This window comes from Carica papaya, chromosome 2 (genome assembly GCF_054855325.1).
Source record: "Carica papaya isolate Zhongbai chromosome 2, ASM5485532v1, whole genome shotgun sequence".
NCBI lineage: Eukaryota > Viridiplantae > Streptophyta > Magnoliopsida > Brassicales > Caricaceae > Carica > Carica papaya.
The window spans coordinates 10,292,716-10,364,804 of NC_142310.1; the positions used below are offsets into that span (position 1 = coordinate 10,292,716).

At 35.0% G+C, this 72,089-nt stretch overlaps 5 protein-coding genes and 1 long non-coding RNA gene across 11 annotated transcripts in view; 3 read left to right on the forward strand and 3 right to left on the reverse strand.

The window, feature by feature from the left end:
• Positions 1-24,079: 24,079 nt before the first annotated feature.
• Positions 24,080-26,503, forward strand: LOC110824168 (uncharacterized). The gene is made up of 3 exons (XR_002541507.2): positions 24,080-24,471; positions 25,177-25,246; positions 25,970-26,503. It is a non-coding gene; the product is annotated as an uncharacterized LOC110824168 (long non-coding RNA).
• Positions 26,504-28,810: 2,307 nt separating this feature from the next.
• Positions 28,811-33,128, forward strand: ABCF1 (ABC transporter family protein). Of its 2 annotated transcripts, none has more exons than XM_022054587.2 (5): positions 28,811-28,969; positions 29,069-29,325; positions 30,534-30,818; positions 30,905-31,139; positions 31,849-33,128. In XM_022054587.2, exons 2-5 carry the CDS (start codon positions 29,101-29,103, stop codon positions 32,904-32,906), a joined length of 1,803 nt encoding a protein of 600 aa, XP_021910279.2. In that variant the 5' UTR covers positions 28,811-28,969; positions 29,069-29,100; the 3' UTR covers positions 32,907-33,128. The 2 variants fall into 2 exon arrangements, with proteins under 2 accessions (XP_021910279.2, XP_088069381.1); XM_088213255.1 differs by having other exon boundaries at positions 28,813-28,969; positions 29,074-29,325.
• A 2,330-nt stretch (positions 33,129-35,458) lies between these two features.
• Positions 35,459-46,566, reverse strand: LOC110823963 (phosphatidate cytidylyltransferase family protein). 2 transcript variants are annotated; one of them, XM_088213256.1, is made up of 14 exons: positions 46,099-46,564; positions 45,783-45,895; positions 43,813-44,019; positions 43,521-43,625; positions 42,828-42,898; positions 42,635-42,715; positions 41,226-41,440; positions 40,210-40,399; positions 40,047-40,112; positions 39,116-39,204; positions 38,823-38,937; positions 37,907-37,958; positions 37,710-37,810; positions 35,459-35,973 (listed from the first exon to the last, which is right to left on the reverse strand). In XM_088213256.1, the coding sequence occupies exons 1-14, from the start codon at positions 46,296-46,298 to the stop codon at positions 35,860-35,862; spliced, it is 1,719 nt and encodes a 572-aa protein (XP_088069382.1). In that variant the 5' UTR covers positions 46,299-46,564; the 3' UTR covers positions 35,459-35,859. The 2 variants fall into 2 exon arrangements, with proteins under 2 accessions (XP_088069382.1, XP_088069383.1); XM_088213257.1 differs by lacking the exon at positions 35,459-35,973 and adding an exon at positions 36,004-36,047 and having other exon boundaries at positions 46,099-46,566.
• Positions 46,567-48,403: 1,837 nt separating this feature from the next.
• Positions 48,404-50,699, reverse strand: LOC110823921 (UDP-glycosyltransferase 86A2-like). Its single transcript, XM_022054418.2, has 2 exons — positions 50,038-50,699; positions 48,404-49,836 (listed from the first exon to the last, which is right to left on the reverse strand). The coding sequence occupies exons 1-2, from the start codon at positions 50,555-50,557 to the stop codon at positions 48,920-48,922; spliced, it is 1,437 nt and encodes a 478-aa protein (XP_021910110.1). The 5' UTR covers positions 50,558-50,699; the 3' UTR covers positions 48,404-48,919.
• Positions 50,700-66,142: 15,443 nt separating this feature from the next.
• LOC110823962 (UDP-glycosyltransferase 86A2-like) lies at positions 66,143-68,011 on the forward strand. The gene is made up of 2 exons (XM_022054471.2): positions 66,143-66,890; positions 67,068-68,011. Exons 1-2 carry the CDS (start codon positions 66,368-66,370, stop codon positions 67,985-67,987), a joined length of 1,443 nt encoding a protein of 480 aa, XP_021910163.2. The 5' UTR covers positions 66,143-66,367; the 3' UTR covers positions 67,988-68,011.
• Positions 68,012-68,797: 786 nt separating this feature from the next.
• Positions 68,798-72,089, reverse strand: part of ABCG3 (ABC-2 type transporter family protein) — a 28,596-nt gene continuing 25,304 nt past the window's right edge. For 3 of the 4 annotated variants that reach the window (XM_088213260.1, XM_088213259.1, XM_088213261.1), the window contains 3 exons: positions 70,417-70,689; positions 69,941-70,048; positions 68,798-69,168 (listed from right to left, as the gene is read on the reverse strand). In XM_088213260.1, the coding sequence (XP_088069386.1) occupies positions 68,914-69,168; positions 69,941-70,048; positions 70,417-70,689 (636 nt within the window). In that variant the 3' untranslated portion in view covers positions 68,798-68,913. Of the gene's footprint in view, positions 69,169-69,940; positions 70,049-70,416; positions 70,690-72,089 lie in introns of those variants that run through there. The other variant, XM_088213262.1, reaches the window with a different exon arrangement.

The window sequence follows — 72,089 nt, forward strand, 5'->3', positions numbered from 1 at the left end:
CGCGTGAAGATTGAAGTAAAATATCAAAAGATGTATGTGACACGCAAATGAGAAAGAATATTTTGAAAGAGTGAAATAGTGTTGAGGACACAAAACCTTTCAAGAAGAGATAGTGGGTTGTGAGAGGGAAGGATATTCACCGCCACTTTTGCGATCTTTGCTATGTGTCCAAAAACCAAAAGCCATTGTGGAGATGATGATTTGGAGGATTTGGTATGCCTGTTTATAATATAATATGACGTATATAGATTTTTAGAGAAGATCTAATTGATAATCATCAAATTTAATTTTTTTAAAAATATATTTTTATAATATTGATTTAGACTCTTATCAATTATTTTCATGATCAATTATCTAGAGGAGAATAAATCCTTGATCACACACCTCTAGACAAGTTTAAGATTCCCATTTCACTTTGACTCTTAAATGCCTCTCTTTTTATATTCATGCTTTTATATATTTTCTTTATTTTGACATATTAAAACACAACTATTAAACATGTGTTTCAACTATCTAATTGTAGATAATGAAAAATTGATGTCACTTTTGGCCTTAACAATTTTATTCTTAAACCACCTTGTGATACAACTAGCATATGATTTAATGCCTTATAAATGATTCTGGTACCAATCATTATATTATAAGAAAAATAAAAAAATAGTGCAAATAGAAGCATTTTTATTATATAATTTATAATTCTATTCCAAACTCATCCTTCATTGTTTAGTTTCATAATTAAAGCATTAATGTTGTTACAACCAAATAAACAAAAAAAAATAAGTTAACTTGTTCCTTAATTACAAATCAACTACAAACATTTTCAACGTCATCTAAAACCATAGTGGAACTCTGTTCCTAATTGCAAAATCTTAGCTGCAAATAAGAGTAAAATCACTTAGTTACAAGTACACAAAATTGTGAAAAAAATAGTGATTATTCAAATGAAGAATGTCCAAGAAGAAACCTTATCTAAGCATTACTACATTTGAAATTGTGAAATTATCTTGTCACGTTGCTTGTATTGCATTAAAGTCATATAACCACTAAAACCTTCCAGTGCATAAATCTTTCTATCGCTTTATCAAAGCATATTTCTACTGTCGACGATATGTCCTGCATCATAAGTGGCATCTTTTGCACTGATGGAACTTTTGGAAAGTAAGCCAATAAGAGATCTCTTGTTGAGGATTTCTTAGCACATCACTGATTCAATGATATAACAAATGTAGAGATGTTTATGCTCTATCATCATTTTCATCCTCCTCTTTTTTTTTTTTTAATATTCTGCTAAAATGGACAATCATTTTTAAGTTGGGGTTGTAATTTTAAAAGTATTAATATAAAACTTAAGTTCATTGCCCTATGTGTAGAGTATAAGTATGAAATCTTCATTAATAAATTTGTCCTATGAGAGATATTAAGAAATATGAAATTTTAATGTTAATATATACAATATCCCAAAAAATTAGATAATCTATATTAGAAGATATACTTCCATATGATTATAGATAATTATGTGGAGAGATATAATATCTTATGTAACGACCCCGGAAATATTAAAATGAAATGAGTATTTAAATATATCAAATGCGGAAGCGAGATCAAAATTTCAGTTAACATCCCTTACACGAAAAACCAGAAACGTACTTAAAATATAAAAGATTAAACTAACTAAGAGAGAAACTCGAAAATAAAACTATGAGTGTGACTACAGAGTCTCTAGGTATCCCCTTCGTCGTCCTCCTGCGGAACGGGCTCGGGAACCATGTCTTCCTGATCTGAAATGGTTAAATAAGGAGTGAGCTACACTAGCCCAGTAAGAACATCACGATATCTCACCGTCACGGAGGTAAAGGTGGGTAGAAAAACACAAAAAGACCAATGGAGCATAATTTACAATAAACTCGTTTATTAACATGAAAACCTTTACCATCCACTTACCTCGGTAGAATTTATGAAAACAATATAAGAGAAATAATAACATTATCACAATCATGGAATAATATAAGCTGTACAACATAGCACTTATCACGCCTTTTGTAATTCAATCATTATACAACATATCCTTTTCTCATTTACCAGCCTACTAGTATCCATGAGGGTCCCTAGGGGTCCCGCTACCCGTTAACCTTTAACATTCATAATCAGTTTTCAGGGCCGTCCCCATACCCCGTCCGGCATGGGCGCCAAAACCATAAACCTCAATACCCCGTCCGGTATGAGGGTGAAACGGGTCGTCCCCATACCCCGTCCGGTATGATAATCTATATTAGAAGATATACTTCCATATGATTATAGATAATTATGTGGAGAGATATAATATCTTATGTAACGACCCCGGAAATATTAAAATGAAATGAGTATTTAAATATATCAAATGCGGAAGCGAGATCAAAATTTCAGTTAACATCCCTTACACGAAAAACCAGAAACGTACTTAAAATATAAAAGATTAAACTAACTAAGAGAGAAACTCGAAAATAAAACTATGAGTGTGACTACAGAGTCTCTAGGTATCCCCTTCGTCGTCCTCCTGCGGAACGGGCTCGGGAACCATGTCTTCCTGATCTGAAATGGTTAAATAAGGAGTGAGCTACACTAGCCCAGTAAGAACATCACGATATCTCACCGTCACGGAGGTAAAGGTGGGTAGAAAAACACAAAAAGACCAATGGAGCATAATTTACAATAAACTCGTTTATTAACATGAAAACCTTTACCATCCACTTACCTCGGTAGAATTTATGAAAACAATATAAGAGAAATAATAACATTATCACAATCATGGAATAATATAAGCTGTACAACATAGCACTTATCACGCCTTTTGTAATTCAATCATTATACAACATATCCTTTTCTCATTTACCAGCCTACTAGTATCCATGGGGGTCCCTAGGGGTCCCGCTACCCGTTAACCTTTAACATTCATAATCAGTTTTCAGGGCCGTCCCCATACCCCGTCCGGCATGGGCGCCAAAACCATAAACCTCAATACCCCGTCCGGTATGAGGGTGAAACGGGTCGTCCCCATACCCCGTCCGGTATGATAATCTATATTAGAAGATATACTTCCATATGATTATAGATAATTATGTGGAGAGATATAATATCTTATGTAACGACCCCGGAAATATTAAAATGAAATGAGTATTTAAATATATCAAATGCGAAAGCGAGATCAAAATTTCAGTTAACATCCCTTACACGAAAAACCAGAAACGTACTTAAAATATAAAAGATTAAACTAACTAAGAGAGAAACTCGAAAATAAAACTATGAGTATGACTACAGAGTCTCTAGGTATCCCCTTCGTCGTCCTCCTGCGGAACGGGCTCGGGAACCATGTCTTCCTGATCTGAAATGGTTAAATAAGGAGTGAGCTACACTAGCCCAGTAAGAACATCACGATATCTCACCGTCACGGAGGTAAAGGTGGGTAGAAAAACACAAAAAGACCAATGGAGCATAATTTACAATAAACTCGTTTATTAACATGAAAACCTTTACCATCCACTTACCTCGGTAGAATTTATGAAAACAATATAAGAGAAATAATAACATTATCACAATCATGGAATAATATAAGCTGTACAACATAGCACTTATCACGCCTTTTGTAATTCAATCATTATACAACATATCCTTTTCTCATTTACCAGCCTACTAGTATCCATGGGGGTCCCTAGGGGTCCCGCTACCCGTTAACCTTTAACATTCATAATCAGTTTTCAGGGCCGTCCCCATACCCCGTCCGGCATGGGCGCCAAAACCATAAACCTCAATACCCCGTCCGGTATGAGGGTGAAACGGGCCGTCCCCATACCCCGTCCGGTATGGGCACCAAAACCATAAGATCTCCATACCCCGTCCGGCATGTGAGACCACAATCCCGGTAGGGTTCCCTACGGACCCGGTCCGTCCACCATCTCCCAGGATATCTAGTCAGGCTGACCCCATCATACAATTATTAGTCTATACAATGTTTCATTTCCTTTTTTTCCTCAATAAGCATCATCAATTCACATTTGAACAAGCAAATCGTAATTCATGCCGAACAGACAACATACAGTATCAGTTCTTCAGTCATTCAACCCATAATTAATAAAACAGTAATATATGCATTCGAAACTATGAAATGAACACATCAAACCCCATAATGCATTTAAAGCTGTAAAACAGTGTAAAACAGGCCAAATAACAGTAAATCATCAATCACACTAGACTCGGGCTCCATTAGCAACCTTAAGCAATTTCACACATGCGTTAATTCAAGAAATACCGTTTTATCATTTTGAACTTTAATACCGTGATAGGAAATAGGGTGAGGGGTCCTTACTTGTTTTCGGGATCCGAATACGATTCACAGTGCGCCTGCAGGCCGTCCCTAATTTTCCCTGAATTTTTCCCGGGGAACTGAAACACACTAACAGTACCTGCACGTGTTCCAAAAAAAATCCAAATTAGGCCCAGGGCCCCTTTCGGACCAAATCGCAACTCCGGCACGGCGGCTCCGCCGTGCTCCGGCGACGGCGGCGAGTCACCTCGGGTTGGCTGTTTTCGGCCGTTTTCGGCCGAATTCGGCCACACTCGCATTGGTCCTTGTCAGAAAACAACCCTAGGGCCCCCGGGGGGGCCAAAAATCACGGAAAAGCGGAGCTTACCGGCGGCGGCGCTCTCGGGTAGGGCGGCTCTCCGGCGAGGTTCGTGTTTTGGTGATTCGGCTTCGGTCAACCTATAGAGAAAAGAATGGTGATCACGGTGATATAAAAATTGCATCGAACGGAGGCCGGGAAGGACCTCGTCGGAGGCAAAAACCGAGAGGGGCGCGGCGGCGCCGCTGGGTTTCGGCCGCGTATTCCGGCCGTTTGGCCGGGATTTCGGCCTCAATTTGGCCATAGGAGGAATCAGCGGAGAAAAATGAGTCGGGGGTATGAAATTTACCTCGATCGGCGGTCGGAAATTTCCCCGGTGCGGCGGCGGGTGGCGGCGGTCGGCCTCTGGTTCGTCTTCTCCGGCGAGCGGCGGGCGGCTAGGGTTTGTGGTCTGGTGTGGGGGTTCTATTTATAACCCCTTGCCTTTTGATCACAGCCGTTCATTTCGTTTTAATCTGGGCCGTTCGTTTTTGATTGAATCTGGGCCGTCCATGCGATTGAATCTGGGCCGTCCGATCGCGCGATTGATCTGGGCCGTCGGATCGCACCCACACGGATCGCCAACGTGGCTCCTTTCGGAGTGACGCGGTCTTGCCACGTGGCAGGCCCCGGTTGGCCGGGACTGCTGACCGGGCCTGCTGACGTGGCTGCTGACGTGGCCCCCTTTTTTTTTTTTTTTTCCTCCTTTCCGGGTGCTACATCTTATAAGCTTCATATAACTTTTATAGTTACGGTATATTCTTTTGTAAAACATAAATATTTAAATTATTTGAAAATTTAATGTTAGTATAAGCAATATCCCGGAAAATCTGAAAAATCCATATTAGAAGATATACTTACTTTTAATTATAGGTAACTATATTGGGAGATATAATACCTTATAAACTTCATATAATTTTTATGGTTACACGATTTTTTTTTTTGTAAAACATAAATATGTAAATTCTTCAAAATTTTAGTATTAGCATTAGCAATATCCCAGAAAATTAGGATAATCTATATTAGAAGAAATACTTTCTTTTAATTATGGGTAACTATATTGGGAGATATAATACCTTATAAACTTCATAGAACTTTTATGGTTACACAGTACTTATTTTTTGTGAAATATAAATATTTAAATTATTCAAAATTATTTTAGACTTATTATTAAATTTGTTATATATGAAATTTCATGTAAAATCGGAACAATAAATTTAAAATTATGTCAATTTTGATAGTACCTAAAATGTATTATTTTGATTATGTATAAGATTTTATATAAACTCGATTTAAAAAATCTTAGGTTTAACGAGTAGGTTTAACATTCTAAGCATTGAACCGAGTAGTTTTGAAGACCAAGCTATATGATTGTTACTATGGGAATAGATTTTATAGACTTGGTTTTGAGGTGTCGTTCTTATTATATGTTAATGCCACATATGTTATACATTTTTTTATGAGAGATTTTATAGACTTGGTTTAGAGGTATCTTCTTATTATATGTTAATGCCACATATGCTATACCTTTTTTTTTTTTTTTGAGATAACACATATGTTATGTAATACTCCAATCCTTTCTTTTTATTTTATTTTTTTATTTTGTAATTATTATATGAATATAATGATTAATTACGTAATAATATATTGAATTTAATTTAGTTTAATTTATTTTAATGGAAATAATAATAATAATAATAAAAATAGGTGAAAATTATTTAGGAATTTAATTGAAAATAATTTTGGAAAAAATTGGTGAAAATTTGGGTTCTGAGGGTATTTTTGAAAGAAAAATTGAAATCTGGGGGTTAAATCGTAATTAAAAAAATTGTGTCATGTCAGCTGCCCGGTCAGCAACCCCAGCCAACCAGGATGGGCCGCGTGGTAGAGACGCTGACGCGAGAGGCCATGCGAAAGGGAGCCACGTGGGCGATCTGCGTGCGCGCGATTGAACAGCTGAGATCCATTCTCGCGCACACGGACGACCCAGATTGAATCACGATGAACATCGCAGATTCATTTCCTATTTAATCGCGATCGGACGGTTTAGATTAAATGCAATGGACGACTCAGATCAAAAGCGGATGGTTATAAATAACCTCATCCGCACCCAAACCCAAACCCTAGCTGCCAGAGCCCCTCGTCGGAGAAGACAGCCCAGCCACCGAGGAGCTAACCGCCGCCGCACCAGAGTAAGTTTCGGCCGCCAAACGAGGTAAAAATTCTACCATTTGCTCAGAATTCGATTTTAAACTCGTCTATGGCCAAATCAGAGTGAAAGCAGTGGCTAATTGGCCGAAAAATGCCAATGAAGCCCAGCAGCACCGCCGCGGGGTGTCTCAGTTTTTGCCTCCGATGAGGCCCTTCCCGATTCCCATTCGACGTGATTTTTCCACCTTTGTGATCACTGTTCCCTCCTCTACAAGTTGACTGGAGCAAAACACCAAACCGCGACGTGAGCCGCAGGAGCCACTGCACCGAAGAGCCCCACCGCCGGTAAGTTTCAGTTTTTTGTGTTTTTTCGATCCACCGAAGGCCCTAAGGGTGTTTTCTCACAGGAACCGATGCAAGTTTGGCTGAATTCGGCCAAAAATGACCGAAAACAGCTAACCCGAGGCAGATCGCCGCCGCTCGGAGCACGGCGGAGCCACCGTGTCGGAATTCTGAAATTAGCCGAATAGGCCCTGGGTCTGATTTTTTAGGTTATTTGGGACATGTGTAGGTACTGTAAGTGCGTTTCAGTTCCCGAAAAAAAAAATTTAGGGAACCTTGGGACCGCCCGTAAGCGTAGTAAAAATGTAGGGTTCGGTGTCAAATCTGGTAAGGACCCCTCACCCTATCTCCTATCATAGAATTTAAGTCTGAATAAATGATAATACTGTATTTTGTACAAATTAAATAGATATGCATAATTAAGTACGGTTGCTAATGGAGCCCGAACCGGACATATTTCTCTGTCAATTCCTGTTTGATTTACTTTATAGTTTAAATGCATTATGGTATTTGGTTTATTTATTCTATGGTTTTGAATGCATGAATCACTACTTACTTCACTACTGTTTGATTTCGGAATCTAAGATATGCTTACTTTGTTGGATGCACGTTACTTATTTAAGTATTCATGTTTGAATTGGTAACGAGGACTAAGGAAAAATAGGAAAGGGGTGTGATTTGATAAATGGTTAAGATGATGGCCTCACTAGATATCTTGAGAGATGGTGGACGGACCGGGTTCATAGGGAACCCTACTGTGAACGTTGTCTCATACCGGACGGGGTATGAAGACTTTAATATTTTGACGCCCATACCGGACGGAGTATGGGGACGGCCCGCTTCATCCTCATACCGGTCATGGTAGTTTATTATTTTGGCGCTCATACCGGACGGGGTATGGGGACGGCCCTGGAATTAAGTTTGTTAGGGGGAATGGTTCACGTATAGCAGGGACTCCTATGGATCCCCATGGATACTAGTAGGCTAATAAAAATGGGCAATTATTGTTGATGATTTAAATATACAAGTATGATATGTGTTATGTTACAGATTATATATGAATTCATGATATTTATAATATTATTGTTTCCATAGGTTGTTTTCATAAATCTCACTGCGGTAAATGGACGGTAAATGATTTGATTATTGATAAATGAATTTGTTTAAATCTACTGCTCCATTGGTTGTTTTAATTTTCTACTAACATTTTCTTCTGTGACGGTGAATAGTGTGATGTCCTTATTGGGCTAGTATAACTTATTCTTTATTTAAACATTTCAGATCAGGAGGACCTGGTTCCCGAGCCCGATCCACAAGAAGACGGTGAGTACTTGATAATTTCAATTATTATGCAATTTATAGTACTTGATAATTTCAAGTACTATAAATTGCTTCAGTAAATCACTTAGCCTAGTTCATCTCTTATACTAGAGTGCTCGATTAGAGAGCTATTATACACTTTTTTAATGGTCGTTGTTTCTAGGAAACCGTTTGGTTGTTTTCACACCCCTACCTCATTTATCACTAAGTGGCCATTTAGGGGTCTTAATTGGCGATTTAGACTGTTTTCCTCTCAAGGATGAAGTTCACCTTAGATAGGACTTTCGTGTAAGAAAATGTGAAATAATGGTGAAGACACAAAACCTTTTGGGAAGAGAGCATGAGTTATGAGAGGGAAGGATTCTGGCCATGTGTCCCAAAACCAAAAACTAAGATGGAGATGAGGCCTCCACCTCTATAAACAAAAGACCCTTGATCGAGAGACAACAGAAGGATTCTGGTATGCCTTCTGCTGTAATTTCCTGCATGATGCAAGGAAAATCGTTTATAATATTATATGGCACATATAGATTTTTGGAGAAGGTCTAACTGACAATCACCAAATTTATTTTTTTTAGAAAATATATTTTTATAGAGTAATATAATATTGATTTAGACTCTTACCAATTATTTCCATATTATCTACAGGATAATAATAGATCCTTGATCACACACCTTTAAACAAGTTTAAGATTTCCATTTCACTTTTACTCTTAAATGCCTCTCTTTCTGTATCCCTGGTTTTATATTTTCTTTTTATTTTGATATTTTAAAATTCACTGCTATTAAATATGTGTTTCAACCATCTAATTTTAGATAATGAAAAACTGATCTCACTTTTGGCCTTAACAATTTAATTCTTAAACCACCTTGTGATACAACTAGCATATGATTTAATGCCTTATAGATGATTTCGGTACCAATCATTATGTTATAAGAAAAACAAAAAAATAATGCAAATAGAAGCATTTCTATTATATAATTTATAATTTTATTCCAAACTCATCCTTCGTTGATTAGTTTCATAATTAAAGCATTAATGTTGTTACAACCAAATAAATAAATAAATAACAAGTTAACTTGTTCCTCAATTATAAATCAGCTACAAACATTTTCAACTTCATCTAAGAACATAATGAAATTCTGGCTGTTTCCGGCCGAATTCGGCCACACTTGCATCGGTCCCTGCGATAAAACAACCCTAGGGCCCTCGAGGGGCCAAAAAAATTAGGAAAAATCGAAGATTACTGGCGGCGGTGCTCTCGGGTGCGGCGGCTCTCCGACGAGGTTCGTGTTTTGATGGTTTGGCTCCGATCGACCTGTAGAGAAAAGAATGGTAATCACGGTGATATAAAAATTGTATCAAACGGAGGCCGGGAAGGGCCTCATCAGAGGCAAAAATCGAGGAGGGGCGCGGCGGTGCCGCTGGGTTTTGGTCGTGTTTTCCAGCCGTTTGGCCGGGATTTTGGCTTCGATTTGACCACAGGGGAACTCAGCATTAAAAAACGAGCCGGAGGTATAAAATTTACCTCGATCGGCGATCGGAAAACTCCCCGGTGCGGCGGCGGGTGGCGGCGGCCGGCTCCTCCGGCGTTTGGTTCGTCTTCTCCGGCGAGGGCAGGCGGCTAGGGTTTTTGTGGTCAGGTGTGGGGGTTTTATTTATACCCTTTTGCCTTTTAATCACAGCTGTTCATCTTGATTAAATCTGGGCCGTTCGTACTTGATTGAATCTGGGCTGCCCGTGCGCGTGCATCTGGGCCGTCCGATCGCGCGCACGCGGATCGTCCACGTGGCCCGTTCCTGGGTCGACGTGGTCTTGCCACGCGGCAGGTCCTGGTTGGCCAGGACTGCTGACTGGGCCGCTGACGTGGCTGCTGACGGGGCACAATTTTTCTAAATTGCATTTTGATCCCTCGGTTTCCGATTTTCTTTTCAAAAATACCCCCAGAATCCTAATTTTCACCCCTTTTTTCGAAAATCAATTTCAATTAAATCCAAATAATATTTTTACCCAATTTTATCATTATTATTATTTTATTTTTATTTAATTAAATTAAATTAAATTAAATTAAATAAATCAATTAAAATTCAAAAATTATAAAATAAACTAAATAAAATAAATAATAATAATAATAATAATAATAATTACAAAATTAGTGGGTGTTACAACTCTCCCCCCCTTAAAGAAATTTGGTCCCCCAAATTTGCCTCTTACTCTTGGTCGAACAAATGGGGATACTGGGCTCTAAATTCTGATTCCAGTTCCCAAGTAGCCTCCCTGGGCGTGTGGTTCTGCCACACGACCTTTACAAATGATATTTTCCGGTTGCGAAGTATTCTGCTCTCTCGGTCCGTGATACCGACCGATACTTCTTCATAAGACAAGTCCTCTTGGAGTGGAAGCGGTTCATGAGCCAAGACATGAGAAGGGTCCGGGTTGTACTTACGTAGCATAGATACGTGAAACACGTTGTGAACTCGGGAGAGCTTGGGAGGCAGTCTAGTCTGTAGGCAGCGGTACCAATCTTGTCTAAGATTTCAAAGGGTCCAATATATCGGGGGTTTAATTTTCTCCTCCTGCCGAACTTACTAATTCCCTTGAAATGAGTGACCTTAAGAAACACACGGTCGCCTTTCTCAAACGCTAGGTCCCTCCTCCGAATATCTGCATAACTCTTCTGCCTACTCTGAGCTGTCTGAATGTTCTTTTTGATTTTAACTATCTTGGACGTGGTCTCCTCTACCAACTCCGGGCCGAACAATCTTCTATCGCCCACTTCCTCCCAACAAATCGGTGACCTGCATGGGCGCCCATATAGCGCCTCATATAGAGCTATGCCGATACTTGCTTAGTAGCTGTTGTTGTAGGCAAACTCTATCAGGGGTAGATGGTCGTCCCAATGGCCACCGGAGTCAAGGACACAAGCTCGGAGCATATCCTCAAGCGTACGAATTGTCCTCTCTGATTGTCTATCAGTCTGGAGGTGGAAGGCAGTACTAAGAGACAGCTTTGTTCCCATAGCTTGCTGGAAGCTACTCCAAAACCGAGAGGTGAACCTGGGATCCCTGTCGGACACTACTGTTACTGGAACCCCATGCAATCTGACTATCTCCAGGATATACATTCTTGCCAACTTGTCCAATGAATCGGTCATCTTGATGGCTAGGAAATGGGAAGACTTGGTAAGTCGGTCAACGATTACCCATATGGCATCGTGTCCTGAACGCGCCTTGGGTAGCCCCGATACGAAGTCCATGGTGATATATTCCCACTTCCATTCCGGGATCGGTAAAGGCTGAAGTAACCCACCTGGGCGCTGATGCTCTGCCTTGACCTGTTGACATACCAAATATTTAGATACAAAGTCGGCTATGTCTTTCTTCATCCCATGCCACCAAAACCGGGGTCGCATGCTTTGGTACATTTTGGTGCTTCCTGGATGCATGGCAAACTTTGAACTATGGGACTCCGTCATGATGTCTCTTTTTAACTCACTGTCGTCTGGGACACACACTCTGTCCTTGAAACGAATCAATCCGTCGGCAGAGATCTGGAATTCTGAACTCACTCCCTGTTCTGCATCCTTCTTGCGGGTTACTAGGGCAGGGTCGACTGACTGGGCTTCCTTTATTCTTTGGATTAACTCAGGTTGGACTGCTAGGTGGCCCAAACATGTGGCCCTTTTCAGATCCGGCAGTCCAACCTGTTGCGTGGCCCCAGTTGACCTGCATTCTGAAACCATCAAATGGGCTAGGGTGCCTGCACTTTTCCTGCTGAGGGCATCGGCTACCACGTTGCCCTTACCTGGATGGTATAGGATATCACAATCATAATCCTTGAGGAGTTTCATCCACCTTCTCTGACGTATGTTGAGATCCTTCTAAGTGAAGATGTGCTTTAAACTCTTATGATCGGTATAGATCTGAAAGGTCTCTCCATACAAATAATGGCGCCAGATTTTCAAGGCGTGTATGATTGCGGCAAGCTCCAAGTCATGGGTAGGATAGTTCTTTTCATGATTATTTAGCTGTCTGGACCCATATGCTATAACCTTTCCATGCTGCATCAGGACATAACCCAGGCCTAGATAGGAGGCATCACTATAAACTGTATACCCTCATGATCCACTCGGTAGAGCCAACACGGGTGCAGTAGTCAGTCACTTCTTCAATTCTGAAAAACTCCTTTCGCAGTCCTCATTCCATTCAAACTTTGCATTCTTCTTTGTGAGTCGGGTTAGAGGAGCTGCTAGGCTAGAGAACCATTTGACGAACCGGCAGTAATAACCTGCCATCCCCAGAAAGCTGCGAATTTCCTTAACTGATGTCAGCTTTTCCCAACTAAGTACCGCTTCAACCTTTTCGGGGTTCACTGATACCCCTTCCTTCGATATAACATGTCCCAGGAAGGCGGTTTGCTCAAGCCAGAATCCACACTTGCTCAACTTTGCATACAGCTTTTTTTCCTTGAGGACCTGTAGGACTTGGGCAAGATGATGAACATGTTCTTCTCTACTTTTTGAGTAGACTAAGATATCATCGATGAACACGATGACAAATTGATCGAAGAACTCTCTGAAGATCTTGTTCATTAGATCCATAAAGATGGTCGGGGCGTTGATTAGCCCAAACGGCATGACTAGGAACTCATAGTGTCCGTACCTGGTTCGGAATGCCGTCTTGGGGATGTCTTCTGTTCTTATCTTTACCTGATGGTAACCTGATTGTAGATCTATTTTAGAAAAGACCTGTGCACCCTGTAACTGATCGAAAAGGTCATCAATCTGGGGAAGAGGATATTTGTTCTTAATTGTTACCTTGTTTATCCATCTATAATCAATGCACAGTCTCAACGTTCCATCTCCCTTCCTTGCAAAAGTAACTCCGGCACCCCAAGGGGAAACGCTGTGTTTAATGAAACTACTGTCTTGTAACTCAATGATTTGTTTCCTTAGTTATTCCATCTCAATGCGGCTCATTCAGTAAGGAGCAACCGAGATGGGCTGGGTACCTGGCTATAAGTCTATGGTGAACTCGACCTCTCTGTCCACTGGTAGACCGGGCAGTTCATCCGGAAATATGTCTGAAAAGTCTCGGATTACTAGAATCTCTTGGATACAAACTTCTTTCTTGGGCTTACCTAGTTAGAGATAATACAAGATTAAGGCACTGGGAATTAAGAAAACTTGCCATCAGAGAAAATCAGTACTGAATGATTTTATTAACTTGTAAATGGCTCCTTGTTGGGAGGATTAAATACAACCTTTTTGTTAAAATAGTCTATGGTGACGTGATACGCTGCTAGCCAATCCATTCCTAGGATTACATCAAAATCCCCCGTGTCTAACCCTATCAGGTCTACCCTCAGTTTCTTATCTGCTATCTCCATGGCACATGCCCTGTAGATAACCTCTCCTAGCAATGTCTCCCCCCCAGCGGTAGATACAAGCAACAATGAATCAAGTCTATCAGGTGATACACAAATTTTGGAAGTAAGAACATGTGAAACAAAAGAATGTGATGCACCAGTGTCAAACAAAACATGAGCAATGTGGCCAGATATAGTATACATACCATGTACCACGTCTGGGTCTGCGTCGGCATCCTTCTGGGTAAGGTTGTAAACTCTGCCCTGGATTGGAGGCCTTCTTTGATTCTGGTTCCTCGGGCATTCCCATGCATAGTGCTGGGCACTGCCGCATATGCGACAGGTGTTGCTGAGGCGGTAGCAGGATCGGTCCCCGTGATCCCTGCCGCAGTGCTGGCAGATCTTCCCACGTGCTGCCCCCGTAGCCTGAGGAGGGGCCTGGATGGCGGGTCTGGGCCTCTTACTGGGTTGGACAGGCGCGGTAGGTGCTGGCCTACGGAGCGGGGCTGAGGGTCGGGAACTCTCTGCTAGCTGAGGGTGGGTGTCGAAGCTCCTTTCTATGATCTGCGCCTTTGCTAGGACTGCTGAATATGTCTCGAGCTCCATTACCAGTAAGTGCTGTCTGATCTCCGGGCGGAGACCCCACTGGAAATTCCTGGCCTTTCGGCCCTCATCCATCAATGTCTCCAGGGCATATCGGCCCAGCTCCAGGAACTTACGGGCATACTCCGACACTGTCATGTTTCCCTGGACCAATTGAGCAAACTCCATTTCCTTCAGGTGTCGGATGTGTTTAGGGAGATACTCTGCGTGGAAGGCCGCTAAGAACTGCTCCCAAGTAGCTGGTGTAGGCAGGGTGGTCCGCTTGAGCTCCCACCAGCGTACTACTTCCCCTACCAGCATGTAGGAGGCAATGGCAGCCCTCTGCTCAGGAACTACTCCCAAGGTCTCGAAAGCTCTCTCAGTCTCTGCCAGCCAGTATTGGGCCTCTTCAAAAGAGGATCCCCCTACAAAAGTAGAAGGGTTCAGTCTTCTATACCTCTCTATGAAGCTGGGGTCGATCAAGGAATGAGCGGGGTCCTGAGGTAGAGGGACTGGGGCCGGCTGAGGGTGAACTGGGGGGCCCTATGGTGGCACCTGCTGATGTGGTGGGGGTACTGAAATGTGCTGCGGCGGTGCCTGGTGGTACTGTGGCTGTGGTACCGGGTCGTACCGCGGCTGTGGTGCCGGGTGGTACTGTGGAGGAGCAGGCTCCTGCCGAGGTGGCTCGGGATCAGCCTGCTGTAGCGGGGGCTCAACCTGCGATAGCGGAGGAGGTCCGAGTAACTCCCTTCTCTCCTCCCGCCTTTGCTGGGCAACTACGAGAGCTTCCACCATCTCAAATAGTCTGTTTAAATCCTCCCGAAGCGAATTATCTTGGGCCGCTCGGTTTAGTGGGGGCCTTCCTCTCCTCATTTCCGTGTACCTGCATTCACAAGGAATGGTTGAATAACGATCTATCGGTGAGTATTTCTCTAAGGCACTTCGTGTAAGGGATGGGTCCGAGGAAACGCGGCTCTGATACCAACTGTAACGGCCCGGAATTTTAAGATGAAATATGTGTATTAAAAAGGTCAAATGCGGAAGCGTAATAAAAACTCTGATTAACATCCCTTACACCAAAACCAAAAACGTGCTCAAAGTATAAAAGAACAAACTAACTAAAAGAGAAACTCGAAAATAAAAGCTATAAATATAACTACAGAGTCTTCAGGTGTCCCCTTCGCCGTCTTCCTGCGGAACGGGCTCGGCAACAATGTCTTCCTGATCTGAAATGATTAAATAAGGAATGAGTTACACCAGCCCAGTAAAGACATCACACTATCTCACCGTCATAGAGGTAAAGGTGGATAGAAAACACAAAAAGACCAATGGAGCATAATTTACAACAAATTCTTTTATCAATAATAAAATCCTTTACTATCCACTTACCTCGGTGAAATTCATAAAACAACATACGAAAGCAATAACATTATCATCATCATGAAATCATATGAATTGTATAACATAATATTTATCACGCCTTTTGCAATTCAATCATTACACAACATATTTTTCCTCATTTACCAGCCTACTAGTATCCATGGGGATCCATAGGGGCCCCGCTACCTGTGAACCCTTAACACTTGTAATCAGATTCCAGGGCCGTCCCCATACCCCGTCCGGTATGGGCGCCAAAACTATAAACCTCAATACCCCGTCCGGTATGAGGGTAAAACGGGTCATCCCCATACCCTGTCTGGTATAGGCTCCAAAACACATAAGGTCTCCATACTCCGTCCGGTATGAGAGACCACAATCCCGGTAGGGTTCCCTACGGACCCGATCCATCCACCATCTCCCAGAATATCTAGTCAGGCTGACCACATTATATAATTATCAATTTACATAACATTTCATTCTCCTTTTCCTCAGTCAGCATCATCAATTCACACACAAATAAACAAACCAGTAATTTATGCCAAATAAGACAACATACAACATTGGGTTCTCAGTCATTCAACCCATAATCAATAAAACAGTGCTATATGCACACGAAACTATGAAATGAAAACATCAGACCCCATACTGCATTTAAAACGGTAAAATAGGCCAAACAACAGCTGACCGACAATCACACTAGACTCGGGCTCCATTAGCGACCTTAAATAATTTCACACATCTATTGATTCATGAAACACCGTTTTATCATTTATTGAACTTTAATACCGTGATAGGAAATAGAGTGAGGGGTTCCTACTTGTTTCGGGGTCTGAATACGACTCTACAGTGCGCCTACAGGCTGTCCCTAATTTTTCCTGAATTTTTTCCGGGAAACTGAAACGCACTACTGGTACCTGCACGTGTCCCAAAAAATCCTAAATTAGATCCAGGGCCCCTTTCGGCCAATATCGCAATTCCGACACGGCGGCGATTCGCCTCGGGTTGGCCATTTTTGGCCGTTTCCGGCCAAATTCGGCCACACTTGCATCGGTCCCTGCGATAAAACAACCCTAGGGCCCTCGGGGGGCCAAAAAAATTAGGAAAAATCAAAACTTACCGGCGGCGGTGCTCTCGGGTACGGCGGCTCTCCGGCGAGGTTCGTGTTTTGGTGATTTGGCTCCGATCAACCTGTAGAGAAAAGAATGGTGATCACGGTGATATAAAAATTGTATCAAATGGAGGCTGGGAAGGGCCTTATCAGAGGCAAAAACCGAGGAGGGCGCTGCTGGGTTTCGGCCGTGTTTTTCGGCCGTTTGGCCAGGATTTTAGCTCCGATTTGGCCAAAGGGGAACTCAGCATTGAAAAACGAGCCGGGGGTATAAAATTTACCTCGATCGGCGATCGAAAAACTCCCCGGTGCGGTGGCGGGTGGCGGCGGCCGGCTCCTCCGGCGTCTGGTTCGTCTTCTCCGGCGAGGGCAGGCGGTTAGGGTTTTTGTGGTCAGGTGTGGGGGTTTTATTTATACCCTTTTGCCTTTTAATCACAGCCGTTCATCTTGATTAAATCTGGGTCGTTCGTACTTGATTGAATCTGGGCCGTCCATGCGCGTGCATCTGGGCCGTCCGATCGCGCGCACGCGGATCGCCCACGTGGCCTGTTCCCGGGTCGACGTGGTCTTGCCATACAGCAGGTCCTGGTTGGCCAGGGCTGCTGACTAGACCGCTGACGTAGCGCTGACGGGGCACAATTTTTCTAAATTGCGTTTTGATCCCCCGGTTTCCGATTTTCTTTTCAAAAATACCTCCAGAATCCTAATTTTCACCCCTTTTTTCCAAAATCAACTTCAATTAAATCCAAATAATATTTTTACCCAATTTTATCATTATTATTATTTTATTTTAATTTAATTTAATTAAATTAAATTAAATAAATCAATTAAAATTCAAAATTATAAAATAAACTAAATAAAATAAATAAATAAAATTAATAATAATAATAATAAAAATTACAAAATTAGTGGGCGTTACATCAACTCCCCTTTTTTGAGTAAAGCTCTTGACAACTAATCTGCCTTTGTATCATGGAGATGAAGAATTCTCTTCCTGCTTCACTCTATAGACTCACCTATTTTTCAAGGTTTTTCTATCTTTAGGAAGCTTCACAAATTCAAAAGTGTGATTATCAGGTAAAGACTGCATTATCTTTCATAGCTATAATTCATTCTACCTTTTACTCACTCTCAATTACCATACTAGAACCTATTAGGAACATCATTTTCTAATACAACAGCGAGAGTTAGATTAACCATATATGCGACAGTATACAAAGCTTCACCCCAAAAAAAGTTAGACAATTTAGTCTCTGAAAGCACGTATCTAACTCTTTCTATCAATGTTTTGTTTATCCTTTTTACCAAACCATTCAATTAAGGAGTTTTAGGAGGTATCTTCTGATTTCTGATACCTTGTTCTCTGCAATATGCATCAAAAGGTCCATAATACTCACCACCATTATCAGTACAAATATATTTCAGCCTCATCAAATCATAAATGATCATCCGATCGGTGGAGAAAGTCAAACTGGTTGATGCAGAAAAGAAAAACGTGAACAATATCTTCAAATTGAAAATACTAGAAATCTAACCTTCCAAAATCGATCTCCACTGTTCAGAATGAAGAAAAATAAGTCTTCTAAATACCCACCAAATTTCAGTCTGATCTGAATAAAGATGATTGTCTGATCGTGGTAAGAACCAAAATATGTTGGATGTAATTTTTTCAAAAAAAAATTCCCTTTTTTTCTCTCTCTTTTTGGTTGTTGAAGACTTATTTTTCTACTATTCCTTAGGGTTAAAGTAATATGTTATAAAAACTTTAATAGTCCTAATGGGCCAAAAATAAATGGGCTAAATTTTTTTTGAGTTTTTCCATATATGAGAGAACCCAAAACCTAGTAATATCCAACATTACCCTCATCGTCATTCTTACTGACCATTCAACTTTTTGTAGTTATACTCGATTTAAAGTAGTGACTTGCAAATGTTGTGACCTCCTAAACTATGTACACATTGCAATAGATCCCTCAATTAGAGCTTTGTTGTTTTTCTTTTTCTTGTACTAAAACATGCACATAATAATAAAGGTACCTATAAATTTTTTAAAATGTAAGATAAGGCAAGAGTAGCTGAATGTTACATCGAATGTATTGGATTATGGGAATATTGTGTTAGGACATCATATTATAAGTGAACTAGCAAATGTTCCATGGAATTGAAGAAGCTTGGAGGAAAAATTCTCTTCAATTTGCAAAATGTTATGGGAATATTGGGTTGAAGCTCAATCATGCGTTCTTCTCTCAACTCTATGGACCATAAATCTCTAAAAATTAATTTATCTCAGTTATTGATCCCCAAACATCTTTTAGTAATAATTCTCCAAATGCAATTGGCACGAGTCTCTTTATAAAAAAGTGATAATCATGATTTTTCTTTCTAAATAATTTATACTTTTACATATCGACACGTTTGATATATTTGAAATATATTCAACAAGCAACCTCAATTAACATACCCAATCACATACTACTATATTTTCTTCTTTGGAAAGAACATTGTCTACTGCGGTATCCTATTATCAACAAAACACAAAAAGCAAAGTATTGAAATGACAAGGAGGTACATGTTAAACAAACCTTAGTTCCATGAATCTGTCAAGAGACTAATCTAAATGGTCCTCTAGATGATGAAGGACCTAGTGATGATGGGTGTCGTGTCATGATAAATGATGAGTACATCTAGACACCTCTAGCTCCTTCCGACTCCACCATCTAGGTCATGAGGAAGATGTAGAGGATTATAGAGGATTCTTGAATTTGTTTTTAAATCATTATATAATTTTTTTTTTTCCGTAGAAGTTTATTATTTTAATACTTTCATAATAAATGTTCTAGTAACTAAAAATATTTAATTTAATAATTTATATAATTTTTAATTAATAAAAACTAACATATATTTATTAATAATTAGAAAGAGATTAAGTCATAGCTGAATTTTTTTCTAATTTCTAAAGATCAAAAAGGTCATGTGTGCATCTTTTGCTTATCTTTTCTCTCATCTGTTTTGATCTACAACTGGATTTTACGATAGCTTGCAACCATTTCAAATGGCTGTGGGTTTGGTCGTAGCACACATTGTTTTAACTTGTCATGTAGTTAGGTACAGTTGTAATGGCTATCCCTAGTTCTATTTTGTATCTCATACCCGACATAGAGATATTAGCTTTTGCTAAATTTTTTTAAATCATCATTGAAATTTAGCTTCACCACTGTAGCGATGGATTTTTTGTTTCCATGGCTGAAGTCGTTACTGAGACCATTACTAAATTGCAATATAATAAAATAATTATATTATATCAATAATATTCCACAAACTTTCATATATAAATTAACTCATAATATACATTCATCATCAATTGATGAGTCATGATTTACATTTGGCATGGTGCAACTTCCATATTATTAAATTGTTAATAAATTAAATACACTGCCGTCATCGCTTCAAATCATAAGAGTCTAATAGTAAATTCATTAAAAGTACATGACATATTATAATAAATATAAAAAAGATAATTTAACAACTTAATAGACATTGATTAGCATACTATCTTAACTTGTCCTAAAAATATGAACTGATATGATATTAGTAAATTAAACCCATCAAAATAACAAAAAACCACAAACGAACCAATTAATTGAAATGGTAAGCAAATAGAAAAACAAACAATTTAAAGTTTTAGTATGATCATAATTTACATGAGAAAAGATTATGGGAACAATTTAAAGTTTCTTATGTTATAAGAAAAGCAAAAAAAAAAAAGTGCAAATAGAAGCATTTCTATTATATAATTTTTAATTTTATTCCAAACTCATCCTTGATTGATTAGTTTCATAATTAAAGCATTGATGTTGTTGCAACTAAAAATAAATAAATAAACAACAAGTTAACTTGTTTCTTAATTGCAAATCTCATCTACAAAAACATTTCCACTTAGTTGCAAAATCTTAGCTGTAAATAGGACTAAAATCACTTAATTACAAGTATAAAAAAACTGCGAAAAAATGGTGATCATTCAAAGAAGACTGTGAAAGTAAATCTTATCTGAGCGTTATTACTTTGGAATTATGAAATTAACTTGTCACGTTGTTTGTATTGCATTAAAGTCACGTACCCATTGCAACCTTCCAAAGCATAAATCTTTCTGTTGTTGTTCCGTTAAAGTATATTTCTATATATTCTGCATTATAAGTGACATTTTTTGTGCTAATGAAACTTCTGAAAAGTAAGTCAACAAAAAGCCTCATTGTTGAAAATCTTAGTAAATCATTGATTCGATAATATAAGAAATGTAGATATATTTTTGCTTTATCATCATTTTCGTCATTGTTATTTTTTTTTTAATATTCTGCTAAAATGAACAATTATTTTTAAGTGAGAGATTGTGATTTTAAAAGTATTGATATAAAATTTAGGTTCATTGTCCTATACATAGAGTATAAGTATGAAATCTCCATTAATAAGTTTGCACTATGAGAGAGATTAAGATATATGAAATTTTAATGTTGACATATGCAATATCTCGAAAAATTTGGATAATCTATATCAGAAGATATATTTCTTTTTAATTATTGGTAACTATATTAGGAGATATAATACCTTAAGCTTCATATAACTTTTATGATTATGCAATACATTTTTTTTAGTAAAACATAAATATTTAAATTATTTGAAGTTTTAATGTTAACATATGCAATATTTCGTAAAATCCTGATAGTCTGTATCAGAAGATGTATTTCTTTTTAATTATGGGTAGTTATATTGGAAAATATAATACTTTATAAATTTCATAGAACTTTTATGGTTATGCGGTATAATTTTTTATAAAATATAAATATTTAAATTATTTAAAATTTTAATGTTAACATATCCAATATCCTCAAAAATTCAGATAATCTATATAAGAAGATTTTTTTTTTTTAATTATTAGTTACTATGTTTGAAGATAGTACCTTAAAAGATTCATATAACTTTTATGTTTCACGGGTATATTTTTTAGTAAAACATAAACATTTAAATTATTTAAAATTTTAATATTAAAATATGTAATATCTCAGAATATAAGAAGATATACTTTCTTTTAATCATTGCTAGGTATATTGAGAGATATAATACCTTATAATTTTCATATAAATTTTACGGTTACGCATTATATTTTTTTGTAAAATATAAATATTTAAATTATCTGAAATTTTAATGTTAACATGTATAATATCTTAGAAAATCTGAATAATCTATATTAGAATATATACTTCCTTTTAATGATGGGTAACTATATTGGGAGATCTAGTACCTTTTAAGTTTTATATAATTTTTATAGCTACACGGTACTTTTTTTTATATAAAACATAAATATTTAAATTACTTAAAATTATTTTAGACTTATTATTAAATTTATCATATATGAAATTTTATGTAAAATTAGAACAATAAATTTAAAATTATGTCATTTTTGATAGAACTCAAAATGTATTATTTTGATTATGTATAAGTTTCTATATCAATCCAATTTGAATAATTTTAGATAATGCTTTCTGTTATCTTTTAGTTAAAAGTTTTACATATTGAATTGTTGGAAACATAGCTTTGATTTATTGTAGTTTTATCTTGTTCCTTAATTTTTGTTTTAGAGTTTACCTATGTTTTTCGTACATAAAGTGGTTTTGATTCTTCATTTGATTTACATTTTGTTCAAACAAAAACTTTGCTAGTCTACATCTAAAGTAGAGATTAACTTACAAAGCCTGTATGAGATCAATGTATTGAATTTCTTAAGGACAAGCTTTGAGTAATTACAGTACTGTCAATTAATGAGGGAATATTAGTAGCTAAAAAATAACTTTAGATAGTTCAAGAAACAAAAATGTAAGAAAAGAAATTCATAAACTACAGAAACTAATTGAAACTAAATATTTATTCAATTTAACTTCTTTTTATTCAAGATAAATTTTAAGCCTAACTCTGAGAAAATTTTTGACCCTCTCCACCTTGTCTACTTATTGGAAGATGGGGAAGAAGATAAGAAGATCTACCGAAAACGTCATCGTTTAGGGAAGATTAGCGGCTGAGGTCAGGGTTTGACTAGGTTGGGCTTGGCTTTAAGCTCTATGAACTTGAGGGTTGGTCTTTAATGAGTAGGATCTTTTTTGGGCTTTTGGTTAAATGTAAAAGACTCGATCTTTTTATTATTTGGGCTTTGATAATATTTTTCAATTGGGTTTGGGGCCGAAATAATTTGTAGTGTGTTATTTTGGGGCTTGAAAAAATTTCGGATTTGAGAAAAAATAAAAAAAGGATTTTAGCAATGGCTCATGTGCAAAAGATCTTTTGCTGTAGTTGTTTTTAGCTATAATGGATTTTGCGATCCATTTCAATCAGCTACAGATTTGGTCGTAGCAAACACTGTTTTAATTTGTAGTGTAGTCAGGTAGAATAATCTGTAATCGTCATTAAGACCATTACTAAATCACATAAATCTTAATTAAATAATTCACCTTATACTAATTGCACGAAATATTCTACTTAATTAAAAAGTGATATAACATTAACCTTCAGATCAGATTCTTGAACCATAATTCTCTTTTGTGTTTGATTTCATGAGGAGAATAGATGTTAGAGTTAGTCCATATAATATAAACCTTATACTAACGTTTATAATTATCTAAGATAATCCTCTTCATGACTTACTTTCTAATTAATATGTCTTATTTAATTTACAAATAGTTTTTCTTCTCAAATAATATATGTTTCTTTAAATGTAATGAAACATCCCCTAAACCCAAGTTTGACATGTAACTATCATCTAAACGAAGGGGAAGAAACAGAAGCAGGGGAAGAACGTCGTTATCAAAAGAAGAGAGGATGGAGGTAGGACCCACGTGACAGGCTAGCTTTTTCTGAAATTTTCGTTTTGTCCAATGTTGGATTTGTCCACGCCCACAGGGAACCTGTCAGATATCTTCACACGTGGCATCATCCAATTAGTTAACATATCAATTCCCACGTGGCACTTCACGTGGCACCCGACTTTCCTTCTCTCCCGCTATTTTTCCATGGCGAATCTTGCGAAATCCTTATCCAAAATCTTCTCCACCACTATAAACACCTTTTTTTCTCTCTTAAATGTCGTTTGGAGTATAAGAAAAAGAGAGTAAAAAAAGAGAAAATTAGAGCTGGGTCCCTCCCTCCTCCTCCTCCTCCTCCTCCTATAAATATAACTGTACGTGATCATATTCTTTGGGAACTTGTGAGAGCTTGATCAATTTTATGCTAAGATGTTTCCTTTATCTGCATTTGCACCTGCACCTTATTTCTTCTTTCGAGTTATATATATATATATATAGAAGTAGTACAGTATAATATTAACCGGGAAAGATCAAAAAAGGAGAGGTGCAGGTGTAGGTGCAGATGAATGTCATTTTGGCTTCTTCATTTCTTCTTTTTTTTTTTTAAAGATCATTTTAAATTTCAGATCTCGTTTAATGAATTATTGTTCTTTGGGCAAGGGATTACAGTGCTGTTTTTAACTTTTAAATTTAAGCTAGTGTGATTCAGAACAAACGAAGAAGCTAAGGCATCTCCAGGTACTTAAACTTCTCTCTCTGCTGTCTCCATCTATTGCACTACATACAACACACATCAGTGGTCCGTGTTATATATATAATATATATATATTTTTAGAGAGAGAGAGAGAGAGAAGCTTAAAGATACTCGTAGCTTTCTTTGAAAAAGGTAGCTAGGACATAAACAAAGGCTCAAACTGCTGTGTGCGCATAAGATTTCGCATACTATAGTTTTGGTTAATATTTGAAGGTAAAAATTTTCTTATTTTTATCACTATAATATTTTTTAGGAAATGTTTCTATATACATTCTGTGTTATTCCTAGATTATACTATTTTTTGTCTTTTTTTATTGTTAGGTTTAAGGTAAGTTTGACAAAATTGTAATTTCAACTAAAACAACTTTCCACTTCGATTATGCTACGATGACATACATAGTTGTAAGGTTATACACTTCTTTTATTTAAAATTTTTAAAAATAAAAGAAAGCAAACTATAAATCAATATGATCCAAAACTAGAAATGGTTCAAATCAATTTAAAAAAATCGGTTTAATTTTATCAATGCAGACTGATGAATGCTCAGACCTACATAGTTGCCCGCCAAAAAATTCAATTGTTTTTATCTAATAAAGTTAGAAAAATAAAGTAGTATATATGTATGTATATATCGAGTCGTAGTTCGAAAGATTTTAGTGGTGTTTGTTGACAAAATATATGGCTTGCAGGTTTTTGTACTGTGTGTGATGGATCCATAAAAAATTTCATCGATTGGCTTGCATGTACGTGGCTTGGAAGGTAATGGGATTTATTTCATTTCACTGTATATCTTTGATTATATGACTTTGGAGCATTAATGAGTATGACCAGACAATGCATGTGTTCTGACATTTCAGACATTTATACTTGGTGTGTTTGAGATGGATGAATTTTTAAATTTTTTATAAAATTCATCTCCAAATCTTAATTTGATTTTGAATTAAACTATAGTGTAGCTAATCCACTGCATCTTCTTCAATTATTAGTTGTAAATTCTTTATATTTGTTAAAAAGATAAGTTTAGGATGCTAATATCTCTTGTATTTTCTATATATTTTTGTTGTAAGTACTTTGCCTACTAATTATGAATTTCATCTTCCTAAATCTACTATTCATTCTTAAGTATTCTTCCGTGTACATTTGTTTTTATCATTATTCAATAACTATCTCGTAATATATCATCAATATAGAGCAACTTCACGGAATAGATTTCGTAACATACAACACTAATTTAAATGGATTCTCTTATTTAATATTGTTGTTACTATCAAAATCAATCAATTTAGTGTTATCCAACGTGTTAGTACGTTTTATACATCTCTAGAAAATATTATTATACTCAGTTCTCTTGAAAAAAATCTATTCATATGTTATCTCCAATGTGAAATTAAGAAATTGAAAGTTCTAAATAAGTGTGCATGAAATACTAAATCTGCCCTAATTGTTTTCAAAGAACTGTAATTCTATTCTGTTTGTTGGCAGATATGGACTCTCTTACATCGTTTTGAGTTTCATATTAAGTTTTCTGCTTGGCTTGCGTGATACAACTAATGCTAGAATGATCGCTCAACATATTGGTCAGTTAATACAAGGGGATATTGCTGGTTAAATATGCTGGTGGGTTGGCCAGATGAAATTTGAACTAATTAATCTCAGTATTGACAACCCATTAGCCGTTGCTATATTTCTTTCTAAATCTTTGTTGAATGAGTTTTAAATATGAAAAGTTGCCTAAATTCTGCTCTAACTGTGGCACCATCAGAAATGAAAAGAGGTGTTAGCAAGGGATGTCATCTATGATAATAACACCTTCAAGCTTATGGCTTAAAGCTTTTGGTTCTTGGCTTAGAAGGACACTTCTTCGTATATTTCTCCATGTACAGCTTGTAAACTTCTTTAGTCCCATACTTTAAGGTTCACATAACCTTGATATTATTTTTAATTTATAGTTGTAATGTAAATTCCTCTTGCTACAATTACTTTTAGTTAAACCAGGATCACGAGATGTTTCAAACATTTTATCTTGTGTTGGGCCTTTTGTTTCATTGTTTAATTAAACCAATCACATTTATGGTGATGTTCAATTCCACCCTTATTAGATATATTTCTTAATTTTACCTATAAGGCAGTTACTATTTCGCCCCATCCATCAAATATTTCCTTAGCCCATTTTGCTAAACCAACCCATGATGAACAATCCTTCAAAACCCATGCACAAACCAAGGCTTATCCAACCCGAAAACACAACACTCAATAGCAGAAAGAGATGGAGAGAGAAGACAAGGGGCGGAGCTAGTCGCAGACAACTTCATGGGGTGAAATCAGAGCAGAGAACATGCTTTATAATATTGAGAAATATAGTCAGCATTCTCTATCCACAGTTTCTTTTACACGAAACTTTCAGTTTTAGTCACTAGCAGCCTTTTTACCTTCAGATGCATATCTGTTGAAATCAAAGTACACAACATGTTGTAGATATGAGAAAAATTTTAGTCAAACTGGATTTATGTGCCGATTTAAAGAAGAAAAGATCTTGTAGAGTAGTGCTAATTAACACACATATCTGGGCATATTGTCTTGTTAAGGCTGCAGATCTCCCATTTTTCAACCTGATCTGCCCATTCAGTCTGTTTTGGGATTTGGGATTAAGGATGAGAGAACATGCAACAAAAAAGACCAAATTTTGAGGATTGATTTAAACTCATATAGATACCGTAACATTCTGCTGGATTGCTTCAATCATGGCATCCACATTTGAATTATAGAAGGTCTCTTCTGCTGTCTCCATTATATTTGCATCCAAAACCTGCATGCTTTGTGTGAGTGATCGGTTTAGGAATAAGGACTGGATTTGCCGTGTTGATGGTAAAGATGCTGCTTTCTTGTGTATCAATGAACAAACACTCCCCAAATCATTTTCTGCATATTCTGGAAGCAGCTCCTTCACGGCATCTGCTGCTGCCTCACTCAACCGAGACTGCCATAAAACACACGCACACCCCCCCCCCCCCCCCCCCCCCCCCACACACACACAAACAAGAGAAACACATTGGAGTTGGATTGGCAGAAAAAATCAACACTTGCGGGTGACTCTTATCCAAGTAGGAAAAAGAGGTTATGGGAAACATAAAAGATCAAATTAAGCAGGAAATGGTTCAATTACGGGAGTAAGTTGAGGAACATGACAAGTTGAGCTAGTACAAGAAAAAAAGAACAAAATTAGATGAACTGTACAAAAAGGAAGAAATAACGTAATAACAAAGCGCAAAATTCTTCTACAGGTTTCTGAAAGAATGAGGCAAAGTGGCATTAGCAGAAGTTAAGATGAAAATGGTGTTTGGTTTTTCTCACATATTATTCCTTCCTCTTCGGGGAGCTGGAGCAGGACAATACGAACAGGTCACCGGATTGCATTGAGTGAAAAAATGGTTATTTCAATGAATGATTACTTCAATGATTGAATTTCTAAATATAAATTTTGCTATAAATAGAAAGGTTGTTACTGCTGATAATTATTTCCACTTTTCTATGATATTTATTTATTAAATTTAGCTGCTATTTTAATATGTAGATTGCAGTCACTTTAATTTTTATGACAGATATATATTTTAATTAGTGGTTCGTTTGATTTCAAATAATTTTCAATATCTTATTATATTTTTAGGTATATGAATGAGCTACTTAAGTATTATTTTTATTATGCCTTCAGCAGCTTCAAAATTAGAATATTAAAATTTCTACATTAATGAATAATAAATTAATACTAGTTAAAAGATTAATACCCATTATAAAAAATTTGGTATCTTCACGACACCAATTTAAATAAAATATGTGTTTTAATTGAAATTAAGCTAGTACTCTTGAGTAAATGTCAATAGCGAATTGTTTCACTCAATGCAATGTTTTGATAATTTGTTAAAAAACCAGTTAATCTCATGTTAATAGTCATTAAATAATTTAAGCACAAAATAATTCATGTCATTACATAAAAATAAAATAAATAAATAAATAAAATAACTTGACATTATTATGGATTCCACAGAAAACAAATATTACCTCAGACGCAAATTCACATCTGGTTAATTCTATTGGGCTTAACTGTTCATATATTGGGCTTAACGTTCACCCAGGTCCAAGTCATTTCTTTCAGAAAGCAAACGTCGTCGTTCTGTCAAAAAAAACCAAAAAAAAAAAAAACTAGAGGGAGCGCACCCTCTAACCGACCTGACTGAAAGAACCTCATTTTGATACGCAACCAATTGAAAGAACGCCATAACTGCCGTACACGTGTCCCTCCACATCTCTATAAGTACTCAAAACTCCACTACCAAATGAATTTGTACATCACCGTAACCCTACGATAGGGAAGCTCCTCCTTTCGCCACAGGTACCCGAGTCTCATACTCCAAAACCCTAGATCTATCCTCCACCATCTCGTCCTACGCTTCCCGCTTCTCGGATCTCGTCTCCGGTCTCTCACTGGTAAGTTTTCTTCCCGATGCTAAATGCTTTGGGTCTGTATCAGAAGTTTTTTTTTTTTTTTTTGTCTTTCTATTTTTTAAAGGGTTTTTTTTTCTTCAGGTTAGGGGGTTAGTAGTCGGGTGAATAAGAAGATGGTTTCGGACGCGAGCAAGAAGAAGGCGGCTCAGAAGAAGGCCGCTGCTGCTGCTAAGAGAGGCGGGAAGGCTGCAGCGTCTTCCAAGGCGGCGGCTGCCGCTGCGGCATCCGACACGCAGAATGGAGTTGATAGCTTGTCTAATGGTGTTGGAGCTATGCAGATATCTGATCGGACCTGCACCGGTGTCCTTTGTTCGCATCCTCTATCCAGAGATATTCGCGTAAGTCCTTCTATCTAATGAATCGTCTTTGTTGCGGTTTGGTGATGTGGAAAATTTGATGTTACTTGTACCTTTCCAGTATTGATTAAAAGTGGAATTCCTTTGAGTAATTTTCCAACATAATAAACTCTCGCGACAAAAAAGCAAAGTTTATGCACATATATATTTTATCCTATATATAAACACGCTTGTGCACATAAGGGACTTCGAGTTGAATCTTGACGGTGTTTAATTGCTAGTAGTTAAGTGCTACGAATGTTTTACTTCTTGATTTAGGTTCTCGTTTGCTTCTTGGTTGAGGAACACTAAACTAGGCTTCCTTTTGAATAATAGTTATAGTTTATTTTTTCTTCACGTACTAAAAGATTTTGGCAAAATGTATTCTAGAAACCAGTTGTAAACTAGTGCCACCTTAGTTACTTGTGAGCCAGGTTTTCCCTCAAACTTTCTTATATATGTACAAACCCTTGCTGAGAAAGATAACTTTCTGTTCTTTAATCTCAAGTATAATTTTGGTGTTGTCTTGAGCACTCTATGATTTTGCAACCTTACTGGTTGCAAAATGTAAGCTCTAATGAATTTTGTGCCTTGAACCGTTTCAAAGGATAGGTGACATTTTTTTTTTTCAAGAAACAGAGTCAAATTTCTTGTGGAAGTATGTGTTTGCACCTTTTTCTTTCTCTAAAGAAGCGTGATTTCAAGGCAGCTGTACTGTAGTGAAACTGTTTTGACCTGAATGAAAAAGATATGATGGCACCGGAAACAAATGATGTTATCTTTATTGATCATCCACTAACAATGATGTAGGTGAAGGGGTAGTTGACTTTCTTAATCTTATACTAAATTGGGTATATGGTCTTGGTTTATATGTTTTCTGGTCGTATTCACAAGTATAGGCTTGCAAATGGTCTGGAGATCCTCAGCTTATTTAGCCTCACTTTTAGCTTATTGTTGCTAGCTTGGTGCACCTAGAGTAGACACGGGCCTAGGCCAGATGCTGGGTCTGTCGCCAAGTGGTTCTGCCAACTACCTTGCCAGGGTTAATTTCTTGAAATTCTCCTATGTGAATGTAGTCGAATAATTCATCCTTGTTGGAACCCCTTGGTCAAGGTAATTTTGTGCAATTAGAATCTCCATACTTGCGTATGATTGAACTTGTAACGAACTATAGATATTTGGTAGTTGTGTGATTTTTGTTCTCATTGCAGATAGAATCCCTGTCGGTTACTTTCCATGGGCATGATCTTATTGTCGACTCTGAGCTGGAGCTCAATTATGGTAGACGTTATGGTTTGCTTGGGTTGAATGGATGTGGAAAGTCTACGCTTCTTACAGCAATAGGGTGCCGAGAGCTCCCAATTCCTGATCACATGGATATTTATCATCTCACCCGAGAAATTGAAGCTACTGATATGTCTGCACTGGAAGCTGTCATAAGCTGTGACGAGGAGAGATTGAGGTTGGAGAAAGAAGCAGAAGCCTTGGCATCGCAGGTGAGTTTTAACTATAAATTTATATCATGTTCTCTGTTTTTATTTCCATGAACTAGTTTATGAATCCCATTTTTGTTATTTTATAGGATGATGGAGGTGGGGAACAACTTGAACGGATCTATGAGCGTTTGGAAGCTATAGATGCTTCCACTGCAGAGAAACGTGCTGCTGAAATTTTGTATGGTCTTGGTTTCAACAAGAAGATGCAGGCGAAGAAAACGAAAGATTTTTCTGGTGGCTGGAGAATGAGAATTGCCTTAGCACGGGCACTTTTCATTAATCCAACAATCTTGTTGCTCGATGAGCCAACCAATCATTTAGGTAAATCTTGTTGCTTTTAACATTTCTACTTCTCTCTATGTATTGGAGAAGAATAAAATTTTGTTCATAACAGTGGACAATTTTTGGACTATATTGTCACTCAGTAGAATTTCATGGCTTCTTCCATTGTGGGTAAATTATGATTTAGCCTAATTCTTATTCTTACCTTTGACAATGGATATAGGATCAATAAAGGACATTTTCTGATTACCCATTTCCCCATGAGACATGGATCATTCTATTGAAATTATGGAAGAAGCAATTGAGAATAGAATTGATCCATGGTTAAGAATTAAATACGATAAAATTTTGTGCTATAAATCATAAATTTGGCAATGGAATCTTTGTATTCAGTTGTGTTCATCATAACCCTGTGTTGCAGAACTTTTGCCTGTTTGGACAGTATTGATGGTTCTACGGACTGCGCATTCACGTGGATTGAATTTGAATGTATATTTATCTGATAAAGTGCAATTTGTGCCAGATGTTCACTTTGCGCTTGATGCTTTTCTTTGACATTGTTTATTGCCTTATTTATGTACAGTGTATTGAAATTTACGTTTCATTCTTATCCAAAAAAATATATTTTTTCATATAACAGTTGTGAAATTTTCTTCTCATTCTTAGCCAAAAAATAAATTTTATTTCCTATTTTTAGAAAAAAATTGTATCAATTGTGATGCTAATATATTTTCTTCATCCAAAACAGATTTAGAAGCTTGTGTCTGGTTGGAGGAGATGCTGAAGAGATTTGATCGCATCCTTGTAGTGGTGTCACACTCACAAGATTTTTTGAATGGTGTCTGTACAAATATCATCCACATGCAAAACAAAAAACTGAAGCTTTATACTGGAAACTATGATCAGTATGTTCAAACCCGTGCTGAACTAGAAGAGAATCAAATGAAACAGTACAAGTGGGAGCAGGAGCAGATTGCTTCGATGAAGGAGTACATCGCTCGGTTTGGTCATGGGTCAGCCAAACTAGCGCGTCAGGCCCAGAGCAAAGAGAAGACACTGGCCAAGATGGAGAGAGGTGGGCTTACAGAGAAAGTGGTGAAAGACAAGGTTCTAGTATTCCGATTTGTTGATGTCGGAAAACTCCCCCCACCAGTGTTGCAGTTTGTGGAAGTTACATTTGGCTATACTCCTGATAATCTCATTTACAAGAATCTTGATTTCGGTGTGGATTTGGACTCGAGGATAGCCCTGGTGGGACCAAATGGTGCTGGCAAGAGTACTTTGTTGAAATTAATGACAGGAGACTTGGCGCCCCTTGATGGTATGGTTCGACGCCATAACCACCTCAGAATTGCACAGTTCCATCAGCACTTGGCTGAAAAACTTGATTTGGAAATGCCTGCCCTTCAATACATGATCAGGGAGTACCCAGGGAATGAAGAAGAAAGGATGAGGGCTGCGATTGGGAAATTTGGTCTTTCTGGTAAAGCCCAGGTGATGCCCATGAAAAACTTGTCAGATGGGCAAAGGAGCCGGGTGATTTTTGCATGGCTTGCATACAGGCAGCCCCATTTACTGCTCTTGGATGAGCCAACTAACCATTTAGATATTGAGACAATTGACTCTCTTGCAGAAGCGCTAAACGAGTGGGATGGAGGTATGGTTCTGGTCAGCCATGACTTCAGGTTGATAAACCAGGTTGCCCATGAGATATGGGTGTGTGAGAATCAAACTGTAACTCGATGGGAAGGTGACATTATGGACTTCAAAGAGCATCTTAAAAACAAGGCTGGTTTATCCGATTAAGATAAGGTTTTCAACACTGGATGAGTCCTGATCGGGATTTGAGCTAAGTTTACTGTGGCTATGTTGTTGTTTCTAAGTCACTCTGTTCCTTATCCTCTCCTTGTTTTGTTTTATTTTCTGGCATTTATTGTTTAGTTGCCGAAGTAAGGAAGACATAAAACATATTTATTTTTTTAAAGTTTAGTGGGTAACTAGCCTCTATGGTTTTACGAGGTTATGATACATGATAGTGTATTTGTCATTATCTGGTACTGCAAACTGAATTTTACTATTCTATCTTATTTCCATCATATCCATTATCAGACATTTTGGAGCCTAGAAATTGAAACGGTTTCTAATTAAAATGGGCTATTGTAAAGACAAGACTATCTTGCTTCTAATATGACCAACTAAATATCTGCGGCTGAGACACAGGAATAAAGATGTAGGAGAAAAGCTTCTTTTAGTTTTTTGATGTCCGGTGAACTGAAATGGAAAACAAGAAGCTGAAAAATCGTAATAATAAAGTGACGTTAGAGCGCTTATTTGAAGATTTATGCTAAATATTAAACTAAAACTTGGATATTATTTTTAAAAATTTTTAACCAAGTGGATTTTGTCTAAATATTAAAGATAAACTTAAATCTATAAATTAGAAAGATAAAATACTAATCTAACACATTATTGAAAAACAGAATTATTAAAAAACTAGTAAGTTCTTAAAGCAAAACACCATGTAAAACAAATACTAAAATATTTTATTTAAACATCTTCATCAAGGTTTGATTTCCGCATAGATCGCAACACTTTTGGATTTCTTTTTAAAATAAAAAAGTTTAGTTCCAAATGTAATGTTTTACACTACCATTTTTTAGTTTTGGTTTTAGTTTTATTTGAAATCTTTCCAAATAACCCCACAAAATATCAAGACTTGGCTGACTGTATCTCATCAAAGAAAAAGAAAGGTGAAGATGTTACTTGTCATGTCCCGGGATAGTTGTCCGCCGCCGATGTCCCATAAACGTCCACAGATTCATGCCCTACGCCTAGCCACAACAAAAAAGAGGCTCCTAGTAGGAAAACATTAGGAACTTTCAAGGACATGAACTGTGTTTAGGGAGATCTAGAAGAAGATATTTCTAAAAGGAAAATACCGAATGCTGGTTTCCAATAATTAATTGGCCAAATGGCCATCCTGTTGAAGCCTCAAGAATTCGTATAAACTAAAATTTTATAATTTTCTAAGTAGAATAAATCAAGGGTGAGATATTAATTTAGTCTCTAAATTTTGACTTATTCTATTTTTTAATTACAAAATAATATCGGAACTTTTCTTTTGAAAGGACTAATTCCCGATAAATTTAAACGAAAAAGATAAAATTAGCTTAGGTTTAATTGGAAAAAAGAAAATTACTTTATTCCCTGATCTCATGATACTCTCCCTACTTCTCTTCTAAAAGACACCCATCCCCAAGTTCACCATCGGAGAAGTCAAGAAAGCATTCAACCGAAAAATCTTCACCTAAAGAAACACCTTCTGCTCTACTAAAGCACCATATATCGTCACTGAGATCTGCTCACTGCCAGAGTATTCATCTCCAACCACCAAAACCATTCCTCTCATTTCGAAACAATTGTAAGTTTTAATTTGAATAATAAAAAAGCCTCTGCAGATGGAGCAGACCTACTTTGGCGATGGAATATAAAAGGAATCTGTGCTCTCTTTAATCTCCTTTTCAATTTAAAGTCCAATCTCCCTCTTTATTTCTTAAAATTCAAAATAATAAAATAAAAGAGATCTGGGCCACGTTTCTGCAGCTCTTTTCATCCTTCCTTCTCATCTTCTTCCTCATCTTTTGCGTCGAGAAGGCGATGGAGGCCAGCTTTTCATCTTCTACTGTGCTCATAGAATTCAAAATAACAAAGCCATTTGGAAGAGGGAGTAAAATAATACTAAGAAAATAACCCAGATCAGAGCAACTGTCTTCGAATGGCTCCGCCAATTTGCTGCTCTACTCATCCCCGTTTCTTTTAACATATTTTTTTTTAACGAATGTCCCCATTTTCTCAAAATAATGTTAAGGAAATAACCCATTTATAAAGGGGATATGGGCTCCGTTTCTGCAGCTCTTCTCACCCTTCTTCTTCATATTCCTCATATTTTGCAGAGCATCAGGGGGCGGCAAATTCTCGGAGAACGAACCTGGTGCTGTGTTTGCAGCTGGTGGCGAAGGGACTTCCGCCTGCAGATTCTCTTCTTCCTTTCTGTATTCCGTTCTCTACTATTCTCTCAATTAGAGAAGAAGATGAATAGTTATTGATTTCTTAATTGAAATTAATTTTATCATTAATAAGTAACAAAAAAAACTATTTGCTAAAAAAATCATGATTTTACAGTTTTAAATTTTAACACCCTCTCTCTTGAAAAAACTGAAAAAAAAAAATTGAAAATTAAAATAAAATTTAAAACCAAAAATTTAGAGATTAAATTCATAATTTGACCTAAATTAAAAAAATGAATATACGGCTAATAATGCGATATACTGACATCAATATATATTAGTAATATAATATTTTTAAAAATTAATAACTTTATTCAAGGATAATTGAACTTAATCATACATTAATACACATGAGAATATGTAGGTCCTTTAACTAACCCATAATACAATGTTAAATGTCTAGATAACCTAGACGTACAGCACGCATGCTTTTGCTAACGTATATATAACCTGCCCCATTCTTACTGCTTTGATAAACCTAATTCCCGCAGATCTATACGAAATTCAAAACTAAGCTGATCTATAGCCCATAACATACAAGAGGCTCTTCACATCCCTAGTAAACTACAAAAAGAAAAAACAAAAAAAACTGAATGTGAAGTATACCATGATAACCATAGAAACATCCTGAGGACCTGAGGATTTTGTTATTGCCGCTTTGTGTATTTGTTGTTGGGACATTGGAGCTACATCTACAGGACTAGAAGACTATAGAAGACAAGCGGTATGAAAGCATTATCAAGTTGAGCTGTGTAGGCCTCCAACATTCCACTTGCAGTAACGGCCAGAAGAAGAGAGAGCCAATCCTGAAGAAATATCGTTGAAAATCAACCAAATAGGAGTTGTGCCAGTATTTGTGATTTTTCTTTCTTCTCTAAATCTTCACAACATTAATTAGGTAAAAGGTCTTTCAGAATACTAATACTATATCGAAACATCACATCATCATCATGTTTCACGAATAACTGTTTAAAATATGAAAAATTGACATAATACCAATGATTTTGGACCTAATTACAACCGGTTTCATTTATTTTAAGAAATTACAAGCCCATCTACGTTTAAACAAAATTACAAGTCATTCTGATAAATTAATTGCAGATGTTAAAATCATCATTCAACATTGAATCACAAACTAATCTTTTTTTTTTTTTTTTCCAAAAAGATACACAAGAACTCTAAAAATAAAACATGAAAGCTTAAAACAAACAGAACAATCTTAACCGAAATTGGGGATCGAGTTTAAGAAGTCAAAATTCTACAAACACTGTAATCAAGGGTTAAGATTATTCAATTTTCTTCAAAATTTCATTTACTTTTTTTTTTTTTTGACAAGTTATACGTAATCCCGAAAAAAGAAACAATTTATATTTTAACAGTGATTTTAACATCTATTAGTCTGTTGTACTAAATTGCAAGTTTGTTTACAACATAGAGACTGCGGTCTAATTTCTTCACTTAATGAACTTAATTGCCATTAGGTCCAAAACGCACAAATTTTCCCTATACTTTTCTGAAGGGAAAAATACATATAGAAAAGAAATGTTAAACATTCACAGACCCTTAACAATATTCTTCTACAAGCTTATACGGATACGAAAAATTTTAAGGGTGTTTGGAATCATATTTACTGTTTATATGCACAGCTTTAATGCCGCAATTTCAGTTTTAGCCTTCAATAACACCAAAACATGATTTTTATTAGTTTTTTAAACTGAATTTAAGAAAATGAAAAGAAGCACCCTATTCTAACTTTTAGATTCTTAAGTTTTTTAGCAAACCTATTTACATAATTACTCTTTTAACACCTTAGAATTAACACATACACAAAATAATGTGATCAAACTATTTGTAAAGTAAATTATTTTTTACTATTTTTTAATTAAAAACTCACTATGTTTTTTACAATTGACACTTTATCTGAGTAAGTAACTATCTATATTAAACAAAAAATTTACATGTTTTTAAGAACTTAAACAATAGTGCTGCTTTAAACATATTTTTTCAACAATCACAAACAACCTCTTAGTTTATCTTACATTGACTGTCCATGCAAACTGTCAAGTCAATTTGTACAGTTAAGATTTTGTGGTAGGTTTTTCTATACATGTAAATACTCCTCACGTATTAAAGCCAAGAAGTACCTCAAAAGTAAATAAATAAATAAAGTCAAGTAAGCACCGTCTTCCCTTTTTCCCCACTAGATAATTGTGAGTTTCCCGTTCTTTAAAAAAAAGAATTGATAAATATGGAAATTTTAATTTTTTTTTGGCTGAATAGATAATGTGGAAAGGAATTTTTTTTTTGTCTTTGCTGAATAGATTATATGGAAAGGTTAATTGGTGCATATTATGCCTTTCCCACCCAGAAATCCATTCTTATTCGCTACCTCAATGTGGATCCATGAGGTTGCTGGCATCTGTGTTCGTGTTTTTCTGTGCATGTGCTTGTGGATGGATCCCTGTGTGTTTCTGTGTATATGTGCGTGTGAGTGATAGAAATGTGTTTATTTGTGTTTTTTTGAAGAGAGAAAGAGAGAGACCTGCGTAAGAATATATCCAGTTGAAGCCAAAAGTGGAAGCAGAAGAGAGCATGCAGCCAGAACAGATGTTATACCAGCAGCAGTTCCTTCCACAGTTTTCTCTATCAAGTGAAATCACATAAGTTGGAAGAAGGCCAACATCAACAGCTAGGAAAATTAACTAAACCTTTTTTTAATTGAAAGAGTAATATGCTCACTTCCAGTTTTGCTCCACCTAAGGACACCATACTTGTGGCCGACCATTGATGCCTGAAAATAAAACAAAAACCCTTCTTGTGAGTTATGAGCTTTACCATGCTTGACCAACTATGAAAGAATATTCTGCTGACATGGCATATAGGGCTCATTCCAGTATCACCAATAATAGTTGACCAGTCCACATAGACACCATTCTTACACAAATTCAAAGCCATGATCCCAAATCTTGAATGTGCCTTCATAGATTAGGCTGGTCCTCAAATATTCTCCATGAATCAGTCAAGTTATATATTTAGAAGGTTATTTTTTGGTTGGCAAGCTTTAAGTAGGTTGGCAAATTTCTGACACAATAAGACAACCAATATATTGCACTAAATTACTAAGAGGAACCTGGATAAGACAAGGCACCAACCTGTTTAACCCAGAAATGACAAGAAATAATCCATTTTAAAATATAATTTAATAATTAATAGTGTTGATTTAAACTAAAAATATTTAAATATCACATGAAATTGACACTTTTATAGACACAAACAATTGCTGCTGACACAATTGCCACCAGTTGATTGTTCTGCTTCATGAATGCTCAATACAAAACTTAACAGCTTGGCTAGAGAGATTTTAACAAACTAGACAAGTGATCATAGCACCATGTTAACTATTATCTTTGATTAGCGCAATACACTTTCCTAGGTTGAGAGGCTGAAAGCATTCATTGGCGAAGTTCAACAGTAAGAGATTGTTCTGCCTCATGAATGCTCAATAGGAAACTTAATGGCTTAGCTAGAGAGATTTTAACAAAATAAAAGTGACCATAGCACCACGTTAGCTATTATCTTTGATTTGCGCAGTAGATTTTCTAGGTTGAGAGGCTGAAAGCATTCATTGGCAAAGTTCAAAATTAAGCAGACTTACCATAGTATCTCCAATACCAAGGCTCAAAACTCCAGCAAAAGGGGAAAGCGGTCGATCATTGAACCCAAAAGACATCCAAATAGGGAGTGCACATCCCAGTAATAGTGAAAAGTGGCTACAGAAAGGAGATAAACATCAACAAGGAATACATGTTCAGTTGCTTGTGCAAAAATATAGTGTTTTTTTTTTAAATAACAGTGTAGTATATTATAAACATAGGGAGTACCACCCATGAACAATACACGTGCAAAAATATAGTGTTATTCAACAATAACCACAATAACATGACATACCTAACAATGAGGACATCGGAGTCACGGTGGTCAGTGAAAGCATTCATAAATTGATGTATAATTTCCCCCAGGGGCCAAATTCTCCAGACCTGACTTCAAAATAAAGTCTTATATAAGATCAAATAGAAAGGTAAAGAAACTATAGACCCAAGTTAATAGACTTCAATCATATCTTGAAACTGAGATGCAGCTTGTTAGGAGTTCTTAGTATTACTCATATATACATCAATCTAGAAGAAATCCAGGGTTAAAATATCAGTCTAGGATTTCCTTTTCTTCCTTCCTTTCTCTCCTGGACATGGTCAGAGTGGTGGCTGCCCAGCACAGGCAATCATATCTTTTTCCCAACTGTATATTTTGGGAGGATATTGAATGTGATATTCTTCATCATCTGCAAATTTAAGAGAATCTCAACTATCCTCTAGCATTGCAGGATCTAGACTCAATTAGATAATATCATCAGTAAAAAGTCTAGGATATATATCACCGCAGGATATTATCAGTTAGATAATATCCTATATCACTCTAGGATTTCTTGTTCTTCCTTCCTTTCTCTCCTTGACATTGTCAGAGTGGTGGCTGCCCAGCACAGGCAATCATATCTTTTTCCCAACTGTATATTTTGGGAGGATATTGGATGTGATATTCTTCATCATCTGCAAATTTAAGAGAATCTCAACTATCCTATATCACTGCAGGATCTAGACTCAATTAGATAATATCATCCGCAAAAAGTCTGAGGACAAAAACGTCTCCACTTTCCAGCCACAAAAATTTATACCTTACTAGATAGTGGATATGGTATACTAACTTCCGTAACATTACCAGTTGAACACAGGTGGCAGATATTAAACAGATATTCACATGTTCTTCAAATATACTTGACAACAAACTATGAAAATCATAAAATTCACAAGTTTGATGGACTTACTCGAATAATTTCTAGTACCAAAAAAACTGCCAAAGCTGCACCAAATGCTAGATCAAGAAATTTTGGCTGGAAATCAGAAGAAAGAAAATAATAATCTAGATAAATCACTTCTGGGATGGACTAGAAAATGGCTGCTGAAATGAAAATGATATCCATTATTCACCTGGAAGATAAGCGCCGGTAGAAACATCAACACAGCCATCAGATGGTAATATTTTCGAAGAAGAATCCTCTCCATCTTACTCTTCCTTGAAATGTTGTAAAACCGCAAGACAGATGCATATATCAAGCATACCCAGTAGACACATAAAGATAATCTCTTAAACGGCTCTGAGAAAACAAATGTAATAACCCTGGCACAAGACATAATAACATAAGAAGAAATTTCGTCTAAGCAGAGTCATAGCATATGTGATAATAATGTGAAGGCCAAATTAAATATCATTAGCAAACGGAACACAAATTTAACTAAAAGTACATTCATAGCAAGCAAATGAAGAGAAGGACCGATAATATTATCAAAATTATACATCAGAATGTTATCAAAATTATCAGTGATAATGGGAGAACCATGCAAGTAACAACAGTGACATGTACCAGTAACAACATGACTTTTTTATTTTGGGTGAATATCAATAGTAAGCCTAACCCAATTTCCTGCATCTAATTAAGGGGCAATCACTCTTCTGTAAGACTTTATTTCTCATGGAAAGCACAGCAGTCAATGTTAAACAATTAGAAACTAGACAGGACCCTAGCAATCACAATATTACAGGTTAGTAAAGGAAAGAACACCTTGCAAATGATGTGAATTAAATGGTAGATAACATCATAAACCTAACCAAACCAGCAATCACCCAATTGATGCCTAATAGACTATAGACCAAAGTCCACAACCAGTCAACAAAAGAACACCAGCAAGATATGGTTACATGATTCGGCATCCCTCTTGCACAGGTAATAAACATAACCAAGATTCTTCCCCTCCTAAGATTCTAAACATACAGAAACATCCTATACAAATTCTCCCACTATCACTCAATGAACAAATTTAACAGTGTTTTTTTTTTTTGGCATTTTGTGAACAAGAAAGAGCTCCTCGTTGCATGAGCTAAAGACTCTGCATGGAAAACCAGGTGCAGGAACAGTAAACTGAAATGATTTTGGGGAAAATAATACCATAGCAATGGATGCTGATTAAAATCTTGAACAAATTGCATCCAGGAAGGAACAATTGTGAGCAAGATAAATCCAAGGGAAGAAAAGAATATAAGCGATTTCACAATCTCATTGTCAGTCCCCCTCTCTGAGCAGCTCTTCCCGAAAGAACGTCTGTATACATGGAGGACAAATTTAAATACCAGCGGGACAAGAAGAAGGCCAAGCAGCACTCCCTGAATGGAAAATAACAACCTTTATGTACAGAAGATAACCACACAGTCAAAATCAATTACAATTAGATTTATAGCCCATGCTACACACGAATTATATACAATTATAGTAAAAAAATAATAAAAATTTTGGTTTTAATTTTAGTAAAATTTTAATTGGAAATTAAATAAAATTTTTAATCTTACACTTATTAGAATTTTAATCAAACTGTTTAATTTTAAGTAGAGATTCACTTCACTAAAATATATTTTAATTTAAATATATTATAATTTTTTAATATATATAGTTACAACTTTATCTATTTTAAAATTGATGAACTATAAATTTAACCAAATATACTCATACCTAAGACACAGAGTTGAAAAAGAACTTCAAGATTTTAACTAAATAGACAATAAAACTTTGGGCAAATTACCATTTTAAAATTAATTCCAAAATTTTTTGTTAGAATTTGATTTTTCAACTTATAATATTCTTTAAATATATAATATTTTCATATGACTATTAAAACTTTTTTCAAAACAAAATAGAAATAACAAAATTTTGATAGAAAACAACAGATTCTTTTTGTCTCATCCATATTTAATTTTCAATTGAATTTGAAAGTTCTGATAATTAAAAATTAACATTAACAGAATGAGGTCTGTAACATCCATATTTTGAAATTTTTTTTAAATTCCTAGCCCTAAACAAAAAATATATATATATATATATTCTAAATCATTTGCTAGGTTATCTGAGTAATACAAAAAAAAATTTGTAGCTACTTATGTTAAAATTTCATTAAAAAAATATGTTTTGAAACAACTTATAAGTTCAAGAATTAAAATTGAAATTTAGAAAAAAAAAAAAAAAAGTTAACTGTAACATATCTACAGTTCATTGACCAAAGTGGTAATTTTCCCTAGAATTTTTAATTGCACTAGTTTTAATTTATTAAAATTTTCAATAAAAATTATTAGAATTTTTAATTCAATAAAATTTCAGTAGAATGATTTTATTTTATTTGATCTTTAAAATAAAGAAGAATGTCAGAGAATATATTTTATACCTTATTTTGAATTAGTTTATTTAAAATTCAATTTTCTCTGTTTATGTATTTAAATTTTAGAATTTTCTTTCAAACAAATTAAGTTGCAACACATGGCTTTAGTCGCTGCTTTGATAACATAGTTACATAGATTTCAAATTCATACCTGAATAATTATGCTTATCTCACTTCTTTTAATTCCATACTGTATGGAGACCAGTTTTGTTGGAATCGATCTCTCAAAAACCTACACGAAAGCAATGACCCACCAAAAGTTCAAGAAATTTTTTTTTGACATAAAAAAGTTCAAGAAATTTAACTTATCAGTCATAAAACTATTTGCTGAAGAAATCAACAACCTTCGCAATTGAACATGCAAGCATGTCACCAAAATAGAGAACAAGGCCCCCAGTCACCAGAAGGGCTTCCCCTGGAAAAGTATGACCATTGAAAGAATGAACAAGAAACAAATGAGTTCCATATCACAAATTATAAGAATATGATCTCCAAGAGAACACACAAAACAATTATCTATATCACTACAGTTTGAGACCATTACTGAAAGCCATCTGGGCACTAAAAAGGCAGATGGCATGTTTCTAAACCTGGTAACTGTTTTAATGATTGATAGAATAAGAGAAGCAATAACCTAATTCGTGGTACAAAGTTCAACTACAACATAGTACCACATCTTTAAAGGACTTGTCACCTGGCAGCCCTTTTCTAATAACCTCACATCATATTTATACAAGAAGGGCTGAACTGGGATATAATCGGCAGAGACTGGCTGGCAGTTCTTTTCTAATAACCTCACATCATATTTATACAAGAAGGGCTGAACTGGGATATAATCGGCAGAGGCTGGCTAGCAGTTCTTTTCTAATAACCTCACATCATATTTATACAAGAAGGGCTGAACTGGGATATAATCGGCAGAGGTTGCCTGTTCTTTATCTTTTGCCTCGTCCTTCTAGTAACAAAATATTCACCAAATGCGATAAAAAAAAGTATTCATATATTAAAAAAGGGAAAAAAATTAAAAGAAGACAGACCAATAGAAGCACAATATGGGAAGGTGCAGAGAAGATGTTGAATCAATTTCACAGATGCGAAGCCATGAAAGAGTATCCACAACCACTTTAATGCGGCATTAAGGCCTGCAAAAGAAAAGGTAAATGATAATGTCAGACATAATATCTCTTAGCTCTATAAATAAAAAATATTTAAAACACTGACATGAAAAACTTATTAGTACAAGATTTCTTGTGATCATAAAAGCAGTATCCATGTCACAATAGCGCATCAATCAAAAATATTACAAAGAAATCATAATGGGAGGTGTACCAGTATGAGATATTGTAGCAAGGGACACAAGGCACAATGCTGCATATAAGAGTATGCAGCTTAAGCTAAATTTTGGCTCCCATATGCCACGTGATGAAGAAGGGTGCACATTCCTGGATTCACACCACAAAATGATCCAGAGAAATATGAGTACGCCACAGCAGCTAGCTGATGTAGCCCAGTATTGCATTGTTATATGTTCAAGCTCTGCATAGGTGACAGATCATCAAAACAAAGATACAATGGATCAAATTTATAGCAAGAAAAGAAAAAGAAAAAAACTAGACAAAACAAAAGAACAGTAAGGAGAAAAAGAAAACCTAGTCAAATTTTTACCTTTTTGGGGTGTTTTTTCTCCAAGGGATGCAGGAGGCCAGGGGGAACTATTACATAGAATTTTAAATATAGAATATGGGAAAAGGAAATAATCCCCAAGAATTGAAATGAGGAATGAACCTAAAATACTAATTTTAATAGGTGTACATCAGAAGAGGAACAGATATGGATGCTCGGTTTCATTTCTTTCCATCAATAACTAATGAATAATAAGATTATCTTCAGAACAGCCTGACAAAAGAAAATGTCATTCCATTCTTCTTTATCATCTATGCTCTAGCTGTACCATATTCTTGCATAACTTGTTCAAGTAAGTTCATATTTCTACAATTTCAATTTAGTCTTCTATTTCAGCCATTTTTTCTGCTTCCATTTTGCCACCATCCGTTATTTAGTTCCTATTAACTTACTCAAAGCAAGAGTCACAATCCCCAGTTACATTAAGGCTAGCAGGGTTAATATTTCTAATTCAATAGAACAGATATAGGAATAGTAATAAAATACAAGGGATAGAATACGAATATTTATTCTAACTCCATGTCCAATTCAAGTTAGGTATAACTAGTATTCCTATCTTACCAAGTAGGAAAAGAAATCCATTGACATCGAATTTAATATAAGAGTGCAATTGATTTAGTTGTGAATCAAGTACGGCAATTATGATATAATCCTAAATACTAGGCGATTATAGTAAAGAAAAAAACAGAACATAAACAGAATACATAACCACATGAGCCTTTGAGTTAAGTGCAATACTTGCCAATCCCATATCAAAGTTAGAAGTAAACAACTATAAAGCACTGAACTCAGACCCCTACTCAGTTTTTATAATTAGATACACATATAAGGACCAAAAATTAAAGACACAAATTTCTAAAATTTATTAGATGTATCCACAACTAGCAGAAAGTATAGTAGCTTGGCATTTGAAATTATCAAACCCGTACTAGTAAGAATATTCTTAGTCTGATACAGATAGACATAATAACGTGGATTGCAGCTGAAATTTTCTGGAGTGAAAATAACCGAAATTGCTAAGCACATATTGACAATATTCTTCACTGCTTATTTTAAGATGTCCCCCACCCGAAACAATACTAATGTAAAACAGTAAAGAAACATCCATTTGAATCCTTAACCGATTCACAGCTTAAGTGCCTGATTCAAAATGGTAGAGTTTAGCTTTCCTAAATAGATTAAAAATTATCATTCCTTTAAAATTAAGATACTATTTAGAAATCTAGTATTATAATTTTAGTAACTTTCGAATTTTATTTTTTTAATACTTTAACTTCTCTACTATTATTATGACTAGTCTTTTTCAGTTTAATCCTAGTAGAGAAATTTTATTCAAGAAGCACTATAAATACCTTTTGCAATCTCACAGACGATTCTGTTCAGTTGTTCAATATAATAGTGTGACACTTTTCTCTTTTTTTTTTTGTTGTATAATGCAATCAAATCCATTAGGTTTTGTGATGCTTAATACTTACCAAGTTGATGTATTAAAAAAATTGTGTTATGTCTACAATTCTTCCTACATCAAGCACCAGAATCAGTAAGTTAATCCAAACTAGTAACTTAAAACGCAAAAACTTCAAGAGATCAAAAGGAAAAAAAAAAAAAAAAAAAACCTTCAGGTTCAATTTCGTGAAGTAAATATGCTCTTCTCAACAGTATCAGTTTTGAGAGCATGACAGCCGGCAGCGTCACCGCCCCTAGTAATATACCCGACGATGCACCTGGCCTACGAATTAAAAACAAAAAAGCAAGAAAAACGAAATTTAAAAAGAGAGAAAAAAAGGAGCAAATATGAACCTAATTTCCCAAACAGAGTTTATAAGTCAAATTCGAATTCATCATCTATCCACCAACCATAGTAGGTATTTCAAAAACCCTAAGCAGCAAAAGAAAAAAAAAAGGAGCGTCATATAAATCAAGATAAAGGACCTGGCGTTGAAGACAGTTGGAAGTGATGACGAAGTTTCGGCACGAATCTCTAGGAAGAGTGCGGCGAGTAAAAGTAGCGAAAGGGAGACGCCATGGAAGAGGAGAGAGGATGGGAGAGAGAACAGGATGCGAGCGACTACCAGGACGACCACGGCTCTCTCTCCGTTCAGAAACGACACCGTCGCCGTCGACACAGCCATGAACCTACTCCGTAGATCACTGCCGTTCCTTTTCTCCTCACCCGGAAAAATTCTTGAAAATTTGAAGAAGAAGTAAAATTTTGTTGGAGAAAATCAAGTCAGCTGCATGCCTTTTTTACTTTTCTGTTTACCGTCTTGCGGGAATCAGCAGATGAATGAGTATATCCGCCAACAGCATTTCGCCAGACGGGAATCGGAAATGAGAGGGCCGAGCGTACGCGGGATGTGGTTCCCACGGGCAGAGAGGTCCGCCGTTGGATGCAATCCAACTAACATTTTTCGACACGTGATGATCACGACATTCACTTGTTTGTTTTCTAGTACATTCAATTATTTTTAAACCAAAAGTAGAAAGTTAAAAAACAGGGGAAGATTTTACAATAATATTATTGGGATTTTTACTATTTAATTACATATTAAATTATGAGAAATAGAAAGAATAAATCAAATATCTTAGGAAGAAATTGGTACTTTAAACTGTATGAATGAAGGGTAAAATTGGTAATTACAATAAAATAAAAAGAATTTATTTGATTAAATATTAAACTTAATCAAATCATATTTTTATATAATTTTAATATCAATTTATGCTTTCGTAGAATATGATAAATTTAAATTAAGTTTTTGTAATTTACTAAAAATAAAAACTAAAACTCTAATAAGAAACCAAAGCCCATGTTTAAAAATTTTAAGTCTATTTTCCGATACTCACTGCAAAATGTAAAAATAAAAAATAATAATAATAATAATCTTTCTTTCTAATTAACATTAATAAATAGGGATATATGGTGAAAAAATAAACCTCGACCAAAACCATTTTGAACCAATATGCAGTTTTAGTTTGTAATGTTTACGAAAAAAGGTTATGATGAATTAAAATAAAATAATTAATTGATTATATTGAATAATATGTTTCATATAGTAAATATAATAATATATAAATATATAATAGTTAAATATAATATATTATAAGGAAACTTTCAGTTTGACCCCTTATGATTTTAACATTTTTAAATTTAACACCTTTTGATTTTTCTTCAGCAATTTAGTACCTTGTGGTTCATACGTTACTTAAATTAATTAACCCCATTAACACTAAAAAGTAAAAGGCCAAATCTCACCTTCTTCTTTACGTTTAACATACATGGAAATCTGAAAAAGAAATTAATTATCTAACTAAAAATTTTCTCCTCCATGGTTTGTCTTTGCTCTCTCTTTTCTCTACTCATCTCTTCTTCTTCTTCTTCTTCTTCTTCTTCTTCTTTACTAACATCAGTATTGCAGTGTATATACATATATATATATATATATATGCATACGTAAAAATAATGATTTGGTCGTTCTATGATTATAATGGAAAAAAATTTCATTTTAATAAATTAAAAGCTTACCTCTAAATGTCAATTAAGATCCAAATACATTCAATTTCAAAGAGTTAAGCCCATTCAATTTATAAGATACAAGCATGCCTTCCATTTACTTCATCCAGTTATACACCTACCTTCAAATTTTCTTCTCTTTGAATTTTCTTTCTATCACCTTTAGATTTTTCTTCTCTTTGAAGCTTTGACTATTTTTTTTTTTTTCTTTTAATTTTCATCTTTAGAGCTACACCATCTTCAATGCAAATTTATTTGTTGTTTTGCCTTCCAATTTCCAGCTATCTGCTTCATTTACACAACTCAACACTCTTTTACTTCATTCAGCATGATTGTTTTGATTATTTGGGAAAATATTAAATGGTTTTGCCCAAGTGTAATTTTGATTTATATGAATAGAACCTACAAGAAGGGCGCCATTTTGGTTCAACACTAGTAAATTGTTCTTATCCAACACATTCTGGTGATGGCCTTAGCAATGATCCAATTGCGTTGGCTTTCCAAGCTAAGAAGGTGTATTACATTAAAGATAAGAGACAAAAGATTGGCTTAGTGGTTAAACACATAAAAATTAGAGATCTATATTATATTGGCAATTGATTATCTGTAGATAGCAGTGGATTATTACAACAATTTTTTGATAGCCAACAATTGATTAGATAAAGAGAAACAAGAAACAAGAAAAGAGAACTTCAGAGGAAAGTTGCTCTAACGCTATTAGGGAAGTTTGAAAAAAGAATTGAATTTTTCATTATATGTTAAAAAGTAAGTGTACATCCTTATATAGATTAAGGAATACTAACCTACATCAGTTAAGACTAAACTAAATAAACTAACTTAATACATTTGTCAACCACGTGAAGTTTTGCGGCTGTGAATTTCAAGCAGATTGCAAGATATGCAACTCGTTGTCTGGTTTTAGCACTTGATACCCTGGATTTGATTCCTCTACCAACCCTTCTTACATATACGCGAAAAGGAAAATAATATAGAAAGAAAAAAAGAAGACCCTCTTTTTTCAGAGAAAAAATAAATGTACACATTCTTTTTTTTTTCATTGTTTTGAAAAGTTCACTCAATCCGTAAGGTACAAACCTAGAGATAATCTCTAAAGAAAAATTTCCAATCCAAAGATGACTGTAATTTCTGGCTGTAAATTTTAGAAGCTAAAGCTATCTGGCATCTCAGACAAAAGTGGACACAGGTTACAGAGTTTAAAGCCAAAGGTTTTACTTTACCATGTCAAGGTGGAGAGACATCTTTGCAAACCAAACGTTTAACATTGTTGATGAAATTCTCCATATTCTTATCTGATGATCCTTGGGGTCCCAAAGCTTTCTCCAATGTCCCCTTCACCTTCTTGATTGCTTCTCTACTTTCACGACCTGATTTTTCACTCATCAAACGCTCTATGTTTTTAGCTACTTCCTCCTTCCTAACCAACTTTCTTCTGCTCAAATCAATCCCAATTTTCCAATCATCCACCACAAGTTTCCTATTCGTCACCTGATCAGTCAACAATGGAAAACAGAGTAAAGGCACCTTACACCATATACTTTCCAAAATAGAATTCCAACCACAATGGGTGAGAAACCCTCCAATTGCTGGGTGGCTCAACACCATCATTTGACAACACCAAGGTATAATCATCCCACGCTCACCGATCTCCTCCTTGAATCCCGACGGTAATGGGTCCGCATCATCAGAGCTCACTATGTCAGGGCGTACCACCCAAACAAAACTCACTTTGCTCATAGATAGCCCGTGGGCTATCTCGTGTAGGTCAGTTTTTGAGACATGGGCGTAGCTACCAAATGACACGTACAGCACGGAGCCGTTGGGTTTTGTGTTGAGCCACTGGGTGCAGTCCGACTCGGACCAGAGACTGGTAGCCACCGTGCCATTGTTGAACCGTAGCGGGATTATGGGCCCGATTGAGTAGAAAGGGATTTTGGTGTTTAGAGCTGTAATGGTGTCGGATTCGAATTCTTGAATTGTGTTGCAGAGAACGGAATCCGCAAGCTTAACGTCCTCGAATATTTTGAAAATAATTTGATGAACCACTGATGACGTGTCCGTTTCTTGAAGATACGACATCGTGTCTTTCGGATCTATAGCTTTCACGCCTGGTATGTAGTCTATTGGGTCCTCCCGGCAATCTACTTGTCAACAATTATATAAATAAAAATAAAATTATATGTGCGACCGACGCCAACTTGCCTTTCTTATATTATGAAAAAAAATATAAAGATAATACAACTAGGGGACAAATAATTATTACTTATTTGTTTGGTGAGCCTAGTGAAAGTATTTGGTATCATGGTACGAAACGACATCGTATGAGAAAAGAAAAAAGATACCTTGACAGCCAAAATGTCCATGGAGTCTGAGGAGATCCATGTGATAGTAAAGTGAAAAAACCAGAGCAGCCTCCGTCCAAAACGATATGCAAACCAAACGGAACTTCCTTGCAATCTTGGAATGCCCAACGAAGAAAGTATCAGCAATCAAGGTATTAACTTTCTCTCCGCCGGCGACCATTCTGGCCACAACCTCCTCTACATGGGAGGAGAAGACGTGCAATAGCGACGACTGGTACTGGTCGTGGTTCAGCGATCGGTCAAACCCAACAGGAAGCCCGTCGGAGACGGTGGTGTAGCGAATGTCAAGGCCAGATTTGCGAACGCCGGCGAAAATGTCGTCAACGAGGGCGCCGTTGGGGCGTGGTGCTTTGGAGGTGATTTGGTGATGTATATAGTGTGTGTTGATGAAAGTAACGATGAAGCCTTGGGATGCCAACTTGATTGCTAAGTGAACTGCAGGATTTACATGGCCTTGGAATGGATGAGGTACCAGGATTGCGTGAATCTTTTCGGCCATGAGAGGGGGAGTTTGACGCAGAAAGAGAAAGAGAGAAGATTTGAATGTAGAAATTGGAAAAGAGAGAAATGGTTGACGTTTGTTTAAAAGGAAAATGAAAGAGAAGCCCTAGAATGATTAGAATGACCGTGCCTCATTTCCGGGGCATTGGGTGGATGTTAATGAGTAGTAGTTAGTATTATAATTTACTTTTATTTTATTTTGGTCATATAATAAATTAATTAAGAAAGGGGTCCAACTTGTCTGCATCAAATCCAATCAGATCATCAATCCAAACAGCAACTACTTGAACTTCCAATGAACCGTGGCTATTCGATGAGAAATTATATTCAATTAATAAATATTTTATGTTCTCTTTAAAGATAGAATAGAATCAACCCAAATGGAGCATTTTGTTTCTTACCCATTAATTAAAAATAAAATTGCAATCTTCTTTTCTTAATAGCTAAATAAACTTTAAGAATTTACTATTACTTTTAATAATATATTATATCTCTAATTCCAACAATTTTATGCGACCAGCAATCATCATTTATTAATGCACAACTTATACCAAGAGAAAAAATATATACCAACACAAAAGCTCTTCCATTTTACTACTACAACCGGCAATTGGAATATGTCTCTGGCCCCATTTATAAATAGAAAATTCTGTTTGTAAATAAATGTTTCTTATATCAATAAAAAGTTGGATCGCGGTAGCTAAACTAAAAAATGACTAATCCATTTGTATACATTGCCACATACAAGATTCATTTCACACTTTTTATTAATTAAATTATAAATATAATTATTTTAGTTATTCAAATCACCATAAAAATAAAACTACAAATATAACTAAATTGTATTAATTTTATAATATTTTTATACATTCATAATATTCTTAAATTAATTTCTTATCTTAAAATATTAAATTCATTTTTTTTAAATAAAAATTAAGAATAATATTCAGTGTACTTCAAAAACCTAAATAAACCAAAAAAATATATTTAAATCATACCATTTTCTAAAGTCATCTACAAACTCTGAGTATAATCATTTTTTTTAAAGGAGTTGCAATTTTGGCAAGTACAAGCATTGCTAATAAGATTCTAAAATAAATAATTTATATATTATGATAGACATATTTAAAAATATTATTACCTGCGAATTAGTCACACGAGAAGCACATCTAAAAGAGTCATGCAATTCACCAATTGTAAATTAACTCTATATCATCGTGTAATTATACCTTGTAAATAATTCTTTTTTTTTTTTTGTTTTGTTTCAATTGTCATTTATCACATAATGACCACATTTAGATTGAGATGATGAAGAAACAAATCCTTCATGATATATATCTCCTTTTTTCCATCATCTGTTGACCTTTGAAAATATATCATCATCATGTTTGACTAGAATATTTCTTTATTTTCTCATGTATTATAAACAAAAATAAAATTAAAAAAAAACCATAGTTTTAGTAATTAATTACAAGATATATCACTTACATAACTCTCATCTTTTTGAGTTATATTATGTTCTTAAAGTTTTCGACCATCGAGGGCTTTTTCATTATTATCTTTCATATTGATAAACCAAAAATAAATTTAATTAATTTCAAGTAAAAATTTATACAAAACAAAAGAATAAAAGAAGAATCTTATAATAAGATTAATATAATACAATTATGTGAAGCAAATTACAATGTTTAACTAAACATTTCAAAGAAAAATCTTATTATTAAGATTAATATGATATAATTATGTGCCTCAAATTACAATATTTGAGTAAATATTTCAGACAAATGAGATCAAGGACTATTTTCTTTACTCATTTAAGACTCTTTTCCACTACCTTCACACACTTTACTTCAACATCATCCATCATTAATTGCCTACCATATCATTATAGAATTTTCCTTCCCTATAATCATTAAACAAATTTTACTTTTCTGCTATTCAAGAGTTAAACATAGTCTCAAACATCAAATATCAAACTTTCATCACTAGTTTCTTTAAGTCAAAACTTCTCAGCTACGTAATATTTAAAAATTATTTTATACATATATCTTTGTACCAAAAATGAAAGAAAAAATCATAAGACTTACTCAAGTTATGAAACATTTTAGCTTATATTAACAAAACAAAAGGTGTTGTTTAGTAACATTCATATAATACATTTTCTTAGTAACTATTAAGAAGTCATTTGTCCCCAAACAATGATGATCTTCATAGTTGACTTTTTTCTTTTCCCTATTTTCTCACTCATTTCCTAAAATTATATAATGAAATTAATAATTAAAAAACTTAATAGCGAAAAAAAATTACTATTTAAAAATTTACATTTCCTTATTATGAGTACTCATTGTTAATAGGTTCAAAATACTTACTAGAATTCAGAATATTTGTTACCATTTCCTCATTTATTTTTGTCAGATAATATTTGTTATACTTCAATTCCAATTTTCAATGCCTTTATTTGTTCCAATTTTCAATGCCTTTATTTGCTTGTTATATCTTCTAGAATATTAGGAAAAATATCAAATTGTTTAATAAATTATTGCTTCTTTAAAAATAACAAATACATTTGAAGAAAAAAAAATTCAGTTGCATATCACAAATTTCTACCGAATCAAAATCTTGATATCTTGTAAGGATTTTGATGAAGTTGTCTAATATAGTAGCATTATGACAAAATCAAAAAAATGAATTCAACTTTTCCACACACTTTTTTATACCATATGTGTTCATAAAAGATGTGAAACATTTGTAGTTTTGAATTTAAAAAATTAGCTAATTTTTGTTACATAATTCTTATTCTTAAATCACAAATTTAAAATAAAAAATTATTAACTAATTGTGATCATATTAGTTTTGTTTCTAAAATTTTTCAACAAAAATTTATGGTGTCATACTTGTATTATCAACAAATTTAATTATATTATGAAGCATTTAATACTTAATTATCTAATTTTAATCAATTATCAATATAATAACTATACATACATATTTATGTACAGTATGATAAAAAAATGTAAAGAGGGTAGACTTGGTTAAAAAATAGTTAGTGAAAAATATTTAAACCTATTTTCGTCTATCTCATTTTCCTTAATTCACTTTTTCTTTTGAGCTCCATTGTTCCAATAGCACTCACCATCTTCATCTAGAATTTTGAATTCCCATAGAACTCATCTTTTAAAAATTGAAAAAATATTGTAAAACTATATAAATTTGATAGTGCCTAAAAATACCATCTTTATCTAGGTCGATTTATTTTCTATGTTTTGTTGCAGTACATGATATAAGGACGAAACGAGGAAAAACAAAATGAAAAGAGGAAGAGATCGTGAAAAGAATTATCAGCCCAGAAACATGCCTTAGACAAAGCTTGGGTCTTGCCACATACAACTTAGCATTGGGCAAGGTTAAGAGTCGTGCACAACAACAGATTTAAATTAAAATGTGTGCTTTTCAAATATGTAAAAAAGATATTATTCAAGCAAAGATTTGGGGCCAAAAATCAAGGAGAAAATATTCTGGAAGGCTTGGGATATATAAAAAATCAAGTAAAATGATCCTAATCAATAAAAAAAAGAAAACTCTAACTCATTTCCTATAAAGAGGGTAGCTATCAAAGCAGAATCATCATCTCTCTTCTTCCCAATGCTGCACACAGCAACTTCTGCTGCGTTTGCAATTTTTTCTTCATCTTTCTTCTTTCATATACTTTCCAAGAACTCATTTGTATTAAAAAGCCCACCACGAGTGACTAATTTATTTATTTTTTCCTAGTTGATAGATCAAGCAAACTCCAGCAATATATTTGTGAGATTTAATCGAATTAATTTGAGTTTTATTTCAGAGCTAATATTTATTTGCTTCCTACACCAATATATATTTGTCGTTTTGAATTAGTTTGAACAAGGCCTGTCATACGAGAAGAGAAACTGCAAGCAGCTAGTCTAACCCCTTAAATCCATAATTGTTTAAGTGGTTCTATAATCAAGTAGCGATCAATGCCGCACTAAGGATGTAAATAGTCTAGTTGACTGGTTCACATGGATGAATTTGACAACTTGAATAAGGTCCTTTTAGCTCTCAAGGTCGTTGATAAGTTAAATCCTGTGGATGTTCCCAATACTGCTTGACAGCAAAGAACCAACTAATGAATGCTTCTTGATTGGTTTAGGAATAAGGAAAGAATAGTTGTCAAAACGTTTCTGACAACTATAACTAATTTTTCATATTTCAGGTAAAACAAACTCTTACATCTATGATTAATTACGTTATTGGAGCTAGTTATTTCATCGACTAGGAATTCTTTTATAATAGTTTTAGCTTTTAATTTATATCCAAGAGTTTGTTTAATATTATTCTACTCATTATTTATTTTATGTTTTGCATATTGAATTCTACAAAACCTCCCTTGTTTGCTTTTTACTCGTTGGTCAAGAAAGAAAATTGGTTTTCAATTTCCTATGGTTTCAAACCTTCTTACCACTACTACAATATTATTTTAATGATTAATTAGCAATTTATTTTTAGTAGATTCGGCACTCAAAAAAAGATATTCGATCTTGTTTCGATGCTCTTGAGGAATAGAAAAGCTTATAGTAATAATATGCAACACTATGATAAATTTTAAGAATTTTTTTCCTAGTAGTTACAAGAACCAAACAAACAAGTTGATTCTTTTCCTAAGAAAAAACTTCACCAGCTCTATTTCATGCTCATCAAACTTGTACCTTGATATCTTGTTAAACTTAATCTTTTATTGATCAGGAACAAATATATTCAGTTTGTTCTTCTAGCGAAGTTCCTAGTGAGATGTGTGAAGAAAATTAAAGCCATTTAGCTATAATATTAATTTTAACTTTATCAATATAGTTAGTTATTTATCATAAAGAAAACAATCATAAAAAAATACATATATGATAAAATTAATGGAAAAGGATTTTGGTATGGATGGAACAAGTGAAGCCTTACTTAGCGCGAATAAGTGCAACATGGTTTTGGGTCCTGTAAAATTTTGCTGGTGCAGATCTTCTCCAAAGCTTCCTCCTTTAAACCTTATGACCTGATAATTAAACTGTAGAAAATATTAACATCAAACATGTAGATTTTATATTTGTGCCTGAAGATTAAGAAGAATGGAAAGAAAGTTATTTTTTTTTCTTTCTTCGAATGAGTGGAGGTTAAGTGCGTACCCTTAAGTTTAATCTATAATAAATAACTTGAGAGGTTATGTAGGCTTTGGAAAACCAACTTTTCATTGTACTTCTTTGTTGTACTAGTCAAGAAGACTAAGTTCAATTAAAGAACAATTAAATTGTGATGGGAGGATAAATGAGATACTGTTATGTATTTTATATAGGTCATGAAAAATGTAGATTTTATAATACTATAACTTATAAAATCTTTGAACTTAAATGAAGAATCTATGGTTATTTGGAAAGTGGTTTCATTTTTTGAAAATTTTAACTTAAATGAAGAATTCATCTCTATTTGAGATGTATTTTTATTATATTTATGTGATATCTAACTAAATATATATATATGTAATAACTAAAAATATTGATTTTGATTAATTCTATGATCGCCAATAATATTAAATTAACTTTTGGATTTTAATCCATGCGCTAAAAAACTTATTCGTCATTTACTTTTTGAAAAGTCAAAAAATGTAGTTTTATTGATATAATGACAGAAATTTATAACCACAGATAAGGTAAAAAGCCATGTTACAAAAAAACGTCAACTGTACTTTATAATAATGTAATTAATTATTTTAATGCATATCTCTACTTTAAATCTTGTATTTATATACCATTATATAAAGATTGGTTAGTAATTAAGCTTAGAAACATGATTTAATTGTTAATAAAAATTTTGAGATATCCTTTAACATCCTACTCAAAAGTATAGTGTAATATAAAATCATAAGTCGATAACCATAACAATGTAAAATTCATAGAGAAGGTAACCAACTTTTCACGATACTTCTTCTTTGCATCAATCAAAAGAACTAACTAATTATGAAAGAATAATTACATTGTGAGAAGAGAATATGTAACGGCCCCGGAATTTTAAAATGAAATATGTGTATTAAAAATATCAAATGCGGAAGCGTAATAAAAATTTTGATTAACATCCCTTATACTAAAACCAAAAACGTGCTCAAAGTATAAAAGAACAAACTAACTAAAAGAGAAACTCGAAAATAAAAGCTATAAATATAACTACGGAGTCTTCAGGCGTCCCCTTCGCCGTCTTCCTGCGGAATGGGCTCGGGAACAATGTCTTCCTGATCTGAAATGATTAAATAAGGAATGAGCTACACCAGTCCAGTAAAGACATCACACTATCTCACCGTCACGGAGGTAAAGGTGGATAGAAAACACAAAAAGACCAATGGAGCATAATTTACAACAAATTCTTTTATCAATAATAAAATCCTTTACTATCCACTTATCTCGGTAAAATTCATAAAACAACATACGAAAGCAATAACATTATCATCATCATGAAATCATATGAACTGTATAACATAATACTTATCACGTCTTTTGCAATTCAATCATTACACAACATATTTTTCCTCATTTACCAGCCTACTAGTATCCATGGGGATCCATAGGGGTCCCGCTACCCGTGAACCCTTAACACTTGTAATCAGATTCCAGGGCCGTCCCCATACCCCATCCGGTATGGGCGCAAAAACTATAAACCTCAATACCCCGTCTGGTATGAGGGTGAAACAGGCCATCCCCATACCCCGTCCGGTATGGGCGCCAAAACACATAAGGTCTCCATACCCCGTCCAGTATGAGAGACCACAATCCCGGTAGGGTTCCCTACGGACCCGGTCCGTCCACCATCTCCCAGGATATCTAGTCAGGCTGACCACATTATACAATTATCAATTTATATAACCTTTCATTTCCCTTTTCCTCAGTCAGCATCATCAATTCACACACAAACAAGTAAACCAGTAATTTATGCCAAACAAGACAACATACAACATCGGGTTCTCAGTCATTCAACCAATAATCAATAAAACAGTGATATATGCACACGAAACTATGAAATGAAAACATCAGACCTCATACTGCATTTAAAACTGTAAAATAGGCCAAACAACAGCTGACTGACAAACACACCAGACTCGGGCTCCATTAGCGACCTTAAACAATTTCACACATTTATTGATTCATGAAATACCGTTTTATCATTTATTGAACTTTAATACCGTGATAGAAAATAGGGTGAGGGGTCCTTACTTGTTTCGGAGTCTGAATACGGCTCTACAGTGTGCCTACAGGCTGTCCCTAATTTTTCCTGAATTTTTCCCGGGGAACTGAAACGAACTATTAGTACCTGCACGTGTCCCAAAAATCCCAAATTAGACCCAGGGCCCCTTTCAGCCAATATTGCAATTCCAGCACGGCGGCTCCGCCGTGCTCCGGCGACGGCGCCGCTGCAAGCGGCGGCGATTCGCCTCGGGTTGGCCGTTTTCGGCCGTTTCTGGCCGAATTCGGCCACACTTGCATCGGTCCCTATGATAAAACAACCCTAGAGCCCTCGGGGGGCCAAAAAATTACGAAAAACCCAAGCTTACCGGCGGCGGTGCTCTCAGGCGAGGTTTGTGTTTTGGTGATTTAGCTCCGATCAACCTGTAGAGAAAAGAATGGTGATCACGGTGATATAAAAATTGTATCAAACGGAGGCCGGAAAGGGCCTCATCGGAGGCAAAAATCGAGGAGGGGCGTGGCAGCGCCACTGGGTTTCGGCCGTGTTTTCCTGCCATTTGGCCGGGATTTTGGCTCTGATTTGGCCATAGGGGAACTCAGCGTGGAAAAATGAGCCGGAGGTATGAAATTTACCTCGATCGACGGTCGAAAAACTCCCCGGTGCGGCGGCGGGTGGCGGCGGCCGGCTCCTCCGGCGTCTGGTTCGTCTTCTCCGGCGAGGGCAGGCGGCTAGGGTTTTTGTGGTCAGGTGTGGGGGGTTTTATTTATACCCTTTTGCCTTTTAATCACAGCTGTCCATCTTGATTAAATCTGGGTCGTTCGTACTTGATTAAATCTGGGCCGTCCATGCGCACGCTTGATCTGGCCGTCCGTGCGCGCGTGGATGCATCTGGGCCGTCCGATCGCACGCACGCGGATCGCCCACGTGGCCCGTTCCCGGGTCGACGTGGTCTTGCCACGCGGCAGGTCCTGGTTGGCCAGGGCTGCTGACTGGGCCGCTGACGTGGCTGCTAACGGGGCGCAATTTTTCTAAATTGCGTTTTAACCCCTGGTTTCCGATTTTCTTTTCAAAAATACTCCCAGAATCTAAATTTTCACCCCTTTTTCCCAAAATCAATTTCAATTAAATCCAAATAATATTTTTACCCAATTTTATCATTATTATTATTTTATTTTTATTAAATTAAATTAATCAATTAAAATTAAAAAATTATAAATGAACTAAATAAAATAAATAAAAAAAATTAATAATAATAATAATTATTATTATAAAATTAGTAGGCGTTACATCAATGTGTAGGGCTGATTATTTTGTGTAGACTATGAAAAACATAAGTCTTATTTTGTACTATAACTTATGAAATCATTGAACTCAAATAAAGAATCATAAAGTATTTAAAGTAAATAAAGAATTGTGGCTCTTTAAAATGTGATTTCTTTATCCATGACTATTTGAGAATTTATTTTATTATATTTATTAGGTATTTTACTTAATTTATATAAAATACTTATGAACATTAGTTTTATTAGTTCTACAGCTGCTATTATAGTACAAAATAAGTAATTTTAAATAAAATTTACTTTTAAATTTAATCTTTGTGCGCAAGAACTTATTAGCCATTTTTTTTAAAAGTAAGAAATAATTTTTTCGAGATAATGTTAAAAGCTTATAACGTTGCAATATATTTTTTTGAACTATAAGCAACAAAAATTCAAGCTTCTAGTCTTTTTAATCTAAAAAATCCTCTAACAATTTATACAGTTTTATAATATTTTTTTTTTAATTTTTAGAAGATGAATTGTATGGGTGTAACACCCTGATTTTTATTTTTATTTTTATTACTGGATTATGTTTCAAATTTAAATTTTGACTGTAAATATAAAATAAAAAGAAATTAAAGTGAAGAAATATAAATTATACTGAATTATATTATATTTAAGTACTTTTATGAGTTACTGGATTTCTTTTTTATATGTTGATAATATATCGCATCATTTCTTGTAACTAATAGGTGCAAAATGAGGTCTTTTCGTTATCATACCTATAAAACTTGCTAAAAAAATTTCATCATTTATAATCGGTCAACCATAATTATCTAATTTCATAAATATTTAATGGTCTTATAGCAAATCTCATACATAAAACATGAATGTTTTCGTCATCTTTGTTATTTATCAAAAACATAAATATCATAACCATTAAATTAATATATAAATAAATATCAAATTATTAAATCACTTGTGATAACCAGTAGTATACCTTGAGGGGGTTCGTTGATGGGGACTCAACCGATAAAGAATAATAATTCAACTAGATAAAATATATAATGTTTAACTACTTATGCTTTGGCATGGTGCTATAGGAGTTGCACGAAAAATAAATAACAATTGTAAATGAGACAAACAAATAACAGATGAAGAATGATTATCAAATGTACCCAAAATATACAAGTAGTTTTTCATAGATCTTCAAGGATTAATTTATCAGCTTCATAACTTTAGAATTTCTAATGCAATCTTGCCACTGACAAAACCTCTTCTGGGACACACAAAACTCTTATATCTTATATCTCACTATTATTTATATGATTACTAGTCAATTAATCATAAAAACTTTATACTTGTAGTCTCATCTCATTATGAATCATAATTTTTTTCACCAAGTTATCTCTTCTCCTCAATGAAGACAACCTATGAACAACGAATTAGTTGCAATCGATTCAACCAATACATGGTAATTGGTATCTCACCTTCTTGACAAGCATAGCATTGGTTATCTTTAGGTATATAAAATCAAGTATAAGTCAAATAATTCTGTTGTGCAATATAAAATTTGTTTAATGAATAAAGGACATCCTCAAAATAAATGACTAGATTTGTTGTAAATCTTTTCTCTGATGGCCAAATCGGTGACTATCAATATACTTCTTACTTTATCTGCCACTCAAAAGTATCTTACAATTGTTACAAGATGGTATTTTTTTAGTGACCAAGCCTAAAGAGCTCCCAATAGATTTAAATATCTCATTTTATTATTAGAATATCTATCTTAATTTGGACACTTAGTTTGACCTTTATTATATTTGGTTTTATCTTAGTCAAACATCACTTTTATGGTTCACAAACTAAGTTAGTTTGTTTCAAAGCCATGAGAGCCTCATTTAAAACCTACTCATTATTTACTTTGTTATCTTAAGTTTAAGCGAGTATAAGATCTTTTTTCTTTTTAATAGCTTCTTTGCTTCATTTTAAAACATTGTTAAAATGCAAATTAGAATGCTTACACGAATTCTAGGAAATTTATAACTAGGTTTTGTATATTTTATGGGATTCTTTTATATTATGGACAAACTAAAAAGATATCTACTATTTCTTGTTCATCTACTAAAATAAAGTACAAAATGTTAATTACACCTACTAGTTAACTAGCTTGGATTAAAGAATTATTTTTTTTATTTTGGAGACACATATTTATTCTAGTTATCTTATTATTTGACAACCCAGTTGTATCGAATCCAACATGTCATAAACTGATTAAACATATTAAAATTGATTGTCATTTTATTCGATATCAAATGAAGTTTGATTTGGTGAAATTTTTACTTATTCAATTGAAGTATCAATTAGTATGTAACAGCCCCAGAAATTTAAAATGAAATATGTGTATTAAAAATGTCAAATGCGGAAGCGTAATAAAAATTTTGATTAACATCCCTTTCACTAAAACTAAAAACGTGCTCAAAGTATAAAAGAACAAACTAACTAAAAGAGATACTCGAAAATAAGAACTATAAATATAACTACGGAGTCCTTAGGCGTCCCTTTCGCCGTCTTCCTGAGAACGGGCTCGAGAACAACGTCTTCCTGATCTGAAATGGTTAAATAGGGAGTGAGCTATACCAGCCCAGTAAAGACATCACACTATCTCACCGCCACAGAAGTAAAGGTGGGTAGAAAACACAAAAGACCAATGGAGCATGATTTATAATAAACTCATTTATTAACATAAAAACTTTTACTGTCCACTTACCTTGATGAGGTTCATAAAACAACATATGAAAGCAATAACATTATCATCATCATGAAATCATATGAACTGTATAACAAAATACTTACCACGCCTTTGCATCTCAATCATTAAACAATACATTTTCCTCATTTACCAGCCTACTAGTATCCATGGGGATCCATAGGGATCCCGCTACCCGGGAACCCTTAACATTTATAACCTGATTCCAGGGCCGTCCCCATACCCCATCCGGTATGGGCACCAAAACCATGAACCTCAATACCCCGTCCGGTATGAAGGTGAAACGGGCCGTCCCCATATCCCGTCCGGTATCGGCGCCAAAACACAGAAGGTCTCCATACCCCGTCCGGTATGAGAGACCACGTACCCGATAGGATTCCCTACGGACCCGGTCCGTCCACCATCTCTCAGGATATCTAGTCAGGCTATCCACATCATTCACTATCAATTCACATAACCTTTTTGACCTTTTTCTTGATTTCAATCAACCAAACACACACAACATGTAAACCAGTAATGAACACCAAACAGGACAACACAGTATCGGGTTAAGCATAATACCGACCATAATCAGGAAACCATGATTCATGCATACGGGACCAGAATATAATTACATCAAACATCATACTGCATTTAATACTGAAAATTAAATCAAACAATAATAGACCAATACAGTATCAGACTCGGGCTCCACTGGCAACCTAAATCAATTATACATCTATAAAGTCACAAAGTACAGTTTAATTATTTATTTAACTTTAATACCGTGATAGGAAATAGGGTGAGGGGTCCTTACTTGTTTTGGGGTCTGAATACGGCTCTACAGTGCGCCTACAGGCTGTCCATAATTTTTTCTGAATTTTTTCCGGGGAGCTGAAACGCACTACTAGTACCTGCATGTGTCCCAAAAAAATTTCAAATTAGACCTAGGGCCCCTTTTGGCCAATATCGCAATTTTGGCACGGCAGCTCTGCCGTGCTCCGGCGATGCGGCGGCGATTCGCCTCGAGTTGGCCGTTTTCGGCCGAATTCGGCCATGCTTGCATCGGTCCCTGCGATAGAACAACCCTAGGGCCCTCGGTGGGCCGAAAAATCACGAAAAACTGAAACTTACCGGCGGCGGTGCTCTCGGGTGCGGCGGCTCCTCCGGTGTGAGTCGCGTTTTGATGTTTGGCTCCAATCAACCTGTAGAGAAAAGAACGGTGATCACAGTGGTATAAAATTTGCATCAAACGGAGGCCGGGAAGGGCCTCATCGGAGGCAAAAATTGAGGAGGGGCGCGGCGGCGCCGCTGGGTTTTGGCTGAGTTTTTCGGCCGTTTGGCCGGTGGTTTGGCTCCGGTTTGGCCATAGGCGGACTCAGCGTCAAAAAACAAGTAAGAGGGAGAAAAATTACCTCGATCGGCGGTTGGAAATTTCCCCGGTGCGGCGGTGGGTGGTGGCTGCCAGCTCCTCCGGCGACTGGTTCTTCTTCTCCGGCGAGCACTGGCGGCTAGGGTTTCTTTGGTCAGGTGTGGGTGGGGGTATTTATACCCTTCGCCTTTTAATCTTGACCGTCCATCAAGATTGAATCTGGACCGTTCGATCGCGATTTAATTGGGATTAAATCTGGACCGTTCATCGCGATGCAATCTGGGCCGTCCATGCCTAATTGAATCTGGGCCGTCCGTGCGCGTGAATCTGGGTCGTCCGTGCGCACGTTTGATCTGGGTCGTTCGTGTGCGTGGGAACGGATCTCGGCCGTCCGATCGCGCGCACGCGGATCGCCCCCGTGGCCCGTCCCCTAGTCAGCGTGTCCTTGCCACGCGGTGCGTCCTGGTTGGCCGGGCCGCTGACGTGGCTGCTGACGTGGTGCTGACGTGGCACAACTTTTCTAAATTACGTTTTGACCCCCGGTTTCCGATTTTCTTTTCAAAAATACCCCCAGAATCCAAATTTTCACCTATTTTTTTCAAAATTAATTTCAATTAAATCGAAATAATATTTTTACCCAATTTTATCATTATTATTATCTTTATTTTCGTTAAATTAAATTAAAATATATATATATATATCAATTAAAATTTCAATAATTACAAAATAAACTAAATAAAATAAACCAAAGCCATGAGAGCCTTATTTAAAACCTACTCATTATTTACTTTGTTATCTTAAGTATAAGCCAGTATAAGATTTTTTTTCTTTTTAATAGTTTCTTCGCTTCATTTTAAAACATTGTTAAAATGCAAATTAGAATGCTTACACGAAATGGAGGAAATTTATAACTAGGTTTTGTATATTTTATGGGATTCTTTTATATTATGGACAAACTAAAAAGATATCTACTATTTCTTGTTCATCTACTAAAATAAAGTACAAAATGTTAATTACACTTACTAGTTAACTAGCTTGGATTAAAGAATTATTATTTTTTATTTTGGAGACACATGTTTATTTCAGTTATCTTATTATTTGACAACCCAGTTGTATCGAATCCAATATGTCATAAACTGATTAAACATATTGAAATTGATTGTCATTTTATTTGATATCAAATGAAGTTTGATTTGGTGAAATTTTTACTTATTCAATTGAAGTATCAATTAGCATATTTATTTACGGTACCTATTTCTTTTCCTTTGTTTTTGCACTTATTTTTCAAGAAGGTCATTTGTAACATTAATTGTCCATATTTTGAAAGAGTATTAAGTTAGTTAATTTAGTTTAGTCTTAATTAATCTAGTTAAATATTCTTTAATATATATGAGAATGTACACTTTACTCTTTTTAACATATAATGAAAAATTTATTTTTCTAATCAAACTTCAGTAATCACGCTTAGTTTTACTACTCAAAACAAAAAAAAAAAAAAAAATTGATCAAATCCCATTTTAGAACTTAATAATGAAAAAACGAATCCATTCGTCGTGCTTGAAAGGATTGAGAAGACTGAGAAGAAAGTGCAAAACGCTCTGCATCAAATACACCACCAACAAGACATGCTTGAAACAGCAGATATTTGGTATGATGTTTTTCTCATTTAAAATAGCAATTAAGAGGTTCACTGAAAGCATTATTGAAGTAAATCAATAAATGAGAGAATAATTTCTATTTTAAAGCCAAATAAATAAATATGATAGTCATTAAATATTTAATGCACTATTAATGTTCCAAAAGCAGTGAAAATATGTGCACTATTATTTCTGTCTTGTGTCTTTGCGTGACATATATTTCAGTACATCTTTGTGGTTTGAGATTATGTAATTGATATATATACCATGCAGTGATAATTTTGCTAGTTCTTTTTATTTTCTTTCAAAATTTTTCTCGGCTTTAATGCAGTTAATTGAAAAGTAATTTTAAAAAATCATTTTGAGTAATTTCAAAACATAAAAGTTATATATGTAAGTTTTGTAGAATTTTTGAAAACTACAATTGATTAAGAAATCTTTTTGAATTGTCAAAAATAATTATGTATTTTCATATTTTATAAGGATTGTTTTCATTTTTTTTTTTTGGAGCAGATATGTGAAAACATAATATAGATTGAAAAATAAATCTTCAACCTTGTTTTTCTTTTAATTCAGCCTTCCCAAAGTATTTTAATTGCATTTTCTAGGGCTCCAAACAAGCTTCTTTAAATTTCATATTCTTCAACGCTTGAAGTTTGATTCTTTTTTTTTTTTTTTTAATAAAAATTAAAATAAAACTCTTTGAAATCACTTAAAAACCCAAAACCCTGACCTTAATCCCAGAACTATCCAAAATCAAAATTCCAGCCACCCGTCTTTCCTTTCTACCAAACTCGATCTAATAGCCTCCGAAATCAATTAATCCTAACAAAAATCAGAAGGCTTGTTGTTGCTTGACCTAGAGTTTCTCAATCGACACCGTTTTGGAAGACCTTTTTTTGTGGTTTTTTCTGACACTGCATTTGCAGCACCTGGAGAAGATTAGGGTTTCCAGCAGCTAGAAAATGAAAGGAGAGAAGTTGAGAGTTTTTACAATATGGGATATTGAAAAATCCTTATATCAGATATGTATGTATATATATATATATATATTCATATTCATTAAATGTCTTAAGTTTTGGGGAAAACAAATTGAAAAAAAAAAAACTATTAGTTGATACATACACAAGAATAAGTTGGAAGACTTGAATGATATGATTAGTAAACTTTAAATATTTGCTTCATGATATGTTGACAAATATGCAAAATGAACTAATTATATTACGTGCTCTTTTAACTTATTTAAGTAATTCCTAAAACATTTAATTATTACTCAACCTAAAAAATAAAAATCGATGATATCAGAATTTACATGTAATTTTTGTATTGTGAAGAAGTATATCCAATTGCTGAGCTTTATATCACAAGGTGTATCCAAGTGTTGGAGTTTTATGTCATCTTAGAACATATCACTTAATATGAGCATAACAACAAGTTTGAAGTCTACTTCTCTACGTCATTGTTTATCCTTTCATTTTTCTTTTTGTTGCTTGAAAAAAGAAAGCTCAACCATTTAAATCTTCTCTCTTGTTCTCTAATCCTCAAGCACAAACCCTTTCTAATGGCACAGGAAGTACCACACAAGCCTCATGCAATACTCATCCCCTACCCTCTACAAGGCCATATAATACCAGCAGTCCATTTAGCCATTAACCTAGCATCAAGAGGCTTCACCATCACCTTCATTAACACCCACTATATCCACCATCGAATCTTCAAGGCCAGACCCAGCATTCGACCTGACATCTTTCTGGGGATCCGTCAATTGGGTCTGGACGTCCGCTACACCACCGTGTCTGATGGCCTTCCCCTGGGACTTGACCGGTCGCTGAACCATGATCAGTACATGGCTGCCTTGCTGCATGTGTTCTCAGCACACGTAGAGGACGTTGTGTCCCAGATTGTCAAGTCAGCAGGGGAGAAAGTTGATTGTTTGATTGCTGATACCTTCTTTGTATGGCCATCTAAGGTTGCAAAGAAATTTGGGTTGCTTTATATTTCCTTCTGGACTGAAGCTGCTTTAGTTTTTACACTCTATTACCATATGGACCTTTTGAGAATTCATGGCCATTTTGCTTCTCAAGGTAACTTGCTTTCTCTTCAGTTATCTATTTCATTAATTATTTATTTATCTTGTTAATCCTGCATGACGTATGAATGAAATAATTATTTCTCAAAACAAAAAAAAAATTACAGCTTGAGCTTCTACTAACATACCATATACATGTATATACATCTATGTATGCTCTCTTTACTTGTAGATTGCCGGGAGGACCCAATAAATTTTGTGCCAGGGGTTGAAGAAATCAAACGACAGGACATGATGTCATATCTTCAAGAAACCAATACATCTTCAATGAGTCACCAAATAATTTTCAAAGCGTTTGATGACGTTAAAGCTGCAGATTTCGTTCTATGCAACACAGTTGAAGAGCTTGAACCAAAGATCATAGCAGCTCTTCAGGCCAAGAAACTTTTCTATGCCATTGGACCCATTTTCCCATCTGGGTTCACCCAAAGCTCTGTGCCCACGAGCCTCTGGCCCGAGTCCGACTGCACCCACTGGCTCAACACCAAGGCTCCTCGTTCAGTCTTGTACGTATCTTTTGGTAGCTATGCCCACGTCACAAACAGAGACCTTATGGAAATAGCTAGTGGACTTCTGCTTAGCAAGGTGGATTTTGTTTGGGTGCTACGACCTGATATTGTAAGTTCTGATTATGCCAACCCACTTCCCGTCGGATTTGGTGAGGAAGCTGGTGACCGTTTGATGATCGTACCTTGGTGCAGTCAGATCAAAGTCTTATCTCATCCGGCAATCGGAGGGTTTTTGAGCCATTGTGGATGGAATTCAGTGTTGGAAAGCATATGGAATGAAGTGCCGTTATTGTGTTTTCCTTTGTTGACAGATCAATTCACTAATCGAAAACTAGTAGTTGATGATTGGAAAATGGGGATCAACTTATGTGATAAAGATTCGATCGTAAGGGAAGAGGTTTCGAGCAATATTAACCGTGTGATGATTGGAAAATCAAGAGATGAATTGAGGAATAGAGTGAAGGAGGTGAAGAGGAGATTGGAAGATGCCTTAACACCTGAAGGATCATCAGAGAATAATATGAACAAGTTCGTAGAGGATCTGATGGTCAAGATCAAATATCAAAAGGTTTTATTGACTTAGGATAAATGTGCTTTACACTAAATTCTGTATCATTTTAAATTATGAATAAAAACATATATAATTATAAATATAATAATTAATAAAAATTATTATTTTGTAGGTGATACTATTATTTAATTTCAAAGTTTATATTAAATTAAAATACTTAAAAAAAACAAACAATATATATAAATAATGTACAAAAATTTAATATATATATATATATATAAAAGTTGAACTCATGACTAAAATTATAAGATAATAGTAACAATACTAAGGCAAATATATATTAGTTTAATTAACATCGCATCAAACTTTTCATTTTTATTATCTTTTTTAACAACAATATTCGTAGTTTCGAACTTTTCATTTTTATACAATACTTGTTGTAAATTTTGAATTCGTTTGCAAATATTTTTTATTAGTACTTGCAACTTTGCTCATTAGGTATTGATTGATATAACAAATTATGACCAATTTGTGTGTTCAGACTTAATTCAATGGTTGATATATTCTTTCCTATACATGTTTGATTATGCATAGCCTTCTTCTGCATTTCAATGATCTGTCTCTCAGAAATTTACTGGATATCAATCATAATAATAAAAAAATAAAAAAAAAACAGCAATTCCTGAGATCAAGCCATTATCACTCATGGTAAATTTCAGAAAAAGAGTTGGTTTGACTATGTCTTTTTCTGAAAAATACAAACTCTCCCCATGAACCTTTCTGTCAAATACATGCAGCCAAGAGCTACCCAACGAAGATATTACAGGCCTCTAAGGCTATAAATCTAATGAACTTATTAATAAATTCCAAAAAATTAATCAATGGTCTAAAAATTTGTGCGCTCCTATTTCTGATTTCATTTCAACGAGCTAAAGGCTATAGCAGAAGATATTATACAATTGAAACTCCAAAGAAAATAGTAACAGTTTTACTTTCATTCACGGGTTGTTTGTCTCGTGATTACAACAGCGAAGCCTATGTATTGATAAATGATTCTTTACACGAAAATGTAGCAAAGGAAACACGAGGATTCGGTACCCAACTGCCATGAGAAACAACACAAGTAAATTCTCCCACTTGGAATTACTGTCAGGAGAGATGTCATAAGCACTCCTTATAGCCTGAAAACCAGATATGGTCCTCACTTGTCCTACTGCAAAGGAAGTTCCTAGAAATTCATTCTCCAAAAGCCCCTGTAAATAGAGAGGACGAAAAAAAAAAAAAAAAAAGAGGTAACATTTTAGAGAATTACTTGCTGATCTAATACCACATATCACAGAGGTTTGCCAACTGGAGTCATCAAGTTTAGTTTGATTCAAATTTAAATTTCATGAAATAAGAATGAAATGCAATATTAACAAAATAAAAATGAATAAAAATATCACTCTAATTCCAAGTCAATTTCATATCCAACTAAGTTACATTGTATTTGATTTTAACTCTATTATATTTCCATTTAATTCCTAAATATTCATCATTTGTTCATAATTCGTTAATGTATATCAACTTGTTAACAAGAAAATTACAAAAACATCGAATTTTAATTGAATGTGAAATTGGCTTAGAATGATAATGCCCACTTCTATTCCAAATGTTATTACATTTGTATTGTAATCTAATTCCTATTCCATAAATTTGAAATGTCAACCAAAGTCAAGTTTAGTGTTCTTGTAAACAAGTGAGAATATATCATTATGGAGTTAAAAATATGAGCTGAGTTGACTTATTTATATCAAATATGTAAATTATGACTAATTTCTAATTATCGATTACTTAAAATCTTAGTATAAATAAGAATACAATAGACTCGAATCAAACATAGACTAGAAACAGTATCTTTCTTAACAGAAGTCAATTGATCCGAAATTGTGGCAAGAAGAAGATTTCCTCAGTAATGGATGCAAATCTCAAATTATAATTTAACCTAAGCAGCACAGGATGAAAATGATAAAACCAAGAATGAACCTGGATGGAGTAAGTATGGAATGCAATGTAAGATAATGGGTACTTCCACACTGGTTCAGGCAAAGTACTTCGGATTCTGAAATAACCTGCCGAGAGCATCATTATCACCTGAAATAAAACACGGGTTGACGATCAGAGCAGGAAAATGTACATCCATAACACACCCTGGATGAGGCATATTTGGTCATGAAAACTTAAACAAGTAAACAATTAGTTCCATTAGCATCAAATAAAAAGTCTCGCACGCCTTTAGGATATCAAACACCATTAGTTCTGTGCAATTTAGTACCGTAACAATCAAAATTTTCACTGTGCAAATTAGAAGTACGCCAGCTGACTATCATTATAGCTGTCTCAGAAAATGATATATTCTAGATAGAAGTGATAAAAGATTTTATATGTTCTAGATGCAAGTGAGAGAGACTTTTAATTTTTTGTTATAAAAAAAAACCTAATAGAATGACTAGTAAACTCACATGGACGGATATGAGAGTCAAGATGCTTCGATAAACATCTTGCCAGAAAGAAGCAATGACGAGTATCAGACCTTCATTTACCAAAAGGCACATGAAGAAATTCAGCACAAAGTACATTAACAGGCTGAAATGATCTTGTAATCCTACTAAAAAGTAGAACACGAGACTCGATGATATGGAGATAAGAAACAGGAAAGGAACACTGGAGAGAATCTGCCCGACTAAAAAGACTAAGGCTCCTGAATGCTGGTTCCTTTCTTCGCTTGCATAAATCTGCAGAGAAGGAAAGCATTTCAATAAGATCACATATGTATCCTTCAGTAAGAAAGCAAAATTAATTAATAATAGCAGATATCACATGTAACCATTCAAGTATGCCATATCTTAAACAAACCACAAGTCCGCCAAACAGTCCACAATCATGAAAAATTCATTCACATCCATACAGACTGTACTGCAGATATGACATTCACAGCGAATAAACTGCTTTACTGGCTAAAATTTATGAAATAACTAATAGAAATGCATTTGACTTTCCACAATCAAATATAAAGCTCATAGAAATTGAAATTTATATTATAACATGAATAACATAATCTTTGTTGTTGCTCTAATTTCAACCAAACAATACTTTTGTTGATAATGTTCCACGAGTCCCAATAATAAACACGCAGGGAACTTGGAGCTAAACCAAAACCAAATTGGGTTTGTCAATTTGGTATAAGTAGATAGCTGTTCTTTGATAATAAAGAGAGCTCAATGAGAGAGTAGAAGGGTGAGAAATTATATATCCTTGAATCCTTAGGAATTTAGAGGGCTCCTTGAGATTCCTGCATTCCAAGGAACTTAGAGAAATGCCTGGGTTCGAGACTCTGAGAATTCAAGAAAGAGTGAGAGAGTTCAAGAGAGAAAGAAAAAGAGAGGGAGAGGAAGAGGGAGAGGGAGAGGGAGAGGGAAGGTGGGCGGGGAAGAGAGAGAGATAAAGTTTTTACAAATTTTTTTCATCGTATTAGAATATATTAGATGCTTTTCTCAAAAAATAAAAGAATATAATAGATATTTTCATCAATATAGGTCAAGTGGATCGAACCACGTTATTTGTTGATTTCTTTTTCCTTTACCTTTTGACAAATTCCAAATAAGTAATATCAAAACAAGGATTAAAAGATTCAAATTTGTGTTGGTAAAAATTTTGGAAAATAAAAACAAGTAGCAATAAAAGAAAATCCTACACCATGAGGAAGAAGCCACTATCACTCCCTGCTCCCATTACTACCACTGACTGTCAAGAAGCCTCTCCCCATGAATCATTGTTGAAAACAAGAGGAGATCATCAAGAAACAAGCCATCAATTACAGAGAAGAAAGAATAAAAGGAGTTGCACGACTGGGTTGTTTGTTTGCCCCCAAAGAGGATTCAGATCAAGGAATGTCTATTCCCGACTGCCAGCTTCACTTGTTGATGGTTGTTGTGAATCCCTGTGCTTGTGGATTGGATTTTTTTTTATTTTCTTTAATGTTTCTCTTTGTAAACTCTAACCTGCTGTGGTACATCACTTTGGTTCAGAGCTAAAACTCTTACCATTTTCCAACCAAAAATACCCAAGGATTTTCCAAACTATAAAAAACCCTAAATCAGCAACCAAAATTTCCACTATCTTCACTTGATGGTAC

Excerpts from the sequence above, each read along its gene's own strand:
- ABCF1 (XM_022054587.2), top strand. The coding sequence starts at position 29,101 with ATGGTTTCGGACGCGAGCAAGAAGAAGGCGGCTCAGAAGAAGGCCGCT. Across the intron at positions 30,819-30,904 it reads CAGAAGCCTTGGCATCGCAG|GATGATGGAGGTGGGGAACA; the intron begins GTGAGTTTTAAC and ends GTTATTTTATAG. Across the intron at positions 31,140-31,848 it reads TGAGCCAACCAATCATTTAG|ATTTAGAAGCTTGTGTCTGG; the intron begins GTAAATCTTGTT and ends CATCCAAAACAG.
- LOC110823963 (XM_088213256.1), bottom strand. The coding sequence starts at position 46,298 with ATGGCTGTGTCGACGGCGACGGTGTCGTTTCTGAACGGAGAGAGAGCC. Across the intron at positions 40,113-40,209 it reads TACCGGCGCTTATCTTCCAG|CCAAAATTTCTTGATCTAGC; the intron begins GTGAATAATGGA and ends TCTGATTTCCAG. Across the intron at positions 38,938-39,115 it reads TCCGATGTCCTCATTGTTAG|CCACTTTTCACTATTACTGG; the intron begins GTATGTCATGTT and ends TCCTTTCTGTAG.
- LOC110823921 (XM_022054418.2), bottom strand. The coding sequence starts at position 50,557 with ATGGCCGAAAAGATTCACGCAATCCTGGTACCTCATCCATTCCAAGGC. Across the intron at positions 49,837-50,037 it reads TGGACATTTTGGCTGTCAAG|ATTGCCGGGAGGACCCAATA; the intron begins GTATCTTTTTTC and ends GTTGACAAGTAG.
- LOC110823962 (XM_022054471.2), top strand. The coding sequence starts at position 66,368 with ATGGCACAGGAAGTACCACACAAGCCTCATGCAATACTCATCCCCTAC. Across the intron at positions 66,891-67,067 it reads TGGCCATTTTGCTTCTCAAG|ATTGCCGGGAGGACCCAATA; the intron begins GTAACTTGCTTT and ends CTTTACTTGTAG.